The sequence below is a fragment of the Zingiber officinale genome, chromosome 1B (genome assembly GCF_018446385.1).
Source record: "Zingiber officinale cultivar Zhangliang chromosome 1B, Zo_v1.1, whole genome shotgun sequence".
Lineage (NCBI taxonomy): Eukaryota > Viridiplantae > Streptophyta > Magnoliopsida > Zingiberales > Zingiberaceae > Zingiber > Zingiber officinale.
Genome location: NC_055986.1, coordinates 114,505,941 through 114,578,029, shown reverse-complemented (window position 1 = coordinate 114,578,029; position 72,089 = coordinate 114,505,941). Strand labels below are relative to the sequence as shown.

Below are 72,089 nucleotides of genomic sequence, written 5' to 3'. Positions count from 1 at the left end.
TATTTTCTCTCCCTCTTTTCCTTGGTGTTGTGGCCGGCCATCATCCTCTCCCTCTCTTCCTCTTGTGGTGGCCGAATACTTCATCCCTCTTGGAGTTCTTGTGGTGGCCGGATACTACTTGGAGAAGAAGAAGAAGAAGGAGAGAAAGCTAGCATCTCTTGGAGCTTGGTTGGTGTTTTGATCTTCTTCCTTGGTGAAGCTTTCTTATTGTTGGCTGAACCTAGCTAGGAGGAGAAGAAGGTGGTTGGTGATTTCTCATCTCGGAAGATCGTTGCCCACACAACGTTCGAGGTTAGAAGAGGAATACGGTAGAAGATCAAGAGGTCTTTCTAAAAGGTATAACTAGTAATTTTTCTTTCTGCATCATACTAGTTATTTATGGAAATAATACCAAATACAAGAGGCTTACGATTCTAGAATTTCGAATATGTTTTTCGATGTTGTGTTCTTTTGTTTTTTCTTTTCCTTGTGATTTGATTGTTCTTTTCGGTTAACCTAAAGTTATTTTAGGAAATTAAATATTAGCTTTCCATAAGAGGTTTTGTCTAGTCGGTGGTGGTTGCTCCCATATCCAAGAAGGTCATGTGCCTCGCCACGTCAGTACTGGGAACCAATTATGGAAATTAATATTTAATGGAATTAATAACTTAAGGTGACTTGGGTCGAATGTGTTAAGTTCCGCAGGAGATCCAAGTCAAAACCTAAAAGAACAAATAGATTAAGCTTTGGATCAAACGTGTTAAGTTCCGCAGGCGATCCAAAATTTAATTTAAAAGAACACATGGTAGCTAGGAAAAGGTTCAGACCTTTGTACAAAATTTTTGTACAGTGGAACCTCTAGGTTTTCCGAGTAGCAACCAACAACTATAACCAAGACTCAAGCTTGGTCAAACTAGTCAACCTTGACCTAAAGGATATTGCACCAACATATCTCACATTTTCTAGATTTTTAAATAAGAACTTTATAGGTTTGATGAGATGGTTATTAATTTTTTTTATTAATTTAATTTAAAATCTAAGTATTGATTGATATTTGAGTTAGATTCAGATTTAATAATTAGTCAGTTAAGTACATATTTTAAAAATTAGTTTCTAGGTTGTGGTGAGACACAAGAGCCTTCTTGGGTATCGAAGCAATGACCACTTCTAAATAAAATCTTTTTAAGAAATTATATACTTAACTTTCTTCTTGAAAAACTCTAGTCTAATTAATTTAGGATGTTGTGAGGTAGTTTTGGTTAGTTCTACTTAGTTAAGTAAATCAAATAGAGTATGTTTACCCTACTTGACTCCCTAGGCTAAGCTTTCTTAACATACTGTCATTTCGTCCTACCCTGATACTAGATTGGGCAAGTCTCAATCAAGCCTAAGTCCTTATATCTAACAATTCTAAGTTAAGCATAAAAATAAGCATGCAAAGAAAGAGTAGTAAACCAATCAAACACGCAAGTTTATGTAGGATTGAGACGCGCTAGAGGAGGAGGAGGAGGAGGAGAGGGGGGGGAGGTAAATAGCGCTCGTGACTTTCACGTTCATTTTAAAACAATCGGGGAGAGAGTAAAGGCAGTGAAATAAAGAAAGAGACAAAAGAACAATGCTAACTCGAACAAGATTTACTTGGTTCGGAGCCTGTGGCGACTCCTACTCTAAGGTTCGTACGTGAGAGTGCTTTCGTTAGGCAAATACTAATCAATCGGGAAGTTACAATAGATGATTACAATTTGAACACAAGTAACTTGAATAAAAATAATACCGATGACTTGGAGGATTAGATTTTCAGCGCAATCATTGTCGAAGCAGCTTTCAGGCATCGAGAAGGTGCTTTTTCAGCAGCACGAAGAAGTGAAAGTTGTTTGGAATGTTGCATCAAAGCCACTGGTCAAAGCCTTCTTTTATATCCCATTCCGAGCGCTTGGATCCTCTCCCGGGTGCCTGGACCATACTAACATGGTGTGCTCTCGTCGAAACTAGATCCAGCAAAGGTATCCACTTCCAGACGCCCGAATTGTGACATAGGCCCGACCAACCCTCGCGCTCCAGCTCGGCGGAAAGATGAGTTTTGGCTGTTCGGGAGCCCGGAGCACCTCTAGGCACCCATACCACGAGGGTGCATGCCTAACCCTCACCCCGGCTGTTGCTCAGTGAAGGCATCCTGGGCTCCTAGAGCAGCTCCGGGCGCCCAGACTCCTTCAGGGCGCCCGAACCACCATTTTCTGTCAGCTTCTGTTTCTACAAAAGAAGGTTAGTCCAGACAAATAATATTTAAAGAATGATAATTTTTGACAGCCTTAGGACTGTGCGATCCTAACTTTGAGTTTCACTAAAACTCTAGGTCAGACTGACGCTCACTATTCCCTCTTTAGGGAACGCATCCTCACCTACTCTTCTCAGGAGAAATTACTTTCTGCTAAATCGATCCTCCAGATCATCTGGATTTTTGCTCAGCGTCTAAGACTTCAAGACTTTAGGCTGAATGTCCATTCCACGATTCGTCCAGTCTTCCACCTGGTATTTGCGACCCTAAGGACTTTTACCAGAGTTCTCGACTCTAGGATTTCATCCAAAATCTTTGACCCACCAAGACTTTGCCCAATCCCCTGGATCAGGAATTCGTTGCTTAACCGCACCTAGGACTTTCCACATGCCTAATCGTAGCTAGGACTTTTCTTTGCCTAAGATCACTTCGAACTTTCCTACACACTTAGTTCAACTTGTTAGACAACAAGACAACTTAATTTTACACCCCTTTATCATTATCGAAACACGGGTGGTTCGATCATCTGGTGCTTCCTGCACCAACAATTTATTTAATAATAAAATATTTTTTTTTATTGGCTCCCTTGGATTATAATTTCGATAAGGTCGATCTAGTAATGAATTTTATCCTTAGGGATCCAATATTAGTTTGATCCAACTTGATTAATCAAATTTGATTTAGGGACCCATGCTTGAACTTAATTTCTAATTGTTCGATTAACAATTGATAAATATAATTTAAAATGTGGCAGCCTTATATTCTACTCTAGATCGATTGTATACGACCTTTTATTTTTCAAGAATCATATCAAGATTTTTTGAACCTAAAGTGAACCGTTCCAATGAACCCTTAAGTTCTTTGACTTGAGCTTTCAAGGTCAAATTTTCTTCCTCAAGTTGTTGGACTTGAGGTGAAGTTCCACTTTGAACTGGTTTAGTCAAATAACTTAGGTTAGTCTGCTCTTTAAGAATCTTTACCTCCTTTTGGAATGACTTGATCCGAACATTAGACTTAGTTAATTTACGAGTCAAATAGGAAATCATGTTATATAATTTTTCAACTAAAGCATGACTTACAATGGTGTTTGATCCTTCTGAACCGGATACAGATCCATGGCATGACTCAAACTCGGCTTCGGATTCTGTCTCAGGACTCAGTCTCGATCACTTATTCTCGTGTCAACAGTGTGAGGAGGCTTGCTTGAGCTTGTTCTTTTTCATCTGAGTCTTCTAACAAAGATTCGTCCTGTGTTGCTTGTCGCACCTTCTTAGTTCCTTGCTTTTTGATGTCCTTTAGATTTGGGCATTTTGCCTTGATATGTCCCTTCTAATTGCACTCATAGCATGATACTTTTGCCTTTCCTTTTGGAGTTTGGCTCAGTCCTGACTGGTTGCCCTTCATTTGGATTGCCTTCTTGATTTCATGTTGGTTGAATCCTTTCCTCTTCTTGTATAGTTTCTGAATTGGATTGACTAATTCGGCCGTGATTTTATCGCCGTCTTTGGAGTTTGATTCGTATTCGGACTCGAGATTGAATTGGGACGGGTACTTAGGTTCTTTCATCTTGATTTTTCCTGTAAGCAAGGTAATTCCTTTCTCGGCAGGGTGTGCATTAATCTGTTCATGCAATTCAAACTTAGAAAATAATTCATCTAACCTAATGGAAGAAAGATTGTTGGAAACTTTATAATCATCTATCATAGATATCCATAAAGTATTCCTTAGAAAAGTGTTTAGGATGTACCTTATGATGTCATGATTTTCCATTTTATGTCCAATTGAATGTAGACCGTTGAGTAAGTCTTAAATTCGGGCGTGCAGTTGACTTACCGATTCTCCATTCTGCATTTTAATATTATACAGTTTATTTAATATTAAATCATGCTTACTTACTTTTGTGTCGAAGGTCCCTTCATGCAACTTTGACACTTTTGAACTATCTGACCGGGTTCAACTCTTCTTTGGTTAGTCCACACTGGAGGGTTTGAGTAGCCTATGCATTTGTTTTGATTTTCTTCATCGTGTGGGTCCCAGTTCTCGCATCCCACCGATACTCCATTTTCGTCGAGAGATAGTGCAAACCCAGTTTAGATAATGATCCACATTTCCATATGGATGTTTAAGTGGAATTCCATTCTACCCTTCCAGTAACCAAAATCTACGCTAGAGAAGAGTGGTGGTCGGACGGTACTGTATCCTTCTTGATGGAATATTAAGAAAAAACACTTGCACAAAAAAAAATACAGAATCTACGAAAACTTGGTCCTGGATTAGTAGTGTGGGAGAAGAATAATGCGAAAAGATTAACTCGAGTGGTATTACACCAACTTCGAGAAATGAAAAAACATGAGCGAGAAAAAGAATTTACCATAAGGAGTGATTACATTGATTCAGATTGACAACGAAAAAAATAAAAACAAAAAAAAACTCAAATGATGATTGCTTCAATTCAAAGCGCCCCCACTCTGATAGCAATTATAGGATTAAAAGAAAGTGCTTAGGGGGGGTGAATAGTATTTGTCGCTTTTTTATTTCTTTTTGGAAAACACAAGCTAAAGCAGTAGAATAATAAGCAATAGAAACAATGCTAACACACTTTGTTTTACTTGGTTCATAGCCTATAGTGCTAGTCCAAGGTCCACATTCATTGAGTACTTTTGTTAAGCAATTCACTAAGAACTCGACGATTATAAAAGAGTAAACAAATGAATTAAAAACATGATTATGCAGACAAGAAAGAGTAAGACTTTTGGCATCATTGTCGAAATAGTGTTTCGACGTCGTAGAGTGGTTTTCGAAGAAACACGCAAATACGAAAGTCGCGGAGAATGATGTATATGAGGTGTTGGGCGAACCCTTCTTTTATATCCTTTCTAGGTGTCTGGATCCCTTCCAAGCCCCTCCACCGAGGCTTATCTAATCCACCTTCATCGCCAACTTATCCACTTCTAGGCGCCTAGACCACTCCCAGATGATTGAATCGTTGACGCCGCAACACCTCGTCAAAGCTCTATCCTGATTGAATGTATCCCGTCTCAAGCACCTGAATCCCTTCAAGGCACTTGGATACTGACGTGTGCCAACCAATCAAAGGTTGCCACTTCATCTTGTCATAAGACGAGGTGATCAGGGCGTTTGGATCCCTTCTAGGCCTCTATATCAGCTTAGGCCACATGGATCCCCTCCAAGCATCTGGATTAGCACTTCCAAGCTTTTCTAATTCTACATCACAGAGTTAGCATAGAAAACACATTAATATGAAAATAGAATAAATTGACAATCTTTTGATCGTCTGGTCCTGATTTTTAGATTTTGCTGAAACCTTAGGTCGGACCGATGCTTATTGTTCCCTCAACGGGAAACACATCTTCACCTACTTCTCTCAGAAGAGTTTACCTTTTTGCTAAATATCTGGTCTTCTAGATCTGTTTAGACTTTTACTCATCATTTGATGTTGACCTCCAGGACTTACTGTAAGTACCCCGTGTTGATTTTAATGTGATCAACCAAGTCAAGTTAGACTCTGCATTATTTGATATCTTGCGTCTGAGTGTGCAACGACTTAGGAATGCGTGAAGTTGAGCGGAAGATACGATGAATGAGAAGGATGACACGAGAATTGAGTTGATGGACTCAGTGCATCTGAGGGATGAGAAGTTGTTGAAGAGTATACTCATGGAGCGAGAAAAACGTGTATGACATTTCTGAGGATGAGAAGCCAGAGTGGAAGCTTATTCAAGGAGAAAGTCGGAGTTAGGTTCGGGTGAACTCAACTCTGGAAGGCCGGAGCATCACCCACGCAAAGAAGATCAGCTAAGGAGTTGATACCTTAGGGAAGGCGCCTTCAATGGTTTGGAAGACGCCTTCTATGAACAGTGTCGAAGGCACCTTCCAACCTATTGAAGGCGTCTTCATATGACCATTGGCCGAAGATAAAGTTTTATCTTCAGTGATAAAACTTGTCTCATTGAAGGTGCCTTGAACCCAATTGAAGACGTCTTCAACCTTCAGATAAAGTTTTCTAGGAGCTATAAAAAGACCCTTGGAGTTAGAAAATAAACAACAACTTTTATATTAACTTTCCTAATCATTTCTGAGTTGTCAACATGTGTAAAATACTTCTCCGCCTTCAATGAAGGAGTTCTTTAGTGAGCTTTTCAATGCCTTGTATTAACAACCACCTAGGTTGTAACCAAATAAAATTCTGACCTTTTACCTACTCTTTTAAGTTGTTATTTCTTTTATGTGAATTGTTTTTGCTTAATTAAATTGTGCATTCTTGTTAAGCAAAAGCAAGATATTTTTTTTTCTAACTCTGATTGCAGGTTATTCACTCCCTCTAGCCAGCTGCACCGAGACCAACAAATAGTATCAGAGCCCAACTACTTCAGAAGTACTAACCACCGACCGAAGCAAACAAGACGATGGCTCGACCGAGTATCTACCCGTTGAAAGTTGAGGGGGAATTTGCAACTTAGAAAAAGAATATAGAGGTATTCTTCAAAACATATTTCAATTACTTTTAATAATGAAATATGGATTTGTAGCACCTAAGGATCAACAAGGAGTCGACAAAGAAGAATATCAGTGGACGAAGAAGGAGCAAGCTGACTTTGTGACAAACAATAAGACAAAATTACATCTGCTAAGCGTCTTACCACCACAAGAAGTTAACCGGATCAAAGCCTACAAGTCAACCAAAGAGTTCTGGGAGAAATTCCTAGAACTGCATGAAGGGACATCGGAGGTGAAACTCATGAGACGGGACCTGCTCCAGAATCAAATCAGCAACATCCGGATTGAAGAAGTCTAAGCAGTCGCACATCTACACTCGAGGATCAAAGAACTCATCATCGGACTCAGAAATTTTGGAGAAAAGGTAACAAATTAAGATTCATTAAGGTACGCTTTAAATTCATTCCCGAGAACACCCGAGTGGACACCGATAGTTGACTCGTTCTATATCTCTAAGGTAAGGACCTTGAGGTTAGTACCTTAGAAAATTTATTTTCTACTTTTGAACTTCAAGAATCAATATGTGCAAGCCTAAAGAATAAAGAAGAAAAGCTAGCCTAAAACGTAGCACTAAATGCTAACCTGAAAGGCAAACCAGATTCAGACACGTTGCTTGACAAAGACAAGGCTACATTTATGGTAAGAAAATTTGGAAAGTTATTTAAAACTAACAAATTTAACAAGTTACAGGCTAAGAAATATTCTGTTGGTGCGGGAAGTATCCGACGATCGAACCTAAGTTTTGATAATGGCAAAGGATTCAAAGTTAAGGTGCTTTGTTATCTGACAGCTTTTGCTGAGTGTTTCAGGAAAGTCCTAACTGCGGTTAGGCAAGGTAAAACCCTAGGGGGTGGTAACCCTATGCGGAAAGTCTTGGCAGGTCGATGACTTCAGGCAAAAGTCCTAGGGGGTGGTAACCCTAGGTGGAAAGTCCTGGTGTCGCGAACCAGGTGAAAGTCTGAACTGGCCGGTGAAGCGGATGTTCAGAGAAAGTCCTAAGCATCGAAAGAGCAAAAAGTCCACGATCCGAGGATCGTCGGCAACAGTAAATCTCCCGAGTGGAGTAGGTGAGGACGCTGCCCCGTAGAGGGAGCGATGGGTCTGAAGTCGACCTAGGGTTTCCGAAGGAAACCTGATTCAGACGATCAGATCGCCAAATATTTCAATACTTATATCACTGTTTTGTGCTTAACTTTGTGCTGCAGGATATTTTGGGATTAACATATCTTGCGGGGACCAAAGTGAAAAAGACCTGATGAATAAGGCGTCGAGGCGCCCATGGAGCTTGGGCGCCTAAAGTAGCCAGAAAAGGCCAACAAGAAGAGATCGAGGCGCCTTGAATGGAATTCAAGGCACTGACCGAGGTCAAGGCGCCTGATAGGTCAAGGCGCCTTGAACCAGATAGAGTTCGTCCGTGCTGATCCACGGGTGACTCGGCCTTCAAGGCGCCTGGTGAGATAAGGCGCCTTGAACCCCTTTATAAGGGGTCTCACCAGCAGCTTCAACATACAACTTCCAAGCTTCCATTCTGCTGTGTTCTGCTCAAGTGCTGCAAGAGAGCTGTTGCAACATTCCGACGACCAGGAGCTCAGATTTCTTTTCTACTACTGTTGTTGGTATAATTTTAATTGCAGCTACATTTTGTAATTAATCTGTAATATTCATACGAAATTTAGTTGTTGCCGGATAAATGTGGATCGGTCCTTCGAGCAGGGGTAGTGGACCAAGTAAACAAACTTGTCTCATTTGTGTTGTGTTTTAATCTTTTTGCTATGTTCTGATTTTCAAAAGAAAAGTTTTAAAATTAAAATTACAAGCGATATTCACTCCCTCTATCGTTATCTTTCGGTCCTACAATTGGTATCAGAGCGATGACGCTCTAAATTAGTTTTACCACCATTCGAGTTTCAAATCTTAAAAATTCTTATTTCTTTTGTTTATCGTTTTTTCAAATCTCTTATAAATCTTATTAATATTCGCTTTTATTGCTCTACTTACCTAAGACCTTAAAAAGTCTTGGAGAATCTTTTTTGTCTCAATTTTGCAAACAAAGAAATGGCCCAACAAGAGGGTTTAGTACTGTTTGACCGCCGCTATTCTAGGAGATCGATTTGTGGATCGTCGTAAAGAAGGGATTCACACTATTTGTCGCACTGGAATGGGAAAAGTGGACAGTGGACGCCAATATCAAGAAGAAAGCTTAAGTCGACGCCCAAGCCGTAAGCACCCTACAATGCAAACTGACGAAGGAAGAACTCAATCAAATCAGACCATTCAACAATGCCAAGAAACTTTAGGACAAGTTGATTCGACTCCACGAGGGAACCGACGACACAAAGGTAAGTAAAAGAGATCTTTACTTAATAAATTATATAATCTAAAATGCAGGAAGGCGAAACCGTCTCTTCACGCGAGAATACAAGACATCCTTAACTCTCTTCACGGAATTGGCCGGAAGATAGAAAATCGGGACGTAATAAGGTATGCGCTTAAACCTTCCTTGGAATACATTGTGGGCATCAATGGTAGATGCCTACAAAGTCCAAGGATTTATCTTCTTTAAAACTAGATGAACTTTTAGTGAATTTGAACTTCATGAGCGGACTAATGCACAACCAACCGAGAAAGGTATTGCGTTGGTTGCAGGTACAAGGCGAACCCGGGAACCGAGACCACGACGGAGAACCGAACCAACATCGGAAGCTGAACCAGACTCTGACGATGAAGAAGGTGACATTACAACCGAGCTGGTAAACCTCGTGAAGAAGCTCTACAAGACGAAAGGATTCGACAAAAGGGATCTAAAGAAGGCAGTAAAATCAAAGGAAGGCCCACAAAATACAAAGATGAAGTTTGAAGTTACATGCTACGGGTGTAACCAAAGAGGGCACATCAAATCCAACTGCCCTAACCTGAAGGAGGTCAAAAAGCAAAGAAGGAAAAAGGTCCTTAAGGCAACATGGGACGAATCTTCATCGGAGGACGACGACGACGAGCTCGAACAAACGAGTCTACTCGCATTAATGGCCCGGGACCAAGTCGTCGAATACGGATGCGAGAGCGAGTCTGAGGCAGAGTCCGAGCAAAGCCACGGATCCGTATCCGTTTCCGAAGGACCAGACCCCGCTGTAAGTATCTCCCGGTTGAACATTTTAGTTAGCTATTTATTGCGCAAATTAGCTAAGTCAAACCTGAAAGTTAAGTCACTTCTAAAGGAAGTAAGTGTCCTTAAAGAAGTGGCTAACACCAAACCCTTACCTGACCAGAGTCAGACTGAATTTCCAACTCAAGTTCAAAAACTTGAGGAAGAAAATTCAAGTTTAACAAATCAGGTTAAAGATTTAGAAAATACCTTAGAACGGTTTACTTTGGGCTCCAAGAATTTGGACTTGATTCTTGGGACACAAAGAGCCGTCTACAACAGAACTGGGTTGGGATACAAAAGTAAATATAGATATTATTTATCACTAATAAACAAACAAAGTATTAAATCAGTCCAAGCATGGGTCTCCAAGTCTAACTTGGTCAATCAAGTTGGACTTGGCCAATACTGGGTTCCGAAGGACCAAATATACTACCTTGATAGACCATATCGAGGCCATGATCCAGGGGGAGAAAAAAGAAAAACAATCCTAAAAATTTAAAATTCTAAATTCTAAATTGAAATTAAAATTAAATTCAAAATTCGAAATTGAAATTAAAAATTAAAGTTAAATTCAAAATTCGAAATTGAAATTAAAAATTAAAAATTAAATTCAAAATTCAAAATTAAATTATAAATTCAAAACTCAAAATTAAAATCAATTTCAAAATTAAGTTATAAATTCAAGATTCGAAATTAAATTAAAATAAAGATGGAGGATCCAGACTCACTGGCACCCCCAACTAAACTACCCGGCAGGGTAACTGAACCTAATCTACCCGAAATGGGTAAAACAAGAGTAGATTACCCGGCAGGGTAATTAAGGTTAGATTAAAACAGACTAAGGTTAACTTGAACCACAGTACTGGTGAAGTTTTTGGATGATAGTACGTTAGGGAAGCTTGGGCATCGCATGTTTAGGAAGATATGGCTTCGACCTGGTGCATTTGGCCAAGTGGAACTGACCGAAGCTACCCTTAAATGGATCCTGACTAGTTAGACCAAGGATTGGTATTAAGTTCAATGGGTAGGACTATTTGGAAAACCTCGAAGGCATGGTTACTTTAATGAGCTCCTTGTGACTCACCATAGCCCAGAAGTTTATCCAAAGAATGCTTACTTGTTGAACCCAAAGCCAAATCTGAATCTAACACAAAGTTAAACCAAACTCCTGAATTCAACAATAAATCATCTCACATCAATCATAGGATTCCCTGATTGAAAATTTAGATCGGGTGAGATGACTAAGTAATAAAATTCATTTGAAAATTATTTAAGAAAAAAAAAATCCTTTCAAAATCATTTCAAAATTATTTTCAAAACTCAATTTCAAAATTATTTTAAAACTCAATTTCAAAATTATTTTAAAACTCAATTTCAAAATTATTTCAAAACTCAATTTCAAAACTCAAAATTATTTTAAAACTCAATTTCAAAATTATTTCAAAACTCAATTTCAAAACTCAAAATTATTTTAAAACTCAATTTCAAAACTCAATTTCAAAATTATTTTAAAACTCAATTTTAAAATTATTTTTACAACTCAATTTTAAAATTATTTTTAAAACCTCTTCAAAATTTATTAATTAAATTAAATTAAATTAAAAAAAAAAAGTAGAACTTATCGGAGGCGCCTCCCATCAAAAGGAGGCGCCCTAGCAAGCGGCGGGAAAATTCCTGCCGCTTCGTCTTAAGGCGCCTCGGATCAATCCAAGGCGCCTCCAACGTATATAAGGCGCCTTAAACCTTGTTTTAAGGCGCCTTCAACACTTTATATCAAAACGAACAGAAGCCTTTCTGTTCGTTTTCTGCCGACGCCGAGCACGCGATACTCGTGCATTTTCTTCCCAACTAAGGCGCCCTCAACCGTTTTTTTTCCCTTTCTACGTGACAATGCCTCCTAGGTATAATCCTAATCCCTTCCGATCAAGTTTTATTTAGAATTTTTGCTTATTTCTGTCAATTTTTGGCAAAATCGTTAAAAATAGGAAACGCCGACATGTTGACCTTAATCCAGCTAGAATTCCATCAGCAGATATCAGATTCCCGACTATACATCTTAGGGATACCTTTGCTAATTACATCTTTGAACCTATCAAACCTAGATATGTAAATAAGACTTTTTATACCCAGTATTGTCAACCAACTATTCAAATGATAGAGCACTATCAACTGGATCAATTGGTTTACTGCACCGATACGGTAAACCAGGAGTTATGTGCACAGCTTTATCACAACCTTGAGAGGGTTGATGATAATAGGTACAACACTAGAGTTTCCGGCGTGGACATTGAGCTTACTCCCACTCTGCCACGCACCACCCTAGGACTTAGGGCTTCTGAGTCTACCTTTCTATGCTACCCTAGTAGGGATCTGCCATTTGGCGATCCTTACTCCCACATTACGTTAGATACTATCTATACGTATTTCCTCGGGGAAGCGAGACCTGCCTGACTGAGGTCAGGTCAGCCACTCTTCGGGTTCAGGACTACGTGATGTATAGGGTCCTGACAGATGTATTCTGCCGATCTCATCTCGGGATGTCCCGAAGATGAGATCTTCACACTCATTCTTCTTGTACGCCCTGTGTCATCGATTTGATATCGATATTGCCCTGCATATGTTCCAGAACATTATCTGTGCATCTGGGACAGTCACCTCCAAGATAGTCCACATGCCCTATTGTCATATTCTGACACTCTTCTTTTCGACCATAGAGGGTATAGATGTGACCAGAGGAACAGTCATTCCTCTGACTATATATGATGAGCTAGGATCCCGTAGTTGTAGACTAGCCAGTGCCGATATCACAGCTGATGGAGTTCTAGCGTGGATAGGCCGACCACAGTAGGCAGCTGCCCCTATCGCTCCAGCAGCCGAGGATTTACCAGGCGAGGGAGAGGAGTGGGCTGATTTCTTAGCTGAGGATCTTTTCGCAGATCCCTCCCCGTCTGCCAGACCATCCACCTCAGCTGGACCTTCGACCTCTTCCTCACTCTCCGTCGAGGACAGACTTGCTCGACTCGAGGTCGAGTCCATCCAGAGACGACAGATAGTTCTATCTATTCGATCCGAGATGGCTGCCGGATTTACGTCCCTTCGTGACGAGATACGACGGCTAGGTCAGCCAGCACCTGAGCAGCCCCATGATCCTCCAGCTATTTCTCCTCGAGCAGATGACCCTGCTATTTGATATGACTCTGTTATGCATTGTTCTGTGGATTGTTGTCTCCCTTGTTTAGACTTCCTCAAGTAAATATACTTATTTGCATGCTTATTCAGTTTCACAAAATCTGAGTTTACTTATCACTCATTCAAATTCTAGGAAAAACAGTTTTCAAAACTCCAATTTTGTTAGATTTTTAAAATTTGGATTTAGCTTAGGTTTTCCCCTAGATATCATGTACCCCTAGATTAAAGCCAGAGCATCTCACAATCACCTAGGTATACCTTGCTTGTGTTTGACAAACTTAGAATGGCGTAAGATGCATAGGGTACAGCCTGGACTCAGGAATGCTTATATTTGTGTATCGATATGAGTCTGGGCGTTAAACACATCATAAATAATAATCAAGTCAAGTCTTCCAGCTCTAGCCAACTCTAACTGGACCAAATGGACTTAATTTGACTAACCATGTGAAAGCTACTGCCCTCTAGGCAATCAGCAAGTAGCTAAAGGTTAGACAATTGGGAAAAGTGTGTTTCAATTTTTTTAAGCATGATTGTACTTTAAGGTTCTAATCAAATTACCTTACCTGATTATTTTAAGGCTCTGATACTTAATCAAATTAAACTCAATAATTTAATTTGACTCATGCTTGGACTAGAAAACAAACTACTGCTACTCCCTCTGTCCTAAAACTAAATATTTTTTTAATATCAAAGTTTCTTCAAAATGAGTATTCAAAACTTAATTACAGTTTTTCAAAAAACTTGTCCATGTAATTGAGTATTCAAATCTAGTCATCTTTTTATAACGTTTTAAAGTTTTTTTAAGTGACCTCATATTTTATAACTTCTAAGCAAATCCTTTTATTGAAAATTCAAATACTCATATTTTCAAACTTAGTTAATTTTAAGACTATTTTAACTAGACTTAGTTAGATTGTACTCTAAACTTAGCTATTTGGCAAAATATTTTCTCAATACAAATCGTTTCGAAGCTGAATATATAGCTAAGTATTTTCAAATTTGGCAAATTCCAAAATTCAAAAAGCTAAGTCGTTTTTGCTAAGAAGAAAATTTATCTTTTTCCCTCTTTGAAAATTTTCCTTCAGAAAAATACAAATCTACTTTCAAACTGGTTTATTTTTGATATATGGCAAAGGGGGAGAGTAGGTAAATTAAAGTTAAAGGAAAATTCAAAGCAGAGAGTAGGCAAATTAAAGTTAAATTCAAAGTATTTAATAAAAGGAGGGCTTTTATTAAGGGGGAGTCTAATATTACAAAGTACAAAGTTTCCAGCTTAACTGTTATTGCATTTGAAGTTTATTTACTTGAGTTGGGTTAACTTTATGCAGTTATTACATATGTTGTTTTTCTTAACTTTGAATTACGTGTTGCCATAATCAAAAAGGGGGAGATTGTTGGTGCGGGAAGCATCCGACGATCGAACCTAAGTTTTGATAATGGCAAAGGGTTCAAAGTTAAGGTGCTTTGTTATCTGACAGCTTTTGCTGAGTGTTTCAGGAAAGTCCTAACTGCGGTTAGGCAAGGTAAAACCCTAGGGGGTGGTAACCCTAGGTCATAGGGGGTGGTAACCCTATGCGGAAAGTCTTGGCAGGTCGATGACTTCAGGCAAAAGTCCTAGGGGGTGGTAACCCTAGGTGGAAAGTCCTGGTGTCGCGAACCAGGTGAAAGTCTGAACTGGCCGGTGAAGCGGATGTTCAGCAGAAAGTCCGGAAGCATTGAGTGCCGAGCAAAAGTCCAGTCGATCTGGAGGATCGTACTGGCAACAGGTAAATCTCCTGAGTGGAGTAGGTGAGGACGCGTTCCCCGTAGAGGGAACAGTAGGCGTCGGGTCGACCTAGGGTTTCCGGAAGGAAACCTGAAGTCAGACTCGGACAGTCCAGAGACTGTCAAATATTTCAATACTTATATCACTGTTTTGTGCTAACTTTGTGCTGCAGGATATTTTTGGGATTAACATATCTTGCAGGGACCAAAGTGAACAGTGCCGAGGCGCCTCCATGGAGCTTGGAGGCGCCTCGGGTGCGAGCCAGGAAAAGGCCAGCGCAGCAGACTGGAGGCGCCTTGAATGGAATTCAAGGCGCCTTGGACCGGAGGTTGAAGGCGCCTTGGATAGGCTGAAGGCGCCTTGAACCAGATAGAGTTCGACCAGGTCCGTGCTGATCCACGCGGGTGACTCGGCTCGTTCAAGGCGCCTTGGTGAACAGTATAAGGCGCCTTGAACCCCCTTTATAAGGGGTCTCGACCAGCAGCTTCAACATACAACTTCCAAGCTTCCATTCTGCTGTGTTCTGCTCAAGTGCTGCTTCCGAAGAGCTGTTGCAACATTCCGACGACCAGGAGCTCAGATTTCTTTTCTACTACTGTTGTCGGTATAATTTTAATTGCAGTTACATTTTGTAATTAATCTGTAATATTCATACGAAATTATAGTTGTTGCCCACGGAAAGCGATCAAGGATCGCGGGCCTTCGAGTAGGAGTCGACCTAGGCTCCGAACGAAGTAAACAACTGTGTTCTTGTGTTTGTTTCCTTTATTCCGCTGCTTTAATTACTCTACGAACGCTTTACGATTCCGATAATCGAACAAATAGCCACGAGCGCTATTCACCCCACCCCCCCTCTAGCGCGTCTCGATCCAACATATTCATGAAGCAAACGAAAGGTGAGATGTTATAACTGTCAAGAAGAAGGGTATATAAAGGACTACTATCTAAAACTGAAGAATAAGGAAAAGAACAAAAGACCGACCTAGACGATGTACAAAAATCGAAGCCTACGCCGAACTTGTAATGATGACAAGCCACCAAGAAGACGACAGAGTGAGTTCATCCGAAATGAGTATCGAGAGCATCGACGAAGAGGGATTCATTTCAAAAGGAAGCGGCAATACAGGGAACCATTAGATAACGAGATTGACAAGGTAAGTTAGGTACGATATCTACCTCCTAATAAATTATATAAGTTTATAAAAATGCTTTCAGAAAATTCTTGTAAATTAGAAATTAAAACTAAAACTTTAAAAAGGAAAATATAGAATTAAAAATAATTTTAACAACATCTTGTCGATTAAAATATTTCGACAAGGTAAAAATTGGCAATGAAAAATTAAGGGATCAAATAGAAAAACTTGAAAAGAATCAATTTCAAAATTCTAGGAACTATCAAAGTGTTAAATTGGTATTATAGATTCCGTAAGGGTCAAATAAGAAAAGTAACAAGAAAATATATACCAAGAAAACTTTTGATTAATCCAAAAAAACTTATATTAGGTCCTAAAATTATTAGAAAATAATTTATTGCTGCTTATATTAATTTCTTTTATTTGTGAAAATTTTATCACTATTTTGGATAAACCTGTTTAACCGTTACAAAAATTTTTACAATTTTTCAGCAAATAAAAATAATTTTAAAATTATTTCTTCTAAAATTAGTTTTTAAATCATAAAAATTCAGTTTTTTAAAAAATAATTCCTAGAATTTTTTTAAATATTAGTCACTATTTGTGTAACCTTTGAAATTTTTGTCTCTATTTTTAATTTGATCAAAGTAAAAGAATATTAGATTAAGTTTAAGAGGAGATGCATTTTTTACATATTAATTATTTTAATATTGCCTATTTATTAATTTCATGTCATATTTATTAATTGTAATTATTTTACTTAATATTCTTTTTAATAGTAACTGAACTTGAATTGATCGTATTAAAAAAAGGAGAGATTGTAAGTACCCTGTGTTGATTTTGATGTGATCAACCAAGTCAAGTTAGGTGTACGTTATTTGATATCTTGCGTGAGTGCATAAGGACTTAGGAACGCAAAAAATTGAGTGGAAGATGCGGCAGACGAGAATGATAACACAAGAATTGAGTCGACAGACTTGGTACATTAGAGGGACGAGAAGCTGCAGAAGAGTACGCCAGTGGAGCGAGAAGGATGCGCGTGGCGCTTTCGAGAGATGAGAAGCTGGAGCAGAAGCCTACTCAAGGAGAAGTCCATAGTTGAGTTTGGATGAGCTCAACTCTGGAAGGTCAGAACGTCACTCACGCAAAGAAGATCAATTGAGGAGCTAATGGGCCTCAGGGAAGACGCCTTCAATGGCTTGAAAGACATTTCCATGAACAGTGTCGAAGACGACTTTCAGTCTATTGAAGACACCTTCAGATGACCATTAGCCGAAGATAAAGTTTTATCTCTAGCAATAAAACTTGTCTCATTAAGGGCGCCTTGAACCCAATTGAAGGCACCTTCAAATTTCGAATAGAGTTTTTCAAGAGCTATGAAAAGTCGCCTAGAGGTAGGCAATAAACAATAACTTCTGTATTAACTTTTCTCGTCATTTTTGAGCTGTCAACATATGTAAAAGGCTTCTCCACCTTCAATGAAGGAGTTCTTTAGTGAGTTTTTCAATGTCTTGAATTAACAATCACCTAAGTCGTAACCAAGTAAAACTTTAGCCTTTTACCTATTCTTTTAAGTTGTTATTTATTTTATGTTAATTATTTTTGCTTAATTAAATTGTACATCCTTGCTAAGCAAAAGAAGAGATTTTTTTTTCTAACTCTGATCGAAAGTTATTCACCCCTCTCTAATGGGCCGCATTGAGACTAACACTTACCACTAGACGTCCGATCCTCGATCCGTCTAGACTTCTGCTGTTGGGTTTTTTGGGCCGCGAAAACCACTTTTTTGCGTCACGGAAACCCCGAAACCCCTAGCCATTGGATCCGTGCGAAGAAAACTTTCAAAAATATGAGTACGAGTTTCAAACTATGATCTACAGTAGATCTACAAAGGAAAAATATTTTATACCTTCGATGTGTGCCCTCGCAAATCCCGCAAGTCCAAGGTACGCCGGATCTCGAAGTTGTCAACATAGACAACTCTCTAGTGATATCCACATGAAAAATAAGTGTTCTCTAACACTCAAGGATGGAGAAGAGAGCACCACAAGTGTGCTAGCACTTCTTGGGCTCTCGAGTAGGATTTAAAAGAGAGAAAAGAGAGAAAGCAAAAAGGAATCTTATACACTCACTAGTAGTATCCTCCTTTGTTACCTTCACTTTCCCTTATTCTCTTGGAACACAACTCACACACCTTCTCCCTTGCTTGAAACCCACGACCAAGAGAAGAGAAGGAGCAAGAAGAGAGCTTAGGAGGAGGAAGATCACTTGAATGAGAGTTACTCTTGCAAAATGAAACTCTTTTCATCTAATTAAGTGGTTTGTAACCTCCATGGGATACCAAGAGTCACAACTCTTGGTAACTCCCATGAGGTGACACTTCACTTAAGTAACCATGATGATGTGGAGCATCATCATTGGTCCACTTAATGTCAACTCACCAATGAGGTGGCATAAAGTCAAGTCAAACTTGACTCTTCATCTTCCTCTCAAGTCAAGTTAAACTTGACTTAATCTCTCTCATGGTTGATCTAATCCAACCATTTAATTCAAGAAAATTTAATATAATGAATCTAATTCATTTAATTAAATTGATTCAATGAGTCATAATCTAAATTAGACTCATTGAACACATGAATCAACTTGAGTCCAACTCAATTAGCCCAATTAGGATTACTCTTAATCCAATTTGATTCATCAAATGAATCTAATCCTCTTGGTTCATTATATGAACCTAATCTCCATCCACTTGTTCTTTGTGTGTGACCCAATAGGTTCTTGTAACGTTAGCAATGCCCCTAAACTCATTTAGAAACATAAGTAATGAGCGGTATCTAGCAATACATCATTACTACCCAAGTTACAAGAATGTTGAGATCCAACATCACCTTGTGACTACTAATTGTGACTCCTCACAATATATGACAAGTGTCCTTCTATCCTAGACATCTAGATTGATCAATGTGAGGCATAGACCGTGTCATCCTCTAATCAATCTAAATCTTGAACTCCAAGTAGACTCACTCAATCAAATGAGCTCAATATCTCATATTGACTCATTTGGGCATGGCCATGCACTTCGTGGTCTCACTCTATCAAGAATACCGATGTCTCTCCCGTCATATAGGAGGGATAGATCCCATCTACATCACTCACATCCCTCCGCATAATTTGTTACATACCCAGTAATCGCCTTTATAGTCCACGGGTGACGTTTGACGAAACCAAAGTACATAACTCCTTATGTAGGGAACCATGGTGACTTCAGGTCTACGGACTAGTAGTCATACTAATAGCCACATGAGAAAGTATATGACACTCATATAACGATCCATGATACTTTCTCATGGCGGGTCATTCAGTATACATTCTCTAATGCATACCCATGTGTCAACTTGATATCTCTATATCCATGACTTGTGAGATCAAGTCATCGAGTTGACCTACATGCTAGTCTTATTGCATTAAAATTGTCCCTGTATGTTAATACTCGACTAGGAATGATTAAGAGTAGTGTTTCCTATATCATCTCACTATCTGTTCAACTAACCGATTGATATAGGTGAGAACCGTCTACTCAAGGACGTTATTATACTTAGTTTATTGGCACCAATACAAGTAAGTATAATAACCAAAAATCAAATGCCTTTATTTATATAGAATATGATACAACAAGTCCAAAATACAACCATCAAATGATTGGCTCTAGGGCTCTAGCTAACAATCTCCCACTAGCACTAGTGCCAATCAGTGTAGGCTCTAAGCCCCAATGACCTAGTGTGACCATCATGCTTCCTCTGTGCCAAAGCCTTGGTCAAGGGATCTGCAATGTTAGCCTCTATAGGTACTCTGCAAATCTTCACATCTCCTCTCTCGATGATCTCTCGAATGAGATGGCGCCGTAGTATGTGTTTGGTCTTGTTCCTTCGCTTTGTTATAGCTCCATTGTTGTCACAATAGAGCTCAATGGGGTCGAATGCTAGGAACCACCTCAAGTTCGATGATGAACTCATGGATCCAAATCGCCTCCTTTCGCCTCGATGCAGACAATGTACTATTGTAGAATCGATATTGTATCCGCTTGAACTCTTCCCAATGACCACCATTAATGCAAAATACGAACCCCGATCGCGATCTATAGTCATCCCGGTCGGTCTGGAAGCTAGCATCCGTAACCCTTTACACCTAGCTCATCATCGCCTCCATATATCAAGAAATATTCTTTAGTCATTCTTAAGTACTTAAGAATATTCTTGACCGCTATCCAGTGACTTTCACTTGGATCTGATGGTATATGCTCAAAGCATACGAGACATCAGGTCGAGTACATAGCATGGCGTACATGATCGATCCTATGGCTGAGGCATAAGGGATCTGATCCATGCGGTCTCTCTCCTCTCTAGAAGAGGGACCTTGAGTCTTCGAAAGACTCACGCCATGTGACATCAGCAGAAATCCCTTCTTGGAGTTCTGTATGGCAAACCGAAGAAGTACCTTGTCAATGTATGTACTCTGACTTAGGCCAAGCAATCTCTTAGATCTATCTCTATAGATCTGTATCCCTAGAATGTGGGATGCCTCACCTAAGTCCTTCATTGAGAAGCAACTCCCTAGCCATGTCTTGATAGACTGAAGCATAGGGATGTCCTTCCCAATGAGCAGTATGTCATCCACATACAATATGAGGAAGACAACTATGTCCCCTACAACCTTCTTGTAGACACAAGGTTCATCTTCGTTCTTGATGAAACTAAACTGTTTGATTGTATCATTGAATCGAAGATTCCAGCTCCGAGAAGCTTGCTTTAGTCCATAAATGGACCTATGCAGCTTGCATACTCTGCTAGTATGTTGTGGATCTACAAAACCCTCAGGTTGTGTCATGTACACATCCTCGAGTAGGTTTCCATTCAGAAACGCGGTTTTGACATCCATCTGCCATATCTCATAGTCATGGTAGGCTGCAATAGCAAGCATGATCCGAATGGACTTAAACATCGCAACTGGAGAAAAGGTTTCATCATAGTCAATACCATGAATCTGCTTGAAACCTTTAGCGACCAAGCGACCCTTATAGATAAGTCCATCCATGTCAGTCTTTCTCTTAAAGACCCACTTGCACCCAATGGGTTTTACCCCTTCAGGTGGATCAACCTAAGTCCATACTTGGTTGGTGTACATGGATTCCATCTCGGATCTCATGGCTTCTAGCCATTTCTCGGAATCTGGTCTCATCACAGCTTCCTGATAGGTGGTAGGCTCATCCTCTATGAGCATAACGTCATCATGGTCAGACAAGAGAAATGAGTATCTCTTAGGCTGATGATGTACCCTATCAGACCTGCGAAGAGGTATGTCTACTTGAACTGGTTGTTGTTCCTCAACTCCTTGTGGAACAACATCATCCACAACACTTTGTGGTTCCAGTTCAATTTCCATCGAGGCATCAGTGCTATTGTTCGCATCTTGAACTTCTTCAAGATCGAACGCGCTCCCACTAGTCTTTCTAGAAACAAAGTTCCTTTCTAGAAAGACCCCAGTCTTTGCCACAACTACCTTGTGCTGACTGGGAATATAGAAGTAATATCCCTTAATTTCCTTGGGATATCCAATAAAGTAGCACTTGTCGGATTTGGGTCCTAACTTGTCTGAGACTTGACGTCTAACGTAAGTCTCACAACCCCAAATCCTCATGAAAGACACCTGGGCATCTCTCCCAGTCCATATCCTATATGGTGTCTTTATCACGGCCTTGGATGGAACTCGGTTGAGTATAAAAGCTGCCGTGTCTAGAGCATAACCCCAAAGGTATGTCGGAAGATCTGTGTGACTCATCATATATCGCACCATATCTAATAGGGTACGATTCCTCCTTTCGGATACACCATTCCACTGTGGTGTTCCAGGAGGAGTGAGTTGGGATAGAATCCCACACTCAGCTAGGTAGTCACGGAACTCATGGCTAAGGTATTCTCCACCTCGATCGGATCGAAGTATCTTAATACTCTTGCCAAGCTGGTTCTGTACTTCATTCTTGAATTCTTTGAACTTTTCAAAGGATTCAGACTTATGTGTCATCAAGTACACATAACCATATCTACTGAAGTCATCAGTAAATGTGATGAAGTACCTATAACTGCCTTTAGCAGCGACATTGAAATGGCCACATACATCACTATGTATGAGTCCTAACAAATCAATCGCTCTTTCGCTGTGCCCACTAAAGGGAGTCTTGGTCATCTTGCCTAGTAGGCATGACTCGCACGTCTCATAAGATTCAAAATCAAATGAGTCCAGCAAACCATCCTTATGGAGCTGGGATAAGCGTTTGTCATTTATATGACCTAAGCGACAGTGCCAGAGGTAGGTTTGGTTCATGTCATTTGACTTGAACCTCTTGGTATTTACGTTATAGATAGGGCTCTCAAGGTCTAGAATATAGAGTCCGTTTATCAGAGGTGCACTACAATAGAACATTTCGTTTAAATAGACGGAACAACATTTGTTCTTTATTATAAACGAAAAACATTTCTTGTCCAAACAAGAAACAGATATAATGTTCTTAGTTAAAGCAGGCACATAACAACAATCATCTAATTCTAGTACAAGCTCAGAGGGCAGAGATAGATGGTAAGTTCCTACAACAATAGCAGCAACCCGTGCTCCATTGCCTACTCGTAGGTCTATCTCACCATTCGTCAATGCCTTGCTATTTCTCAGCGCTTGTACATTAGTACAAATGTGCGAAGCACATCCAGTATCTAATACCCACGATGAAGAAATAGAGAGGTTGACTTCTATAACATGTATACCTGAAGTAGAAATCTTATTTCTCTTTTTCGTAAGATCTTCCAGGTATTCTTTGGAGTTCCTCTTCCAGTGCCTTGCTTGTCCTTGATATAGGTGACAAAGATGTTCAACCATATCGTAAGCGCCCATCAACTCATGTTGCTTCCGAAGCTCAGAGTTCATGGTCGCGAGCATAAGACAGGACACATCTAATGCGCCATCTTAATGCTTCTTGTAAGCATCTCAGTCTGCTCGCGTGGCAGTGGCAGGAGGAGCCTCCGGAATGGGCTGCTCCAGAACGTACAGTTTACGTTCTTGGGTGAGAACTATTCTCAGGTTCCTGTACCAGTCCAGGAAATTTGCTCCGTTGAGCTTGTCCTTCTTAAGGACAGATCGCAGAGAGAAGGTGTTCGTATTCGACGTCATGGTAATCTACAATAGAAATAAATGCAGAAATAAATATCATATTCTTAATCATTTAATTAGGCCTTTAATTAAATGATGCTCCCACTGAATTCTATAATTCATGTGGGACAAGATCCACATTGATCCTGTCTGAACTAGGAGTCAACGGACGCTGGGGACGTGGCGCTCCCTGCTGGATCCTTGAGTGCTCCGGCGAACCTGCAACAGAACCGAGCCGAGGGGGTGTCCCGGCGACGGCCCTCCGACGCTCAAGTCAGGCGAGGAAATAGCAAAGAAGTGGCTTCAGAGATCCAGACGCGCGTACCTCCGGTGAAGAAATGGAGGCCTTATATAGAACTATCGAAAGAGCCCAGGCACGTCAATCGAAGCAATCATCTGCTTTAGACCATACCCAAGTATGGGCCTATCAGAAGAGCATATATGAGACCATACTGCTACTGTATTCACCTCTCCCTGATGTGACGGCGGGATCTTCCATCGTGCAATCTCGTGTATGGCCTTATCATCAGACGTGCCTTCTCTGACATCACATATCTCGAGACAAGCGCATAGGCCGCTCGACTACCTTTATACCCTCGCCCTTATCTTGGCCGAGCGGACCACCCGCTCGGCCCTTAGGTCCCAGCCGAGCGGACTCCTGCTCGGCCCTTAGATCCTCCTGCCTTGGCGTCAGAAACCCAAGCCCATGGATGGGTTATCTATAGCTCCGCTCGGACCATTATCCGTTGGGCCAGCCCTCCATTCTTACCGCCGGATCACACATCATACTAACCCTTGAGTTAGCTTTGGCTAATACGCCCAAGACTCAGTATGATCGGTAGATAACGATTACCAATTACATCTCTATGCAACTCTTGTTTATAGAATCAAAATCCGCATTTATATTAAAACTCGAGTTAGCTTTGGCTAATACGCCCGACAGTTAATATATATATGTGATTTTGACCTAACTTTCCAACCGTTGGAAGAATGCCTATAGTTATACTCGATCCAACCGAGTTAACTAGGAATACTCAATCTAATTGAGTTGTACTCACCCATGCGTTGATAGGCGGGACCAAGATTGTCCCTCCGTACCCTACCAAGATAGTATGTGTTGCTCTGCTTTGGCAGATTCAACAACTACATGTGATCGAGGTAGTGGTAGGTATCACGGCATGGTAGGCATTACGAGTTGACGTGATTTAAATCTAATCTAAACGATGATGCATATCATATACTCGATAGATCTAATCTAATCGAAGGGTGCATCATGTGCACGACTTAGATCTAATCTAATCGTAAGGCACTAATTAATTACTTAATTAACTAGCATGCATCACATACACACAAAACAATTAATTAAATAATTAATCAAATAATTTTGTGATTATGTCATGGCCCTACTACGATCTTCTTAAGCCAATGAGAAGATCGGATGGTCAACTTAAGGTCAACAGCTTCTCAAGCTCCGTCCTTTGACCACCTTGTGTTGCGTGCGCCCTCCTCGTAACTCCGTCTCGAGTGGACTTTCCACAGCTCTAATTTTGTACATTACAATTTTGAAACTCGAGTTACATTCGAGTCTAAATCTAATTTACAACCAGAATATAAGAGAAAGACACGACGCGCAAGTCGCGAATAAAATAAAAATAAAAATATAAGTACAACACGCACATCACATCACGGCGCGCAGGCCGTATTATGAATTACAACACAAATTGTCCAATCTAATTGGGTCTTTGGGCCATGACTATCACAAAAATAATATATAATTCAAAATTATATATGTTTTTATAATTTTCTGTAATTTTTCATAATTTTACAGATTTTATGAGTAAATTTTTTCCGGCGGTCCCGATTAGCGATTTCAGGCGTAATCGCGGAGCAAATCCCCTTGCGGGGTTAGGGGCAGCACCCCTACCCGCGATCTAACCATTGCGAGTTGCTCCTAAGCGATCCAAGAGCGCCTTAGCCCGCTGTCCCAAAAAATTTTGGGGTAAAACTTTGCCGTTTTGGAAAATTCTTCTCGGTAGTCGAAGCCTACAAGTGCCGAAACACTTGTGCTTCGCTTCTACGAGAAAAATACCCATAAAAACTCTAAAAACTATAAAATTACAGAATATCACAGAACTGAATTTTTTTCATAAAAACAAAAACTAAACTCGTACAAGCTTCACACGAGGCTCTGATACCACTGTTGGGTTTTTCGGGCCGCGAAAACCGCTTTTTCGCGTCGCGGAAACTCCGAAACTGTTGGAGTGTATACTGAAAGCCTAAGCTTTGTAAACATTCATTATGAATAAAGAATCACTTTTGGTCAAATTGTCTACATTTAGTTGTAGTTGTTCAATTAATTTATATTGTAGATAACATAGTATGTGGTGTCACATGCAGAAGATAATGTTATCAGTACCTTATAGATTATAAACAGTAGCTCACGACCAAAATGGAAAGGAACAAACCATTAGAAGGTCGTAGTGTAATTAGGTATTAGTTTATCTTGACTATATAATTACACTAGTACACTCAGAGTGTATTGAGTAGGACCATTTGAGGTCGTTTCTTTTATACTGACTTTATAAAGGAACAAAGACCTCAGTTATTATGGAAGTGTATGCTCTTAATCCTAATATAATAACAAACACATATATTTGATATTTATTTCTTTAATTTATCAATGGGTGAGATTTAGTTCGATGAATCAATAAACCCGATAAGTTGGGAAATGATATCACTTATAGTGTGTGTTGTTGATTATAGAAGGAAACTGTGTCCTAGAGATACTAGGTTGATAATGTCCTCAAGAGGAGCTCATAAGGATTGTCATGTTAAACCCTGCAGGTGGACTTAGTCCGACATGATGATAAGGTTGAGTGGTACTACTCTTGGACTAAGATATTAATTAAATGAGTTGTTAGTAACTCACTTAATTAGTGGACATTCGATATCTTAAACACAGGGAGACTAACACACTCATAATAAGAAGGAGCCCAAAAATGTAATTTGGGATTGGTGCGGTAGTTCAATAATAGTTCTCTAGTGGAATGAATTATTATTGATAAAATTAAGTTGTGTGTTCGGGGCGAACACGGGATGCTTAATTTTATCGGGAGACCAAAACCAATTCCTCCTCTCGGTCCCTATCGTAGCCTCTTATTTATAGAGTACTATACCCACCTATACCCACCTTCTATACCCACCAATAGGGGGCCGGCCAAGCTAGCTTGGGAACCAAGCTAGGGCCGGCCTAGGTATAAATTTGGGTGGCCGGCCCTAGCTTGAACCCAAGCTAGTGGGGCCGGCCAAATTAAATTTAAAAAGAATTTTAATTTTAATTTTTATTATGTGGAAGAAATAATTTATTAAAGAGAATTAAATTAAAATATCTCTCTTGTAAAAGATCTATAAAAGATTAAAGAAAGAGATTAGATCTCTTTCCTTATTTGTAGATTGGTGAGATGTTTTATTTTCTCTTTAAAATTATTCACATGTTGATAAAATTAAAATTATGGAAATTTCTTTTTATCAACCATGAAGAGATTTTAAAAGGAAATTTTATTTTTTAAAAAATTTCCAAAGACAAATAAGGAAGTTTTAATTGTTGATTAAAAGTATCCTATTTGCTCTACATGAGGTGACCGGCCATTAGAGATTAATTGGGGAAATTTTATTTTATTTTTCTCAATTAAATCATGTCAAGGGAATTAAGGAAATTTTATTGTAATTAAATTTCCTAATTTGCCTAGGCCAAGGAATATAAAAGAAGGGGTGAGGGTGCCTTCACGAGACACAACCTTTATTATTTTCTCTCCCTCTTTTCCTTGGTGTTGTGGCCGGCCATCATCCTCTCCCTCTCTTCCTCTTGTGGTGGCCGAATACTTCATCCCTCTTGGAGTTCTTGTGGTGGCCGGATACTACTTGGAGAAGAAGAAGAAGAAGGAGAGAAAGCTAGCATCTCTTGGAGCTTGGTTGGTGTTTTGATCTTCTTCCTTGGTGAAGCTTCCTTATTGTTGGCCGAACCTAGCTAGGAGGAGAAGAAGGTGGTTGGTGATTTCTCATCTTGGAAGATCGTTGCCCACACAACGTCCGAGGTTAGAAGAGGAATACGGTAGAAGATCAAGAGGTCTTTCTAAAAGGTATAACTAGTAATTTTTCTTTCCGCATCATACTAGTTATTTATGGAAATAATACCAAATACAAGAGGCTTATGATTCTAGAATTTCGAATATATTTTTCGATGTTGTGTTCTTTTATTTTTTTTTTCCTTGTGATTTGATTGTCTTTTCGGTTAACCTAAAGTTATTTTAGGAAATTAAATATTAGCTTTCCATAAGAGGTTTTGTCTAGTTGGTGGTGGTTGCTCCCATATCCAAGAAGGTCATGTGCCTCGCCACGTCAGTACTGGGAACCAATTATGGAAATTAATATTTAATGGAATTAATAACTTAAGGTGACTTGGGTCGAACGTGTTAAGTTCCGCAGGAGATCCAAGTCAAAACCTAAAAGAACAAATAGATTAAGTTTTGGATCAAACGTGTTAAGTTCCGCAGGCGATCCAAAATTTAATTTAAAAGAACATATGGTAGCTAGGAAAAGGTTCAGACCTTTGTACAAAATTTTTGTACAGTGGAACCTCTAGGTTTTCCGAGTAGCAACCAACAATTGGTATCAGAGCTAGGGTTTTGCCTCTGTGTATTTGGTATTAGTTTAATTATGCACATGTCATACATAATTTAGGCAGTTTAATAGTAGGATATGCTAACTTTGTGGATACAGGATCCAACTATTATGGCTTTTAGTTATTATGTGTGTGATTGGACCCTTGGACATGTCAAGGGCATTTATCTGTGTGTGCATGATTGTATTAAAATACAGCAGGAGCTGTGTTTAGTTTTATTAGGATTTTATTTTTGATCTAGATACATGTACATTCCTTTTATGGAATATAGGATCAAAAATGTAAAATTCTATTTATGTCGCGGATCGAATCTTGCAAAGCGTGGAACTTTCTAAGGACCAGAGGCGCAGCGGAACTAGGAGCAAGATGGATGCGACAGCTGGACCCGGTGGCGTTGGCCAAATATGGCAGCAGCTTGGGATGACAACACACGGAGGACAACTAGAGATAAAAGCCATAATAGTTGAAAATTAGATTTTCTATTTATTGCTTTTATATTGTGCTGTGTGTGCATGTTAGTTTACAAGTTTAGTAGGCTAGCATAGTTAAAATTCCTCATTTATAAATAACTAAGTGGGAGAGGGATTTTTAAGTAAATCCCGTGGTCTCCATTACTGGTTTGTAAGTGATACAAACAAGCTTGCGCGTTGACTCTGAGTGCCTTCCTCCATAACGGATGAGCTTGTTTGCGGATCACTAGAACAGACTTCCATTTTTGGATGACTATAGGAAATTAATTAAGAGCGTGTGATCTTCCCCAACGGAAGGGACATAATCTTATTAATGGACTTAGTGTCAAGTAGTGGTATACACTTAGACACATCTAATAGTATCCTCCCCATCGGAGTCACTGCTATTATTTGTGTGACCAAATGATACCAACTATTAATTTTATTTGTCAAAAAGTTAGGTTGACAAGATAATAAAATTAATGGGTTAAAACCCTCCTTTTACAAATGTTGAATTAATATACGTCCACACTAACGTGGCATACAAAATTCACGGTATTTTGAGGTGTTGGTTAATTTAAAATAGTATTGTTTGAGGAATCAATATTATTCTAAATTTAGAGTTCTGACCAAAAGTTATTTGTGATTCTTAGGATGAATTTCAACTCACTGTCCATCATACTTCAATAGAATAGACTTACTGGACCTAATTACATAGATTGGAAAAGGAACCTGGACATTGTCCTTACTGCTGAAAGCTATAAATTTGTACTGACTGAGCAGTGCCCTGAAGCACCTACTGGTGAATCTACCCAAGAGGAGATTGAATATCATAGGAAATGGGTAAAAGCATATGAGATGGCGCGGTGTTACATTTTGGCTTCAATGTCAAATGTATTGCAACATCAGCATCAAGATTTACCAACAGCCTATGATATTATGAACAATCTCAAGGAACTCTTTGGTCATTAGGATAGGGCTTCTAGGCAAGAAGCCATGAGAAAGATAATGACAGCCACCATGTAAGAGGGTACTCCTGTGAGGGATCATATCCTAAAGATGATGGCTTATCTGAATGAGATACAGATCCTTGGAGGAGAAATTGATGGGGAAACCCAGATCGATATGATCCTCCAAACGCTACCTAGAAGTTTTGAGCAGTTCCGCCTGAACTATAATATGAATAAGAGGATTTATTCATTAGCGGAACTACTGACAGAACTTCAAGCAGCAGAAGGATTATTTCGTCACAATGCTCAAATTCACTATGCTGAAAATGGTTCTACTTCTAAACCGAGAGGAAAGAAGAAGAAGAAACAAGTCAGTTCAGCAAAGAAAGTGAATAAGTCTCAGAGTACGGGATTTAAAGCTGGAGTGAAGAAGCCGAAGGGCAAGTGCTTCATCTGCAAGCAGGCAGGACATTGGAAGGCGGACTGTCCTCGTAGGAACCAAAACAAAGGTATATCTCATGCTCTAGTTGTTGAAACATGTTTAGCGGTGTTATCTACCAGCACCTGGTGTGTAGATACGGGAGCCACTGATCATGTCTGCAATTCCTTGCAGGGGTTCCAGGAAACCCGACGACTATCTGAAGGAGAAATTACCGTCTACATGGGCAATGCTACTAAGGTGGCAGCTGTTGCAGTGGGAGATGTCTACTTATCTTTTAGTAGAAATAGAAATTTGGTTTTAAGAAATTGTCTTTATGTACCCAGTTTTAGAAAGAATTTAATTTCAGTTTCTAAACTGTTCTTAGATGGATATTCAGTTTCTTTCAGTAACGATGTAGTTATTAAAAGAAATAAAGTGATTATCTGTTCTGGTGCATTAGTTGGCAATTTGTATACTTTAAATCAAATTTCTTCCACAAAGCAAAACATGGAAATTTATAACTCATCTTCTAACTCTAATAAGAGAAAAGAACCTTCGGAAATGAACCAAGCATATCTTTGGCATCCAAGGCTTGGTCATATTAACTTAAGTAGAATTCAGAGGCTTATAGCCGATGGACTTTTGGGTTCATTAGAGTTGGAAAATTTTTCCAACTTGTGAATCCTGCTTGGAAGGTAAAATGACTAAGAGGCCGTTCAAGGCCAACCTAGCTTGGAGAAGAAGAAGAAGAAGAAGGAGAGAAAACTAGCATCTCTTGGAGCTTGGTTGGTGTTTTGATCTTCTTCCTTGGTGAAGCTTCCTTATTGTTGGCCGAACCTAGCTAGGAGGAGAAGAAGGTGGTTGGTGATTTCTCATCTCGGAAGATCGTTGCCCACACAACGTCCGAGGTTAGAAGAGGAATACGGTAGAAGATCAAGAGGTCTTTCTAAAAGGTATAACTAGTAATTTTTCTTTCTGCATCATACTAGTTATTTATGGAAATAATATCAAATACAAGATGCTTACGATTCTAGAATTTCGAATATGTTTTTCGATGTTGTGTTCTTTTATTTTTTTTCTTTTCCTTGTGATTTGATTGTTCTTTTCGGTTAACCTAAAGTTATTTTAGGAAATTAAATATTAGCTTTCCATAAGAGGTTTTGTCTAGTCGGTGGTGGTTGCTCCCATATCCAAGAAGGTCATGTGCCTCGCCACGTCAGTACTGGGAATCAATTATGGAAATTAATATTTAATGAAATTAATAACTTAAGGTGACTTGGGTCGAACGTGTTAAGTTCCGCAGGAGATCCAAGTCAAAACCTAAAAAACAAATAGATTAAGTTTTGGATCAAACGTGTTAAGTTCCGCAGGCGATCCAAAATTTAATTTAAAAGAACACATGGTAGCTAGGAAAAGGTTCAGACCTTTGTACAAAATTTTTGTACAGTGGAACCTCTAGGTTTTCCGAGTAGCAACCAACAGAAACCCCCTAGCCATTGGATCCGTGCGAAGAAAACTTTCAAAAATACGAGTACGAGTTTCAAACTATGATCTACAGTAGATCTACAAAGGAAAAACATTTTATACCTTCGATGCGTGCCCTCGCAAATCCCGCAAGTCCAAGGTACGCCGGATCTCGAAGTTGTCAACATAGACAACTCTCTAGTGATATCCACACGAAAAAGAAGTGTTCTCTAACACTCAAGGATGGAGAAGAGAGCACCACAAGCGTGCTAGCACTTCTTGGGCTCTCGGGTAGGATTTAAAAGAGAGAAAAGAGAGAAAGCAAAAAGGAATCTTATACACTCACTAGTAGTATCCTCCTTTGTTACCTTCACTTTCCCTTATTCTCTTGGAACACAACTCACACACCTTCTCCCTTGCTTGAAACCCACGACCAAGAGAAAATAAGGAGCAAGAAGAGAGCTTAGGAGGAGGAAGATCACTTGAATGAGAGTTACTCTTGCAAAATGAAACTCTTTTCATCTAATTAAGTGGTTTGTAACCTCCATGGGATACCAAGAGTCACAACTCTTGGTAACTCCCATGAGGTGGCACTTCACTTAAGTAACCATGATGATGTGGAGCATCATCATTGGTCCACTTAATGCCAACTCACCAATGAGGTGGCATAAAGTCAAGTCAAACTTGACTTTTCATCTTCCTCTCAAGTCAAGTCAAACTTGACTTAATCTCTCTCTTGGTTGATCTAATCCAACCATTTAATTCAAGCCAATTTAATATAATGAATCTAATTCATTTAATTAAATTGATTCAATGAGTCATAATCTAAATTAGATTTATTGAACACATGAATCAACTTGAGTCCAACTCAATTAGCTCAATTAGGATTACTCTTAATCCAATTTGATTCATCAAATGAATCTAATCCTCTTGGTTCATCATATGAACCTAATCTCCATCCACTTGTTCTTTGTGTGTGACCCAATAGGTTCTTGTAACGTTAGCAATGCCCCTAAACTCATTTAGAAACATAAGTAATGAGCGGTATCTAGCAATACATCATTACTACCCAAGTTACAAGAATGTTGAGATCCAACATCACCTTGTAACTACTAATTGTGACTCCTCACAATATATGACAAGTGTCCTTCTATCCTAGACATCTAGATTGATCAATGCGAGGCATAGACCGTGTCATCCTCTAATCAATCTAAATCTTGAACTCCAAGTAGACTCACTCAATCAAATGAGCTCAATATCTCATATTGACTCATTTAGGCATGACCATGCACTTCGTGGTCTCACTTTATCAAGAATACCGATGTCTCTCCCGTTATATAGGAGGGATAGATCCCATCTACATCACTCACATCCCTCCGCATAATTTGTTACATACCCAGTAATCGCCTTTATAGTCCACCCAGTTACGGGTGACGTTTGACGAAACCAAAGTACATAACTCCTTATGTAGGGAACCATGGTGACTTTAGGTCTACGGACTAGTAGTTATACTAATAGCCACATGAGAAAGTATATGACACTCATATAACGATCCATGATACTTTCTCATGGCGGGTCATTCAGTATACATTCTCCAATGCATACCCATGTGTCAACTTGATATCTCTATATCCATGACTTGTGAGATCAAGTCATCGAGTTGACCTACATGCTAGTCTTATTGCATTAACATTGTCCCTGAATGTTAATACTCGACTAGGAATGATTAAGAGTAGTGTTCCCTATATCATCTCACTATCGGTTCAACTAACCGATTGATATAGGTGAGAACCGTTTACTTAAGGACGTTATTATACTTAGTTTATTGCCACCAATACAAGTAAGTATAATAACCAAAAACCAAATGCCTTTATTTATATAGAATATGATACAACAAGTTCAAAATACAATCATCAAATGATTAGCTCTAGGGCTCTAGCTAACATCTGCCTGGTGCTCGCAATTCCCAAGGCTTCTTGCCTAGTGTCCTCGACCCTAGGACTTTTATCTGATATTCTTGATCTACCAAGACTTCTATCAGTTCACTCGACCAGGACTTCTTGCACACTTAGTTAATCAAGACTTCTTTACCTAGTCTCAACTCGGACTTTCCTACACACTTAATTAATCTTGTTAGATCATAATAACCCTTAACTAGTTAACTTTGGATTGTTATCAATATCAAAATATAAATTTGATTAGCTAGTGCTTCAGCATCAACACGATGCCGTGAAAAGAAACATTATACGTATGTTGGCAATTTTCATGAGCTCTAGAAGCATGCCAAAGTGAAGCACCCCTATTCATGCCCTTCGAAAACTGATCCCCAACAAAAATTGGATTGGGGAAATGTCCAGCAGTCATCAGAGAACACGGTCATATTAGGTGACTATGTCATTGAATATGGAGATTCAGAAACAGGTGATGAGTATGTAGGCCTTAGAAGGACTTCTAGAGATCATATCCTCTATCCTTATATTTTTGTATCCCCATGTCCCTTTGTCGATCGGATAGTCATGACATTCTCATGATTTACACTGTATCCTTGAGATGTGATTTAATCCGTCTGATCAACAAAAGAATATGGGGGCATAAGAATATGGGGACAGAGGATATGATCTCCATCGGTCGAGCTCTCTTTTGTCTTGTAGATTGATTCTGAAATTTTGGTGCTTCAGAATTTGACGGAGATCCCGTGGTGATGGCCGGAGCAGGAATGAATCAATTTCTGATGTTTAATACATAGATGAAGCTTTCTCATTCTCCGATATACGAGACCACAGATTCACTGAACCAGATAATGGACTTGTGCAAACAGATGTTGGTGCCGCCCCATCTCTCTAGTGATTCCTAGCTACTACAGGTGGGATCCCTCTGAGTTTTGACTACTTTACTAAATATAATCCTGTAAACTAATGCTCAGTAGTATAGCAATTGCTAGATTCATTGCTTTTAGATTCATCTTTCTGATATCTTTTATTATTTTGATATGCACAAAAACGATCCATACCAGTTGAGATTCTGTGCAGAAGCTAGTGGATGCTCTTTGGATGCATTTTTCAACGATCGATCGATGTTGGTCATTTTAGGATGATTTAGATTCACTCTGAATGGTATATATAGGTTATACTTTGTCTTAGTAAGTAAAGTAACTGTTGAATAAGCATTGTTGGGTTTGGTTATAGTAGTGGACTTGGGACTTGATGACTAACCTGTAAAGTGAGCTGATGAAGACCTCCCAACAACAGGCCACTGAACCAGACTCATCCATTTTCTCAAATTTGCAGTGTGCTGGCAAAGACAGATACATGCCTTCCATTGTCCACCATGTCTCCTTTAGGTATCTGCCTTTCCTCTACCAATGCATTGCAAGCAATGAAATCCTGAAATGTTAGTCTACAGCGTAAAGCCAACTTTTTGTCAAGTTTATTAGATTCATAATCACATGCATGCTCTTTGCAGGTGTGGCCTACTCAATCTCCAACTCATCCTTTGTCTTCTTCCCAGATATTTGAGAAGTTATCAGCGTTCCAATCCTTAGAACAGAGTCCAGCAGTGCCTTCGGCTGATATAAGCCTGCCTTCTTCGTCCATCTCTCCCAAGATCTGACTCTGTTTATTGACTTAGGGTCATTCTCTGCAAATTTATTGATGGAGAATCCGAAGGTCGGATTTTTTTTTGTTCCTTGATCAAAAACGAAGCTTTTTTAGAGGTAAAAATGGAGTTTTGGACCTCCCTGGCGTCGTTCATGGGGGTGTTCGCCTTCTGCCAGAGCATGCTCCATGCGGTGCTGCCGCCGGAGATACGCTTCGCGGCGGCGACTGTCTTGCACCGGCTCTTCCTTTGCTTTTCCACCTATTGTTACTATGATATCACTGAGACCGACGGCGTGAGCACCAACGAGCTCTACCACTCGGTGCAGCTCTACCTGAGCCGCTCCGCGTCCGTCGCCGCCACGCGCCTCAGCCTCTCCCGCGGCCTCAACTCCTCCGCCTTCACCTTCGGGTTGAGTAGCCACGACAGGCTGGTGGACACCTTCCGCGGCGCCACCGCCACGTGGGAGCACGTCGTGACGCAGCGGCAGGCGCAGACGTTCTCGTGGCGGCCGCTGCCGGAGGAGAAGCGCAGCTTCACGCTCCGCATCAAGAAGAAGGACAAGCCCCTGTTCGTGCCGGCATACCTCGACCACATCATGGACACCGCCACCGAGCTCCGACGCCGGAGCCAGGAACGCCTCCTTTACACGAACTCCCGCGGCAGCAGCGGGGGCATTGAGTCCCGCGGATTTCCGTGGGAGTCTGTTCCCTTCAAGCACCCCAGCACCTTCGAAACCCTCGCCATGGATCCGGAGCGGAAGGAGCTGATCATGGCCGACCTCAGGGATTTCACCGAGGGCAAGGCCTTCTACGAGAAGACCGGCCGCGCGTGGAAACGCGGCTACCTGCTCTACGGCCCGCCGGGCACGGGCAAGTCGAGCATGATCGCCGCCATGGCCAATTTCCTCGGATACGACGTCTACGACCTCGAGCTCACCGAGGTCAGCACCAATTCGGAGCTCCGCAAGCTCCTGATGAAGACCACTTCAAAATCCATCATCGTCATCGAGGACATCGATTGCTCGATAAACCTCACCAATCGAGGCCCCAAAAAGCTGCCGATCGATTCGCCGTCGCCGTCGCCGGAGGACTCCAATGCTGCCTCCCCCAAGACGATAACTTTATCCGGCCTCCTCAATTTCACCGACGGATTGTGGTCCTGCTGCGGAAGCGAACGCATTTTCGTGTTCACCACCAACCACGTCGAGAAACTCGACTCAGCGTTGCTCCGATCGGGCAGAATGGACATGCACATCCTGATGGGCTACTGCTCGTTCCCGGCGCTCAAGATCCTGATGAAGAACTACCTAGGGATAGAGGACGGCGACCTCGACGAAAAATCCGACCTTGTGACCGGATTGGAGGCGGCCATCGACGAGGCCGAGATAACTCCGGCGGACGTCAGCGAGATCCTGATTAAGAACCGGCGGCGGGATAAGCTCGCGGCGTCGGCTGAACTGCTGGAGACTCTCAAGGCCCGGTGGGAGAAGAGGAGGAAGGAAGGAGGGAAGAAGAGTTCCGGCGACGGAATGGAAGTGGAGGAGGAGGAGAAGAGGGCATTGGACAGCCCCAAGGAGAGCGGTCAAGCGATGGAGGGTAGAAATGGCAAAGACGAAGGAGCATTGTGATTAGAAACCACGCCCGCCATGTGTTCGCTGAAATGCCTCAGCCAATGTGATTGTTGAATAAATAGTGGGTGTCTAGTTTTTGCCATATTACCCATTCCATTTTGAACTCCATTGAATCGTTTGGGTTGTTGATAGATTTTGCATGTTTTGAAGAAGAATATAAAGTTGATATGTACTTATCGATTGCATCAAAAACTTTGTAGATGTCTTTGTTATGTCTCGCCTAAAACACAAAGTCGCGATAATTTCAACGATGAACTCAAACTGGGCCAAAATAGTCATAATGATCTCGAGAGGTATATACATCCGTGAAATTTAGGGTTTAGATTTTACAAGCATAATTAGTAGTGACATTGCAATTCACACATCAATTAGTAGATCAAAAGCTTAGACAAATAAATGATTCCTCATCAATCTCCTTCAACTTTTAGTACCATGCTATTTAGGGTAGTGAGAATTCATAATTTGATTCTTACTTTTTCGTGGCAAGATCCTTCCAAGTCTAAAAGTCTTCCAAAATGTAAATTCCATTTACTAAAGTTACAAGAGATTCTATCAAAGAGGCCAAAGAAGTTCAAGTGCTTCAATATCATGTCCTTTTCATAGATGGAGATACTAAACAAAAGACAATTGTCATAGCACACTTTATAGGATGCAATTGTTTGGATGCTCAAAAGATGGCCCCAACTCAAAGTGATAAGGATGTTAGAAGTTGTTGTCAAGATTTTAGGTGTGAGATTTGTCTCTACCCAAATGAAAACTCAATTCCAAATGTGTTGTTTGGATGGTGAAAGTGCATTTCCCCACAACCTTCAACACATTTTATTAATATTCTCTTCGCATATAATGACTCATGAATGAGTCACACAAGAATAATAAGAAAATTTTATTTAAAATAAAAGTTAGGTGACATATTTAAGAATGGAATCAAAGTGGTAAACACTTTACCTAAGAAAAAAAAAACAGAGAATAAAAGGGAGTGAACAAAAGGCTTCTCTTGCAAAGTGTCTCTTGGCCTACTACAAATTGATGTATGCACTAGGAGCCCAGGTGTTTGGTCCCTTTATATATATATATATATACCCTTTCTTTTCACAAAATAATTGTATGGATTTGTATGAATGAATCTCTGTATTTTTATTCTACCAATTCAAAACTTCGCTATTCTTAATTTATACTATTAAATTCAAGGTCTAAATGTATAGACATTAAGGAAATTTATAAAAGCATATTAGTTTTGATTTTAAATGATTCATAGTCAAACTTACTAATGAACTTAGCATTTAGAAATTCAAAAATTTTGATATTTGCAATTCAGAGGATACCTAAGAACTTATTGATGATGTTGATCAGTGAATATTATTATCTTAAGTAGCTTGTGATAAATTTCTTAACCCTTTGTAAATTTAAAAATTTATTGTTCTAAATTTATGTTGTCGAATTCAGAATTAGGGAGTCCAAAATTAATTGATAGAATAATTTCAAACTAAAATTAATATATTTATGAAAACCTTCTAAATGCGTCCATATTTTCTGATATGAATTCAATAACATAAATTAAAAATAATAAACTTTTAAAAACTTATAAAGGTTTGTGTAAAAGAGGTGCGTGACTCACATGATTATTTCATTGAAAGGAAAAATATATAACGAGAATGTACGAATGGATAACTGAAAATGTCTTAGTTCAGTAAAATGTACCTACTTTTTATTTGATCTTTTCATTTTATTGTGGTAAAAGATGAATATATTCATCCTCAGTACCCCTGATTAGTACATAAAAAAGATATTTATCTCAACTTTATCAAGATTCGAATCCCAGACCTTATTGTGTCACCCCCATCCGAGGGGACAATCTTTCCACTTTATGAATCATAATTTGGAATTTTATTTTAAATAATTTTAAAAGCAATTAAAAATAAAGGCCCCAAACCCAATTCATTCCGGACCGGGCTTTGACTAGACCGCGAGTATCGCGGCCCGAATTGAGCCGGTTCTTGGCGGGCCGAAACCCCTTGAATCCCTATTTCTCCGCATTCTAACTGTGCTGGTGGATCGCCTTCGCCTTCTGCTCCCGATCTCTCCGCCCGTCTCGCGGCCCGCCTGCTGCCGTTCGCCGGACTCGGTCTGCTCCAGCCGTCCCCCTTCCTATTGTGGCGTGGTCACCTTCCTCCACCGCAGGTCAGTCCTCACCCTCTCCCTCGCGACCTCTGTCGCTGCGATGTCGCATGACGATCGTCCCCTTTTGATTTCGCTCACCATTCTCACTCGCTCGCAGGCCAGTCGCATCATCCAGTTTCCCTAGTTCAGCATCCTCAAAGTTGGCCCTCTTCTCCTCGACGACAGTTCTTCTTGAACTCCGAGGCAGGAGAATTAGGTGATGGACTATTTTGTTTTGTATTTAATCTCCGTTTCAGGAGTGTTCATATTAATTATTCATTTAGTTAACATTTTTATGATTTTTTGGAAGGAAAATGTTCTGGTTTGGATGCTTGAAGATCTGGATACAAAATCCAAAATCCTTATGATGATTAATTTTACCATGGAAAATTAAACAGTTTAGTCTGAGTGATTATGAGGTTTATCATCTTGGGCAGCCAATTTAACTGATTTTCTTTTGTGACACTTTTTAGGGGTTTTTTGGTTCTGTTTAGTCAAGTGCATATTTGTTCAGAGCATCGACAACTAGTCGAGCTGACATTTGATGGGTTCGGGTACCCGACAAATACTCATTTACGTAAATGGGCGGGATAAGGTAGTCTGTTGTCAAAATTAGTCTGGTTCTTAGCAGTTTTCTGGTTGGGTTCGTGTATCATGGTAATGGATGCCTGTTCTATTGCCATCCCTATGAGAAACCTCCACTTAGAAATCTACAATGTTACTTTCATCTGATGTCTAATCCACACAAACCTTGTATTGGACCTCATTTCTTTCTATTGCTTGCTACACTACTATTTGGCTTAGAAATCTAATTCTATCCGAATGTTTCTTTGTTTCATTATTTTTGTTCCTGCTTAAAGTTCACTTCTTCGATCATTCTGTAGTACATCCATTGATGAATGTTTCAGAAAGCCCCCATGGGTTGATGCGGTTGGTACTTGCATGGGTTTTTGCTCCAATAGGTCTTGGGTCAATTTCCAGCGGGTGCAAAATGTCTTGTTAGGTGTCTGACCTTTCCCATGCAAAGGGCCGTTGTGCTAGGGCAAAACTATCTCTCGTGATTTATCTGCCTATATCTTGTCGTGGGGCCGACGATACTGGGCCGTTCGGGATGAGGGATTTCACCTTTTTCTCCAATTGATGAATGTTTCATATTCCTAATAGCATTCTTTAGCTTAATAAGTTTTGTCCAGACTCACTTCCTCAACTCCTAAGTGCTATAATGCTGTGTTAATTCGTCCTCGTAGCTATGTGCTGGATTATGTTACAGCAACTAGTGGCATGATCTTGAATCACCAGCACCAAAGTTTGTCTAAACCTAAATGATTTAATTTATTTGAACATTACTGGTGAAATTATCTTGCATAGAGCTCTACAGAGGGATAGGTTTCATGGAGCCAACTCCAAATAGTTGAGAAGACACGATTTAATGTTGAATGTGAATAAAACAGCCAATGTTCTAGATGATAAAATTGTGATTTGAAGCAATGAAAATGAATTCAATGCGGCAAGGATGATTCCCAGCCTTAAAAGTTCATCTGAATGCATTTCTGTTTTGAATTGTTCAGGGTGTCATTCCATCAAAATCAATGAATTTCTGCTAAATGAGATTTGGTGTAACAATGGTTGATGGCTATGAGATTTTCTATACTGACCCTTATAATTCTGTTCCTTTCTATCTGTTCTTCAGATCAGTTAGTGTCCGTATAATTTTGAGGCATCCTTGCTCAATTATTATTTGTCTTGCTTTTTAAACTTATTGAGAAATGCACAGGACGATTAAACTTTCTATCACATTTTTGCATCCTGTAAGCAGAGGGAAGAAGAGCAGTCGTATCAGCAGCTTAAACAATTCCGAGTAAAATGGTGGATGCATGGTGGTCATTACTAGGGGCTGCAATTCCAGCAATCATAGCAGGTCAAGCCATCAGAGCCAGAAGACGATATGCTGAAGAACAAAGGCTCAAGAATGCTCGCGGGCGTGAAAAGAACTCCGACGAAATCTTTGTGTGTGAGAGAGTTTGTACTTCCAAGAGAATGTTGAAGAAGGTGGGTGCATTTTCAAAGGATCCGATCCTCGACACCTGTGTCACCGTTTGTGGTGTTTCAGAACTAGATGCCTGCGCTGATGCCTGCGCACGGACTGTTTGTGTTAACCAACACCAGGTGCCCAATTGGAATGACATCTGCATGAAAAGGTGCCAAAGTGAATGCCTCAGGCTATCTGCATCTTCAACTTAAATTGTGCATCTCGACCGGAATAAAAGCGGTTATCGGATTTTATCTGCATTAGTAGTTTGTAGCATTTTTTTTGGTTTGAAATATTGCCCGCAAAAACTGTGAGATACTTGCCCCTTCGTTTGGTATGTATTTTGAAACAAACGAGTTTGTCAAGAGCATGAACTTTGAGTAATGTCAATATTAGTTTTTTGCTCGAGTCTATCCTGTTGAGTGTTTTTTCCCTAGGAAAAATTTTGAGTTTATTTCTTTTCCCAACAGATGTTTGCCACATGAAATAAATGATGGATAATAGAAGCAAAATTCTGCATGGCACAGTTAGTATCTGGGTGATTATTCTAATATCTTATGGTCCAAATCTATACGGAAAGCAAAAGCAAGGAAAATTAGGAAAAAAAACAATGTGAACGAAGAAAGAAATACCCCAGCAGCAGTGCGTCCAGATCAAAAAATAATCCGAAAGAAGACGAATAATTTACCTTTTTTTACTAAATAAATTAGAGAAAATCTTTCACCTAAGAAATCCTTCCATAATTTTTTATTTTCGTCCTCCCAAATAAACAGTTAGTAAATCTCATGCTCTTTTAAAGAAGGTTCTTCTGTCCTGCTGAGTAAGCAAGCTCTGAATGAAGTGAATTATAGGCAACTAGAGCTTCTTTAAATCAAGGAATCAACTACCATGGCTGTGCATCTCCCTGCCCAGGCAGACTGGGAGCTTTACATAAATATGAATCCTCCATATGCAACTGACATAATACTACTCAGGTTATTAGTAAATGTAATAGATATAGAGGAAAATATGTGCAGCAATATCTAGATTAACCACTAGTTCCATTGAAACTCAAGTTTAGTCCTTGATTCTGCGCTTCCTTGAGGATGCCAAAGTTTTACTCTCCGGTGCTTTGTCAGTCGTGTTTGAGAGTAGCAACTCTGCTGTCTCATTCTCTGGATCCACTGCTTTTGCTTTGCTTTTCGTTGAAGGATTACTTGGTGTCGATTTGATATCAATCTTGGGGGTGGCGTGGCTTGTTGATTCCTGATCCTTTTTTGAGTCGTCTTCAGTGGATTTACTCTTTGAAGCTTCATTTGAGAAAGTGTCCTTGCTATCATTCAACTCGAGGATATTGTTCTTGGAGTCACTTCCAGATTTAGAAGATATGTTCGCCTTCAAACTATCCCGCTTGGGGTCATTGTCGAGGCTCAAATTGCAAAGTTTGGGTGGTCTACCTTTACGGCGACCGCTGGATGCACTTTCAATATTCAACTTCTTTGAAATGACACTTGAGCGGGGACCATCTTCAAAGTTTGAAATGTCAACTTTGGGTGGTCTACCTTTACGACGTTGACCACCGGATGCTGTAGCACTGCAGACAATAAGGATGTTAAACTTTTGCAATAGAACTGTGGAAGAACTAGAAATACAATTATCATTATCAACCTTGGTAGTGATGGTTCTATATTCAACTTCTTTGGAATGGTATCTGAACTGGAACCGTCATCAAGGTTGGCAATGTCGACTTTGGGCAGTCTACCTTCACGGCGACCACTAGATATTACGCCACTGCAGCTGATGAAAATGTGAAAGTTTTGAAGTGAAACTGCATAAAAATTAGATGTATATCAAAGTATATTGTTATCAACCTTGCTGGTGGCATCTCTTTTTTTAATTTCTTCTGAATGGCACTTAAGTTGGAACCGCCTTCCAGATTTGAAAGGTCAGCTTTAGGTGGTCTACCTTTACGGCGACCACTGGACAAGGTGCCACTGCAGCAGATAAGGATGTCAAATTTTTGTTTATGAAACTTATAAGAAAAAGAAATACACTAATATCATCCAACCTAGCCAGCGTCGTCTCTGTATCCAACTTCTTCAGAATGGCACTTGGGCTGGGACCATCATCATGGTTCGAAATGCCGACTTTAGGTGAAATACCTGTACCGCTGGACATGGTTCCACTGCAGCCAATAAGGATATCAAAATTTTGAGATGAAATTGTATAAAAAACTAGAAATACAAGTATCATTATCTGACCTAGTTGGTGGTATCTCTATATTCAACTTTGGGTTGGCACTCGAGCTGGGACTATCATCAAGCTTCAAAATGTCAACTTTGGGAGGTCTTCCTTTACGTCGGTTACCTGATGCTGTGCCACTGCAGCCGATGATGAGGTTAAATTTTTTTGATGAAACTGTGCGCAAATTAGAAACAGTTGTCATCACTAACCTAGTTGGTGGTGTCTCTATATGCAATTTCTTTGCAGTGGCACTTGAGCTGGGACTATCATCAAGCTTCAAAATGTCAACTTTAGGAGGTCTTCCTTTACGTCGACTACCTGATGCTGTGCCACTGCAGCCAATGATGAGGTTAAATTTTTTGATGAAACAGTGCACGAATTAGAAACACAGTTGTCATCACTAACCTAATTGGTGTCTCTATATTCAATTTCTTTGCAGTGGCACTTGAGCTGGGACTATCATCAAGCTTCAAAATGTCGACTTTGGGAGGTCTTCCTTTACGTCGACTACCTGGTGCTGTGCCACTGCAGCCAATGATGAGGTTAAATTTTTTTGATGAAACAGTGCACGAATTAGAAACACAGTTGTCATCACTAACCTAGTTGGCGGTGTCTCTATATTCAACTGCTTTGCAGTGACACTCGAGCTGGGGCCATCATCCAGGTTCAAAATATTAACTTTGGGAGGTCTACCTTTACGACGACCACCAGATGCTGTGCCACTGCAGCCAATAAAATTAATTATTTTTTGATGGAGTGCAAGAAGAATAAATAGTAATTACCAACCTAGTTTGTGGTGTCTCTACATTCAACTTCTTTGAGATGACAGTTGAGCTTGTTCTTGCTCTCTTGCGTTTAGGCCTGATAAAGTGTGTCATATAAGATCAATCACAAAATTTGGCAGAAATTTCTTACTTGTTAAATTCTTCAGGAATTGCAAAATATATACCTTTGAGAAAAGATTCTGGTTTTAGTGAAGAGGGAAACTCTCTTGAGAAACAAATTCAGAACAAGTTTTTCTAGTACCTCTTTATGAGTCAGGACTACCTAACTACTTACCTACCAATATAGTATATGGGCCAATTTTTACTCACCAGTTAATCAATGTAGCTTATTAAATCGTTAAGAGGGCAGTATTACAACATCACAGCGAGAAGATATCAAAAACATAAAACAGAAAAGGTGAGGCTATGATAGCACACCACAAGAAAATGGTAAATGGGATATTACCTGGCCAGAGTAAAAGGATTCTGTTCCATTGTTGTACCCAAAATTACTAGATCAATACAAAAAAAAATGATAGGAATCAAGATGTCTGGGAGATGATAATACATCAAATCATGGAAAGATGAAATCCCAGACTACTATTAACATCTAAACCATTACGAATATTCTCTTACTCAGAACCACTCAATTAGTTTCAACGAGTATTTGTTGACCATCCCTAGCATAAACTTAGCAAGTGCAAAGGATCCATTAAGATGCCAAGTCTAGATCTGTAAAAAAAAAAAAAAATCCTTCCAACAATGATAAAGGAGAGAGTTAACATGATTGAACTATTCAAGTACAAAAACCATTTTAGAATCAAGTTTCCGATGCATTAAAGCTGAAACTAGAGGCAATTTTTCATTAAAAAAAAACAAAAATGCAATGTAATGCTTGTCAGTTGGTGATGCTTCAACTGAAAATAATACTTACTCTTCTGAGGAAAAAGGATTGCTCGAGTTTTTTGCTGGCTCCTGCAGATTAAATTAGCAGAAATTATTCTTTATATGAAACAAGTAAGAATCAGTGGGGAATTTTGACACACCACATCCATGTCACCATCATCATCAGTAAATTTCCAGCACTCTTTTCTCAATGATAGTTTCTCTACGTCGCCATCAGTGTAGACAATCTGAACAATATAGAACAGATTCACAATAAGTTCAACAAAGAATAAAAAAGAAAACAGGCAATAGGTTCATCAAACAATGTATGTTTGGCAGGTTGCAACTTTCTACCTTGTGTCTTTGTGAAGTATCATCGTAGGAAACAACAACACCATCATAAAACCTGAAGGCCATAAAGAGATTATTAAATTGGAAAAAAAAAATATAAGTAAAATTGTTGATTATGACATGACCAATCATCAGAGAAGCAAAGCAAGCAGTTCCCTCCCAGAGAACAAACCCAAGCTCAGTGAATCTATGAACCTATAATCAGTAAAGCAAAGATAGTAGTGTCCAAAGAACACATCTGAGAAGAAACTTTTATATTGGCCAAGTTTATGGCTAAAAATGTAAAAGCTTGAAGACTAACAAGAAGCTTCATGTTGGGATATGAGCAATGTTACTCCCATGCTAAGTTATATTTGCAAAAGAAACTGCATAATATTCCCAACAACGAGTCAATTAAATCCTCAACAACATTTTTGACACTTTGTTGGTGTGTATGCCAAGTCTTGCGTTTTATACCACTTCTCTATACCTGTATGCTAGACAAATTTGTAATGATTCCTTTACCACCAATCATAAACTGCACCTGAGGAATAGGAAACTAGCTGGTAGCATAGTTAATCGGAATTTAATTGGACATTAAGGTAGTGTTTAGTCCTTTCATAGGAATAGGAATGGGAATGAGAATCATAGTATTGTGGAATGAGAATGGGTATGAGCATGAATATCACTATTAGAAACAATGTTTGGTTAATTAAATATTTTCTATCGGAATAAATCAAAATTTCCTTTTTTACCCTTATAGGAAAATAAGAGAAAAAAATTAGATGTGAGAGAAAGTTGAATGTGAGAAAAAAATACGATGAGAGAGAAATTGTAATGAGAGAAAAAATATGATGGGAAAGTATGATGAGAGAAAATGAGGAAAGAGAGTGTGATGTGAGAGAGCATGATGAGAGGATGAGGAGAGAAAATGTAATGAGAGAGAAAGTGTGATGGAAGAGAATGAAGAGAGAGAAAATGAGAAGAGAGAGTGTGCGATGAGGGAGATTGAGGAGAAAGAAAGTATAATGAGAGAGTAAGTGTGATGAGAAAAAAATGAAGAAAAAGTGATGGGAGAGAAAGCATGATGAGAGAGAATGAGGAGAGAGAAAGTATGATGGGAGAGAATGAAGAAAGAGAAAATATGATGAGAGAAAAAGTGTGATGATAGAATGAGAGAGGAAGGATGATGCGAGAGATTGCGGGAGAAAGTGTGATGATAGAATGAGGAAAAAGAAAGTATGATGAGAGAGAATAAGGAGAGAAAAAGTGATATGAAAGAAAAATTAAATAAATATATTAAGGGTATTTTCGTCCAAAACTTAATTGTCATTCCTATTCCATCAACACTCAAAGGAGGAGGTGAGTTTTATCAATACTCAAGTTTTTTTGTTTCATTCCAAAATTTTAATTCCATCCCCCCAAGGTTTGGGAATCCATTCCCTCATTTCCAAATCCCTAAATCAAATGTCATCTAAATATGTGAATACCAACACGTAGTGTTTCCATGCTAATTGGCATACAATGAACCAAGGTACAAATGCCAACATTTAAAAAATCTGCAATCGGCATTAACTATTAACTTCCTTCGATCAAGTGTTAAAAAATCCTACAACAGTTGAAGAATTAATAGCAATGTAACTTTACATATAGTTTGATAGTGGGAATAAAGTATAATGTACCCAAGTGTAAATAACTGAGATTTCTGGTTTGTTGATGTTGTTATGCAATGACAATGGAGAAACCTTTAAGTATCTTTGTAAATCTAAGGCTGATAAAGTAATACATCCAACCATGATCATGGGCCAAAAGAAAACTATGAGAAATACACACCACACAACAAGAAAAACTAATAACAAGATGGGCAAACATATGTTTTTCAATGCTACAACTTATTGCAAGCACCATTCACAGAGATGATAAAATAACCAGTGATTATCTTATTATTAACAACAATTTGAGCCTAAAGTAGATCTGGTACAATGCTATAGCAACAATAACATTCATTTGAATTTGAACGATCTTGAAAGAGAAGGTAGGCTACCTCTTATCTATTGGCCACCATACCCTGATTCGTGAACCAACAAGACGACCATCAAGATCTTTATAGCGAGTTGCTGTTTCAGAAATCTAGCACAAAGCCAACACCATTTCTTAAAAAACATTTTAAGAAATAAAGAGGGAAGAATTTGGACAATAATAAAGAAAATTTTTAAAGGAAGAACAAAAAGAATTTGGATAACAAAACAATAAAGGAATTTGACTGAGAATTTAGATACAATTAAAAAAATTGGAATTAACCCAACTAATGCACAAGAAAAAGAAGATATATGACATATCCACACAAGTGGGAAAGAACATAATCTAGAATTTAATTTCAATTTGGGTCAATATCATCTACAAAAAATAACAAAAAACTACTCTTTGAACTTTCTACTCTATGAACTAATTCTCGGGCATCAGAGGCAATATGTTAATTTGTAAATAGTACAGACAATGATCATAGTAAGCATTAGCTACATAGGAAACGGGTCCCAAATTTACTAACCTAGTCACACAAGAAAGTGAACGATTTAATAAATTCAATGAGAAGTTGTGCTTAATAGAGTTAACCTAAATATCAGACTCATTAGTTACAGTTCAATATGAGGTGAATTCAAGTACAGCCAGAAAACCCACCAATATCAAATATAGAACATATGTACATGCATAGATACAAAAAAATCAGAGTGTTGCAATGAATGAGAAAAGACAAAATATAACTATGAAGATGAAAATCAAAATACACAGATTTGAAGCAAAATAAAAGGGCTAAAATTATGAAAATGCATCAAAAATACACCATGACATTTTGAATGTTATATAATAAGGGAATTTGCATAGAACTCAATAAAAAAATAGCATATCGAGAGAAGATGGGGTACTAATAGGCCAAACTATAAGGCCAGCAATATTTTAAACCAAGCCCAATTAATCAAGAGGCAGATCAACATATGAAGTACATGTTTAAAACTTGAATAGCAATACCATGTTACTACAGTGGAATTATGCATTGCTTAAAAAAAAAAAAAAAAAAAAAAAGACAACCCGGTGCACGAAGCTTCCGCCAATGCAGGATATTCATCCATCTTTGAATAGGCCTTAAAGACAACATATATATGACAGTGGGCAATTAGAAATAATTATGTACTTAGCATTCACCTGCTAGAATAACAGAGCTTTGATATCTGCATAATTACCAGTAGAAACAAAATCCACATCATTTTCATTCATGCTTGTTTGTCTTACTAGCACCAATGAACATAATAACAATAGGCTCCGTAAGGATTAATAGCAGGATAGGTTTAATAAGCACAATCTACATTGCATCTCCAGCCACCGCTTTCTCTAACTAGTGAAGCTAATAACCTTGACTGAAAAACTAGGCTTGGGATCATCATGACTGATAAACTGGCACTCGAATAAAAAGAAATAAAATGTGCAAATCTACAAGAAAATCATTTTGCACATTATTTCATTGGACAATATTTACATAAAAGATATTGCAGGTGAAATGAGGTGCTGACATGAATGTATAAGCTTTTAGTAAATAGAATCCAAACTGTTTTCACTCTATTAATTTAAAAATAGTGAGATGTTAACATTAAAATAAACTTAAAAGAGAACTATATTGATAAAAATTCAAAATTGTTTGGGACAGAGAAACAATCAAACTAATTTGACACACACAGATAGCTGCTCGTAGCTTAAACTTAGGTATCACTTCTTCAAGCAAATTGAGGGAATTTTGGTAATGAAGCATTATGTACGGGACATTGAATACACAAATCGTTCCCTGGTATTCTCAAATAATAAGGGACTATTGAAACCTAATCAAGCTCTCAAATTTTGAACAAAACAGTCACTACCTTGACTATCTTGATCTCCAAAGATATCTACATTTTTATTTAAACATCTATATCATAGAAAATGAAGCAATCACGTATGATCTGATGTGAAATGATTGCCAAAGAAAAGATTTAGGAAGAAATTCACATGAATGTTTTATTAACTTAATTCCACATGTTTTTGGGTTGCCCGATGCACAAAGTTCCCACCAATGTGGGTCTCAGGAAAGGGTCTATCGTACGTAGCCTTACCTTGCTTTGCAAGAGGCTATTTCCGAGACTTGAACCTGTGACATCTAGGCAACACAGCAACAACTTTACAGTTGCGCCAAGGCTCCCCTTCATGTTTCAGGTACTATAACTTAAATATATTTATATGCATGTACCTCTGCGACATCATGGCAGCGTTTCCTGTAAGATTTTGTTTTACCACTTTGCTCTAAGTTGTCACTAACTTTCAGTGTTTCTGCAGCAGACTTCGAGGAGATCAGTTCCTGGACAAGATACCAAAGAAATAATTAAAGCCCTTCATGTCCAACATAATAGGAAATACTACCTTATCATATACATCAATGAGCACTTGATTTATCCTTCTCAACCAACATAACTGCATGAGTTCAGCATAGATTCGCAATAACATGATTTAAGGATGTATACAGTGATTACCTTTAAAAAATTAGGATCAGAATAAGGAAACAAAATGAGGTTAAAGAAACAGAAACCACATAGACACAGACACACAGGTATGTCTGATATAATGTCCATGCAGCATGTATAGCTGATACCAACCCCATGAAGATCAGTTTCCAATCCGGTGTGTTCTTTCAAGATTATTAAAAAGCAAAATCTCCAATTTTAGAACTATCTGCAGTTCGATAGACTGGCATAATCTGGAAAATTGAGTAACAACTTGAACAACAAAAAGGTTTATGGGAAGAGATGCCCCCTCCTATCTAGCTAGTCCATTTGTGTTGCATTGAGCTCCACCTCACTTCAACAATAATGAACTTATGAGATTAAGAAATAATGTTGAACAATTCCCTAGTGACTAGTCAAAAATATGGGTCCTATTTTGGTAGTCATCCAAAAGCACAATCAAATGAGATGGAAAGACTCAAAATAATATCTGGATTCTATTATCCTTACGATCAAAAAGTAAACGAGCATCAAAAATTGTAATTATTACTAAGCAATGTATACTTAGAAAACAAAGAAGTACAGATTAGTTTGGTAGCCATTGTAGGTGTACCTCCTCCATGCAAAGGGTCGTTGCGCTAAAACAAATGCTTCCCATGATTTACCCCCTTCCAGAGAGTGTGGGGTCGCCCTAGAGGGGCCGCTAAGGTGATAGCTTCACCTTTTCTCCAATAGTTTGGTAGTCATTGTCAAATATTAGATTGATAGGGTTATTGGTCTACTAAGTTTAGTCCCATATTCCTACTAGATTTAGGGCTTAATCATGAACCTATATATTACCATGTGATGGTCATCTAATTAACAAGTAAAAAAATATTACTTTCCCAAAACTCTTTAGACAAATATTACGTGAAAGTTTAGATAAATAATTTAAACTCATTACCAGAAAAATTTGAGAAGCACAATAATGTTGCAGAATTTGGATCAGGGGCCAACCCTTTTAGGATGTTTAGAAAGAAGAACTATACCAAAAAAAAAAACCACGACTGTAATAAATCACCTCCAAAGTTGTATCTTCATCTAATTTTTTGCCAATGAGATGATCATGATCCTTTAATTTGGATAATCGTGATTTTTGCTTCAAATGACCTTGATTGCTCTTATTGGAGAAACCTTTTGTTCTTGATAGTCTCTGGGGTTTTTCTTCCAACCCCGTTGCTGATGATTTTTCTATATCAAAATTACAAACACCATCTGAATCCATCTGCAACTGTGAGTTTTTTAGGGAGGTGGCTTCACCCAACATCTCAGAAATCCCTTGTTGTAAAGCAGAAGCAAACTGCTCAACTTCTCCACTATTTTGCCTTGAACTAGCTCTACCTCGGCCTCGACCTTGACCTCGCCCTCGCCCTCGCCCTCGCCCTCGCCCTCGCCCTCTTTTGGGTGTAGCTCTATCGAGAAACTCCTTCTGCGGTGGCAATGAATCTTGAACAGCTCCAATATCTGCTACAAAAGACACCGAGACATTTTCAGAATAACCACAAACAGTTAGTTGGCTCCTAACTTTTCAAATCAATATCCCAAAATTGCATCTGGTTTCACAGCCATTTCTTCCAAGTTACCTGAAACATCCCTGCTAACCTTGGTTCCATTTTTTGATTGATCATTGGATAGTTCAGGCTGCTCATTAGAAGATGGCTCTAAGACAGACTCACCATTGACCATCTGAACAGTGTCATTGCTCAGTAGAGGCTCCGGTATTTTTGCCTTTACAGTAATTTCTTCAGAACAACCTTTTATTATTTGTTCTGGTTTTTTGGATTCCTGAAATGTGAAATATGATCATAAGCTAAAAATACAATGAATAACCATCCATTCAAGATGGAGTAGTGCACCTCAAGCAATTTTCTTGAACATGACCTGTTAGACAACTGTCATTTATTTGAACATGATAAAAAAAACATCAAACTATCAGCCACTTTAAGAGGTACAAATTGATACCCTTCTTTGAAACTATAGTTGATCCCAAGATATCCCATTACACAAACCATGATGTCAAAATAAGGGTTAATTGTTAAATCTAAGCCCAAAGTTGGAAACGACTCCATCTCAAACTTTAATAACTCATGAATCCAGCCAGAAGTATGACTAATGTAATTCATCTAGCCCGAATTTGAACTCTGATAAGGTTTTTTATTTCTTTCTTATTCACATGGTTAGTCAAAATGCCTAGTCATCTAAACAAATAATCCAAATCAAATCTAAATTTGAGCATCTAGGTATAAGTTTATGTCAAACTGGACAACGTGATTTGATTTATTCTTAGTGATGGCAAGATGCCCAGTTTAGTTTTGATTTGAATACTTTATTCATATAATGGGACAAGTTAGTCAGCCATGTGAATAGAAAAGAGAGAACTATATTTGAATTGAACTTTGTCATGCTTATTTAGTATAATTAAAATTATGCATCTGGTGCTACTGTCAAAGTATGGACTAGATCTGGATTTTAACCTTCAAAATAAAATTACATTGACATATAAAAATGTTAATCAATTATCTCGATCTGGGTGACAAATACAGTAACTTATTTTATGTATAACCTTATCAGAACCAAAAGATTCATGCAATATCAATAACAAAAATCCTCATCAGAGGAATCACAGCAATTCCAATAACTAAATTTAAAGCTCTATCATAATTAAAGATAGAAATACGTAAATCAGAAGATAAAGCATATTGCATCAGTCTCAATGCATTATTGAAATGGTGCTGCTATACCAAGCCATATCACCTGGATTCAGCAAGAAAAATAAACTAAAAAATGGCATGACCAGCGAATTACAGAGCTGGAGACAGTCTAACAAGGATCACCGCAGATCACTAAGAAGAATAAATAATTCAAACCATGTTCAGGGCTAGTAGTAATACAACCACCATCCCAATGCAAACCATGTGTTCGGGGTTATTGCAACTAATGTATCTCAGAAAACAGAGAAGTGAATATAATTAGCTTCCAGGAGTTGGCATAGGTGATGGCAAGAGAATAATAAATTAATAATACTTGCGAGAAATTAATTATCATATGATGCTCATCCTAATCAAGCTAATTAAAACAGGATTGTGTCAGGTATTATTTTGAAATGCATGATGTACGTCTGTTTGAATTTGGAAAAAAAAATGAGGGTTAATAGTTTACCAACAATGTGAAAAGAAAAAATATAGATAAAAAAAGAAACAATGGCGCACCATAGTTTCAGCAGCAGTTATGATATCCTTCTCCATAGAATCAGAAGTTTCTTGACATATAGAGGCTACAATTCGACCATACTCACGCAAAACTGACTCATTGGACTGGGATAATTCAACAAGATAAGGCTTTAATTTCCCAGCACAATTACTGATCACTTTCTTCCCGAGACTATGTGCAATAGGCAAGATATCCTGCTGGCAATAAAAATGAATCAAGGAAATAGTTCTAGTAAGTAATGCCAGCAAATACCCAGAATTTGAATTTACTTTATTATCACTTTTGACGCTATCCAAAAGGCATAAGATTAGCTCTAATGAAATATCTTCACTCTCCTCCAACACAAGTGTCATAATTGTCTCCATAGAGGAGAAGATGATCTCAGGATGATTTGGTCTGTGAAAAATAGAAATCAGTTTCCGAATGTCAAAACTTCTGGCATTGACAACCAACAAAAAAAAAAATTTAACAGCAAAAAGAGAAAATGAACAACTGTTTCATGTAGGATGGCAAGTTATTGAAGAATATGGGAAGTTCACTAATTACAAAAGGCTACATTTAGCTTGGAGCAAGCTGACAACTTGACAATGACACTGAATTATTTAATATCTAAATTGGTTAATTGGACATCATTTTTGTAATGATTTGTATTGATTATACTTGTACATAGTTTAATTATGAAAGTAATAGATGTTGAATCTATTTTATTCCTGTTAAAACCAATTAAACTCCTGTAATTTCATAACTAGGAAATGCACCACTCTTTAACAAACAAATCTAACAGTAAGAATGGGCCATCAGGGAAACAGAGATTTGATACTTGGACAAATGGTTCAACTGTTTAACTTGTACATCCATAGTACCGGCATATCAAATGAGAGGTTCTTCTCTGGTCTCTAAGAACCCGAAACACATGCATCATAAACGGCAGTCCAAGTTTAAGCACCATTAAAGCGATCTTCACCATGAAAACCTCGATGTAAGGACCAATGCATCCAATCAATTTTGAAACCCTTGTTGTGATCGGAACACCAATTAATTTTAATCCACTCTCTAGACTCTTAGCCGTGGGATCATTATATTTATTCACATTTTTTTTGTCTCATTCCCTGCAATTCTGTGATTTATTTTACTTGTGTCACATGAAGCAAATATACAGAAACTGCAATAAGCAACATTATCTATATGGTTTATTTGCAGTGGATTTCACACTTTCTGAACTCAAATTACACATCCTGAGATCAACGATACAACAGTATGCTAACTGAATTATTGCAGTTCCAGAGGTTTTCTGTTGTCATTTTTATCTCCAAAGTTATGGTTGCCAATTTCCCTTTTTCTCATTTGTTTCTTTAGTTTTATAATGTCCAATCTAATATGCTAAGGTTAGAACTACTATAATTCCCATCTTGTCTTTGACGGAAAATGGGAACACATGAAAATGTCCTTACGGTTAGGATTAGTCAACCATCATCTTCAGATGGCAATTTCCTTAACCACTCTCTTGGCCTAAATTTTAGATAATAATATGTGTAGTGTTTATTTGTATTCTGTTACAAGTTATTTGACAAGATATGGACAATTACAAAAGAGGAAGTTTGAAATTACCATGCCTAGAAAAAGGAAACAACAAATATTTAAACTAATAGTAAAGGCATTGCTAGTTGAAGTACACAATAACAAGTAACGACTCCATACTATTTGGGATCAGCAAAATAGATTTGACTGATCCCAACATTCAGCTTCAAGTAAGGATATGCCACCAGTAATATGTATGTTAGAATGAAAAGAAGATAATAATAGCAAATAAAATTAATATTAATGTATGTATTACCTTATTGCCCGGAAGAAATGACGAAACATTTTTAGGATTAATGAATCACACTCAAGATCTAACATCACCACACATGACCGAACTTTTGCAACAGTTTCAAGAATGGAAACTCTCGTGAGAAAAGAACGACTTGACATGTCATCCAAATCTTCAAAGGCTTGGACAATCCTCTGAAACAGCTCCTGGACATTGTAAGCAACAAGATTAAAGCGTAAAACCATGAACCATGAATCAATCAAATGCACACACATGTGCAAGCTAGAGAAAACCTTCATTAGGTCATCATTATATGGGGACTCGGGAGCTGTTATTCTTGTAATTTCACTAAAGCATGATGCAATGGCCACCCTCACATCTATATCTGAATGCCCCAGCAGCCCCTTATCCACCAGTGCTTCAATTGACAGCTTAAGTGCATTTAACATTGAATCTGTTGGAGATTGTTCCACTCTAGATAACAAACTCCCAGTTTGCTGCAGATTAGATTCAAGCAACAAATTGATTTGATGTGTGACATACAGAAGAAAAAAAATTGAATCTATGAGAACAAAACTAGATATTCCTTTTTTTAGCAACATAAATATTCCCATTATTGAACATTGAACATGGGCATTTCTTCATTTAAGTCAAGGCCATCCATATATTTTTCAACTCTCAACAGTGTGGCTTGAGATTAACACCTGTTATCCTAAACGATGCACCACATCAAACCATGCCATCTTAAGTCTACTTGTTCCAACACAACATATAAAATAGAAGAGATGCAAGATATAAGCAAATTATATAATAAAATTTTCAAATAAAGAAAGTCGATCTAGACATATTATCAAGTGATTACAAAAAAAAATTAACATCAAACCAAGAGACAGCAAACTGTCATCATACAATCAGCAACAGCATGTAATGGGAACAAACATCAAGCTCTTTTATTGACAAGAGAACAGAGAACTATAATAAAGTTTAGTGAACTCACCGTTCATACAATGTATGCTTGACAAACCAATTATCTTTAGCTAAAGCATGGGTCTTATCACATGATGCTTTTCCAATGCAAATTTGAAGGGGAAAAAAACGTTAAGGAAAACCTTGCAAACACAGTGAATCAGAGCCTCTTCAGTTTAAGGTGCAACTTGTTCCACCAAGGAAGATCCTCTTATACTTTTCTTAATCCAAGGCACCAACAATTATAGGCCTAAGCATTTATCACGGGTTGTGCTTAATCAAAATAACATGATTTCATAGAACACATTTATGATCGTAAGTGATGGTGTTGTGTAAAAGCATCTAGAAAAAATAATATGGGTGGAATATATAACTCCCTTTGTCAGACATGGTAATCCCAAGTATTAGTGCAGTTTTAATTACATTAAGTTGAGTTTGGTGTGCTTCTACCCCTTACACCTTCAAGACTTCAACTGTGACTAAGCTGGTCTAACTATTTATCTTATTTTATCATCTACTAGAGCTAATACCTAATTTCCATTGATAGTAATATTTTGTATATTTTCTGATAACCTCATCCCTCGGCAATCTCTTTCAACTACATTACCATTTTGTAAGTGTTATTCCGTAATTGTCAACACTTAGATTCATATAAGTATACCACAGTCACATTTCAACTTACACACCAAGAGAACTAACTACTAGCATTGAATATGGCTTGAGTAGGTGGAAAATGTTGATAGATGTAATTCCTTGGAATTTTATAACATTAGAAAATAACCACTAGCAGATAACATTTGCAAACAATCAACAGAATGAAAAGCATATGAATAGGAAGCATACAAAAAAAAAATGCAGTTGGGTTAAACCAAATTAGTTTGCATGGAAGACAAAGTTCTTCAGACAGAACCCTTTGAACATTGTTAAGTAAATAGCATGATATGGTTGGTGAGAAATGTTTAAAGTGAACAAACTATAAAACCATGAAACAAAACCCAAAAAAAAAACACCATTTTCTAAACAAGAACCACTAAGTAATAATGCGAGTCAACAATACTACATGGCGAATGCATGGATACTTAGATTGTATGTTGGGAACACAAGCCTCGATATAGACTGATATATATTGCTCACGAAAACTTCAGATAACCAAGAAAATCCCACGACATCGGATTATCAAAAGTTGGACAAAAAAAAAATACAACAAGAAGATAAAGCAACGGCAACGCTTACATTGAGAAGAGATAGGAGTTCATCAGCACCACAGGGAGGAGGCGCCAGCCTGCTCCCTACCTCCCGGAGCCGATGCTCCAGTTCCCCCGTGTCCGCCATGTCTCCAAGCCTGAAAACCTAGCCACCCCGATCTCCCCGATGCCTCGGCGAATCCAAACCCTTCAAGACCAACACCATCAGTCCAGAAAAAAAATAATGGAGAGAGGAATCGAAGAACGAATCCAATCTAGGGTTCAGTCACCCGGGGGACCGCTAACCGCAGAAGAGGGATCTGAAATACTGCCTAGTTCACTGTCTCATGGAGGCTCGTCCCGGCACCGTCTGATCGCCTCGTCAATAGGCGAGCAAAGAGGGAGCCGGAGAGAGAAGGCGGTAGCGGTAGCGGTGGCGGTGGGGGCGACGAAGCCGTCGGAAACAGCAGCCGGAGGAGATTGGAGGAGAGTCCACGAAAGCAAATATAACTGTGCTTATTAATTATTTAGCAATTTATATAGCATTTCGTATTTGGAATTTAAAATTAAAAAAGAAAATTTCCATCTTGCCTCAAATTTCAAATGGCCCTTCCCAATCAATTTTTTTTTAAAAAAAATAATTTGAATTTATTTAATTTACTAGTTTCAAATTATAATTTTGGAGATTAATGAATGAAATAAATAACGAAGGTCTTGAGATTTTTAAATCCAATTAATTAATTATATATTTATATATATTGTACATCCAGTGCACACTTAAAAAAAAAAACTTAATATTATAATTCAATTCATAAATCTTAAAGATAAAATTTTATTGACACAGCCGAAAGCTTTTATATATATATATATATATATATATAAAGTTGATATGTTATACGACTTCACGTCTGTGCCTGTGCATAACTTTCAATGTAGCAATGTCATATCAAGTTTTTTTCCTACTATAGCAACATCTCGTTAGAAATTAAAAAACCTTAAACCCTTTATCTCCCCTTTCCCTCTTAAAAATCCGAATATTTTAAATCTTTCGTCTCCCCTTTCCCTCTCAAAAGGTAAATATTTCAAACCCTCCTCCTTTGAGCTCCCTCGTGTCGTCCTTCACCATCTTCGCCGATCAACTCCCTCGATATCACCTTGCCTTTCTAGGTTGTTCATCTGCATGTACATGCTTATATTCTACTATCTATCTTTTAACTCTCTACTCCTACCTCGTCTTAGGGTTTAACACATTATAGTAGCTACCAAATCCTAGCTACTACAATAGACGTTGTAGCAGCTACAATTTGGTAGCTACTACAAGGTGGAAACCCTAAAATAAGAACGTTGTAATAGCTACGATTTGGTAGAAGTTACAACATTCTGGTCAAACCACATTATAGCAGTTACAATTTAGTAGCTGTTATAACGTTCTAGTCACACCACGTTATAGTAGCTACGATTTAGTAGTTGCTACAATGTACTAGTCATGTCATATTATAGCAGCTACGATTTGGTAGTTTTTACAACGTGCTAGTCACACCGTGTTGTAGCAGCTATAATTTGATAGCTACTACAACATAGTCTGACCAACATGTTCTAATCAAAACTAGTTAAATTATCATTTTATTGTTCAAAATTAACATTATAATATATCATTTTATAGAATTAAATGGCGTCTAGTGCATCAACGTCCCATAGAAACTTTACTTCTCGTTTATACTGTAAGAAAATACAATGGAAAAGCAACGCCCCCTAGTTTAAGTTGTTCATAAAAGCACTAGAACCAAATAATCGACAATTAGAGTTGCTAAGTAGAAATTCATTTGCATGGGCGCTAGACATACCACATATTGCAAATATTAGAGGTCTTGTGCAAAATATGTTTGACAATTAATACTATGATGCTAAGTGTTTTATCTTTCAAAATCATAATATTAGATTCATAAAAAAAGATGTTGCATTAATTCTAGGACCTCTAGATCATGGGGATGAAGTTCCTTTGCATTTAGATGTCGGCTCCACCCAAGACCTTCAACATTTCATAGAGTGGGAGTGTTTAAAGAAGGAAGTAGAGAATAAGCTGATCAACATTAGCAAACAACCAAAATCATCTCCTGCATATGATATTTTGTTTTGTCAACTTGTTATTTTGTAAATTTTTTATATTACTACTACTAGCAGTATATCTAAGCTACCAGTAAAATCATTACTTGATTGTGCATATGACTTTGGAAATATAGGTAGATATAATTGGTGTAAGGTTGTATATAACTATATCACCTCACACTACGACATGCTCTCATAGAGGCCCAAGCCACCATGCCTTATGGGAAATCAAACTCCAATTCTTAAAGGATTTGCACACCTACTTACTGTAAATTGTTAAATCGTACTGTAACTTTATTGATTCAAAATTTATAACCATACTTATTGTATTACAGATTTAGATATATGAACATGTTAGAATCATACAACCACACAAGAACTTTGCCCTTCCAAAAATATGCCGATGGAACTGGACAATCTCACATGTATCTACAATAAAGATGATGATTGCCCAACTACCTTCATTAAAAATAATAGCAACTTTGGTTCTATCAGATTCAGAGGAACATCTGCAATCAATTAATTTCCAAGCAGATGTGGAAGAGCAAATTGTAATCAAATTGCAAAGCACTTTAGCATTATTGAAGTTTTTCTTGAGCAAACAGAGAATGTTTAGGAGCGTGTAGCAGAGGATGTTCAGGAGCAAGCTGTAAAGGATGCCCAAGAGCAAGTTGGCTATCAATGCTGCAAAGTAAAAGATGATCAACTTGTAATATGCAAACTTTGGTTGCTAAGTTGAGCAAGGGTATTGAACAAAAGGATACAAAAATAATTGAACTATCTGCACTACTAGATAGGGATACTAGTAATGCTAAAATTAGCATTGGTAAAAAAGGATAGAATTTTAGCTATAAAAGACAAAATGATAGTTAAATAAGAAAATAAAATTGTAGAACTCCAAAGCAAGATACAGAGCAAGGTATTAGAAGAGGCAGCCACTACCCCAAATAAAGAGGCTATAGAGCATAATTCACCAACACATACAAGAAGGAAGAGGTGTGTTAGAAAGAGTATTGGGTTACTACTAACTCTTAAATTTCCTACAGCTACCAAGAGAAAAAGAACTGATAGAAAACAAATAACCAAGGAGAAAGATAAAAGCAAGGAGATTATTAAGGATGACATTGTAGAAGTCTATGTCCCATCAAACACAACTACCATAATTTCATCAAACAAAGCTACCACAGTTTCATCAAATCAACAAATGAGGTTTGTTGAGATTCAGAGGGTCAAAACTAAAACACTAAAGGTAGGGTTGATTGTAATTAACTTTTATTGTTGCTAATCCTCAACGACATGTTTGTATATGTATTTGTTCAGCAAGCGCAGACATGTTTTAAAAATAATAAAGATGATGTGGTAATAGATATATTATTGAAGTTCAATCAATTAAAGTGAGTTGGTTGGTAACGTAGTTACACAAGCATATAAAATAATGATGATTAATTTTATTGAAGTTTCATTTAATGTATATTAAAATAAGAATAATACTGTTTTTATCTTTTTCTTGTTGTATTGACAATAATACATTTGAATGTTAAATTTCACTATCAACTTGGAAAAACATTTTAATGTAATTTTTTTGTAGCTGCTACATGTAAAATACCAAAAATAGGTGAATATTAATAAGGAAATTTTCCGAAATTTTTGGAAATTTTTCGGAGCTCGTATGGACGAGTTAACGGGAACAAGAACGAGGTCCGGAAAAGCCTGTTTAGGCTACCCGATTTAAGCGAGGAAAAGATTATATTTATATATCCTTTTCCTTTTTATTTTTTTTTATTTCTTTTCCTTTGCTTTTGTCGCCGAACCCGAGTCTTTTTCCCCCCGACGCCGATTTCCCTCTCAGCCGACTCCTCCGAGCCCTAACCGCCGGCCACTCGGCGGTTTCCTCCTGTTTCCCCTCTTCTCTACTTATCCCACGCCGAGTTTTCCTTCTTCCCCGAGTGCACCAAGCTCTGCCCCGACGCCAGCGACGCCGGCCTTCTCCACCCGACGCCTCCGCCAGCCACCGAGAGTCCTCCGACCACCGCCGACTCTTGACCCGAGCACCACGGCAGGCTTTGTCTTCTTTTCTCGGAGTCGTCCTCTGCGCGGAAGAGGTAAGCCCTAGTTGATCCTTTGCCGATCTCCTCTGTGCCGACCTCCTCCACTGAGCCATGCCCTAGATTCACCGCCGGCCACCTCTGCCCTAGCCTCTTCACCGCTGCACACTGCCGCCCCAGTTGCTGATGCCCTCACTGATCTCTCTGTCAGTTTGATCGAGCCGACACCGTGGTTCCATTTTTCTGTGTCGTATCTTAGCAGTGATTGAAGGTGAGGGTTTAGAGTTGGTTTTTCCTTTTTGTGCTTTGTTTTGTGTTCTACCGTGAGCAGTACTATGTTGGGTGGTCTCTGATTGTAGGGTCCTGGTCTCCAACAGCGGCTACTCCTTTTGGCGGCACTATCCCTAATTGTGGATTAATAACAGTGGCTGTGAGAGTAGGTAAGGTTTATTGGGTATCTGGATTAAGCATTTGCTTAGTTGTAGATCGTAGTGTACTTGATTTTTGTTAGATGATTATTCATGTGTCGGTTGATTAGGTTTATGTGTTTTTGGAATTAGGGTTTTTGCCCTAATTTAGGGTTAAAGAATTTATTTAGCTATTTATAGGAATTTAGCTAAATAATCGTATATGTTTGGTATTACAGGACTTTGACGCGAGACGAGTATCTCGGAGTCAGATTTGGACCATTTTATCGGAGGCGGGTACTTTTGACTTTTTGTCTTTGATATGCTTAGTAATGAAATTAACATGTTGCATTAATTATGTCCTTTATTTCTTTCGGTTAATCACTACCCAAATCTTGGTACATGCTTGATTGATTGATTAGTTTGCATCTCATGTATAGTTTACCTGTTTATACATGCTTATAGGGGGTAGTGATATACCATGCTTCACCATGTTCAGGACCTAGGTTTTTATACCTTCTGTGTACCTTTGATTCGATATGATTCTTTGACCTAGGGTGCACTTTTCTATATATATGGATTAGGTCAGGATGTTTATATGGTTATTGCCATGCATCATTTGCATGATTGCATGCTGTGCGATAGTCCGCTCCATTATTGTTGCGTGACATCTGCACACACCACCACTCATGGGTTAGTGGTCGATTCAGGCAGAGTGTGTTGCAGCAGGGACTCTGTTAGGCACCGTTGGTCCGCTCATGGGTAGTGTGACACAACGTGTTATCCGGCAGGGATTCCTCCCCGTCATCGTGTACCGGGAGTTGAGAGCATTGCGCTCCCCCATCTATGATTTGGGGTAGGAGGATAGGTGTACTCCGACAGCATCCCGTCCACTCGGTCACTCATCAGGAGTAGTGACGACAGAGTGCACGGTTGTCACAGCCCTACCCACTCGGCCTCACTTTTGTATGAGATGATCGACTGGCGTCAGGGGTGACCAGGACGCATCATTGGCATCATATGCATGATGCATTTATTGCTTGTGTTTGTGTATGCTGCATATTGTTTGGATACCTATGTTTGACATGCATACAGGATTCCTATACCACTCGGACTGTTTGACCTTATACTGGTTAGTACAGCATTCTCCTGTTTACTTCAGATGCATTTTTATCTTTCTTATCAGGAGACTGTACGCATGATTAGTGCTAGGTGTTGTTTCTTTACTTTGCATATCAATTGTACCTGCTGAGTGTTGGACTCACCCCGCCTCCATTGTTGTTATTTTCAGGTTGATGCTGTCAGGAGGGAGTTCCAGTCGCTAGTCCCCACTGCACGTAGTGCTACTCCTCTGCTGGTTTTTGAGTTGTTGTTTCATTCTAGCTTTTCTCTATCAGACTTTGTGTTAGTTTTGTTTTGGACTTACATATGGATATTGTATGGAATCTTTCCGTTGGATGGACTTTTAATATGATTTGGATTTACTCTACTACATGCCTGCCTGGACGGCAGAAGAGGTAAGAAAAAATCGGATTTGGGTTTTACGAGTGTAGTTGAGTAGGGTTGATTTCGAGTCAGAGTATTACTATGTTGTTTATTTTTATTAACTGCGTGGTTGTGACAGCCAGAGGCTGAATACATATATAAACTGCGTGGTGATTGATTTTATTTACTGTTGTTATTCCAGCCGCCTGTGGCTGAGGTATTTGTGAGATGTAGAAAAGTTTCAGATTGTCCACCGTACAGGAGAGATGCTGCCGAAATTTTCTCGGACAGGGACTCCTTTGGGGCGTGACAATTTAGTGGTATCAGAGCGAGGTTTTACGATCTTTTGTTTCGTATTTTGGATTTTTGAGATTTATCTGATACCAATTTAGTGGTATCAGAGCGAGGTTATGATACCTGCTTTTGGTTTTCTGGAGATTTATCGGATACCGGTTGTTGGTCTTCAGGATATTTGGGTTAGCCAGGTTTGCGAGTCAAACTGGGCATTATCGGATTTTCGATATGGTTATGTTTCAGATTTCCGTTTCGGATTTATTGGATTTCCGGCGATATTCTCGTTCGGAATTTTGAGATCAAATTGGGGACTGGACAGCGACAGAACATCTCCAGACGACAAATAGGTATGTTATTATTTTATGTTTGTTATATTGGTATTGATATCTGTAATTTAATTTAACAGATATGAGACGATCTACTCGTATTGCTGCGAGACGTGGTGCTGGATGACCACGTGCGAGGACCACGGGATCTCTGGATATGCCAGAGATGCCCACTGTTGGTGAGCCTGTCAGTCAGGGACAGACTCAGGATGCAGCGGGAGCATCGGGCTCTCAAATTCCGATAGCTCCTGTAGAGATACCTACTTTGGCCACACAGACGGTATCCACGCCTACCCTGTTTACCGTACCATCAGGGGTACCATTGGTGTACCCGACATCTGCTCTAGCGCAGCCTACAGCGTATTCTGTACCACCGCCACTTGGATCTACAGTGTACCCTACAGCAGTGGCACCTGTACCCCGAGTTCCTACAGTAGCAGCAGCTGCACCATATCCGGTACCATTACCTACCGTACCTCCAGCTGCCACCACCTTTGTTCCCCAGGCAGTACCACCAACGGCTTATGCTCCGGTATATACAGCAACACCGGGAGTTCCTCCCGACACAGATCACTGATATCGTTGCTGCACGAGCTAGGATTCCAGACTGGCCGAGTCGATGAAGACTCGTTTCACTCTTTTCCGTGGAGATCTCGATCCGAGTATGGCTCTGTCATGGATAGAGACTATGGAGCGACTTTCTTCTATATGGCTTGCTCGAGTGGGAGAAAGCAGTGGCCGCTACCATTTAGGATGAAGCTAATGCCCGTGGGTTACTCTATTATTGGTGAGCGACGTCACATGGACCAGTTGAGAGGCTTTGAGAGCCGCTTTTCCACCGTCCTATCGGATGGCTCGCGTGATTTTATGAGTCGAGGTAGAATAATCGCCGCTGATCGAGTATAATCTGAATTCCTCCGCTGGCTCGCTTTTGTCGAGTTAGTCGGAGGACGTAACTCGCATGATGCGCTTTATACAGGATTGGATGGTTATCTGCATATACTTGCCGGATTAGGGATTACATCTTACTCGATGCATTGAATCGAGCTTTGATGATAGAGTTAGCTCGGCAGACAGCATATCCGGACAGGAAAAGAAAGCATACGGGTCGACATCGGGCAGGTCAAGCAGACTCAGGCGACAGGACAGCATCAGAGTAGTCGCAGACAGTCAGGTCAGAGGTCTGACGTTCTCGGTTTTCTCAGCAGAACCGACAACCACCTTCTAGCGATACTCATTGTTTCCGATGTGGATCCAGAGATCACCTTACCCCAGCTTGCTCTCTGGGACAGCCAATTTGCTTTTATTGCAAACTACCTGGGCACCAGAGCCGAGATTGTCAGCTAAAGGCTCAGCACACGGCTTCCGGAGGGTCAGGTCAGAGGGGACAGTCTAGTCAGTCAGGGGCATATCGAGGAGGGCAGAAAGCCCAATCTTCACAGCGTCAGCAGGGAGCAGCTCCCTCCGCAGCAGCATTTGGCATGCTTGGACAAGAGTACTCCAGTGCTTCTGTAGCACCCCAGAGTTTTGCTCCAGGACCTTATTATCCGACTCAAGGGCAGTATCAGACTCAGACACATAGTCCAGCAGCGCCTCAGTGGCAGGCTTCTGCCCAGCCGCAGCAGCCGCTGGCAGTGTTACCACCTCCTCCTCCGCCAGAGACTGGTCGTGTTCATGCGATTACCAGAGAGGATGCTTAGCGGGCCGACGGATCCGTTTTCCGCGGTACGATTTCCATTTATGCATTTACTGCTGATATTTTAATTGATACTGGTAGTTCGCACTCTTTTGTATCCCGTACCTTTATGCGAGAGATTGGTAGATTACCTACTGTTAGACTGCAGCGGTTGGCCGTCTCCCGACCGTCCGGTGATACTTTAGATGTCACCCAGGAGATCAGAGGTTGCCCGTTAGACTTTGGCAACATGATACTTACGGTAGATCTTCTAGTATTGGAGATGGTCGAGTTTAATATCATTCTTGGCATGGATTGGCTGTCAGTATATCATGCTACTGTTGATTGCCAGACGAGGGTGGTCACCTTCCGGCCTCCGAACCAACCCTCGTGGAGTTTCACTGGCATCAGAGATGACGACATCTCGATTATTTCGGCGATTCAGGCGCAGAAGCTGTTATTATCTTTGATTAGTACAGACGACAGCAGCAGTTCGCAGCTCTCCGACATTTCTGTAGTCCGAGAGTATCCAGATGTATTCCCTGAGGAGCTTCCTGGTTTGCCTCCTAGAAGGCCAGTGGAGTTCACTATTGAGCTGATTCCGGGAACCTCACCGACATCGAAGGCTCCGTATCGTATGGCACCGAAAGAGTTGAACGAGCTGAAGGTTCAACTCCAGGAGCTTTTGGATAGGGGATTCATTCGCCCTAGTGTTTCACCATGGGGTTCTCCAGTTCTATTTGTCAAGAAGAAAGACGGCACCATGAGGTTATGTATTGATTACAGGCAGCTGAATTCAGTGACCGTTAGAAATAAATATCCATTACCACGGATTGAGGATTTGTTTGATCAGCTCAGAGGTACATCAGTGTATTCTAAGATTGATCTGCAATCCGGATACCATCAATTGAGAGTCAGAGACTTAGATATTCAAAAGACAGCTTTCCGTACCAGATACGGTCATTATGAGTTTTTGGTAATGCCATTTGGGCTTACCAATGCTCCAGCGGTGTTTATGGACTTGATGAACCGCATTTTTCTTGAGTATCTGGATCAGTTTGTTATCGTTTTCATTGATGACATATTGGTCTACTCGCATTCCGAGGAGGAGCATGCACAGCATCTTCGTATAGTCTTGGAGATTCTTAGACGACATCAGCTGTACGCGAAGTTCAGCAAGTGTGCATTCTGGCTATCTTCAGTCGATTTTCTGGGACACGTGGTCTCTAGCAGAGGTATTTCAATTGATCCTCAGAAGATCGAGGCTGTCACCGGTTGGGAGCAGCCGAAGTCAGTTCAGGAGATCCGCAGTTTTCTGGGATTGGCCGGATATTACCGACGTTTTGTCGAGGGCTTCTCGCGTATTGCTATGCCACTGACACGTCTTACCAGGAAAGGCGTGAAGTTCATATGGTCCGAGGATTGCGAGACCAGCTTTCAGGAGCTGAAGCGGAGATTAGTGTCGGCACCAATTTTGGTTTTACCTTCTGGAGAGGACGGATTTGTACTTTACACCGATGCGTCTCTTCAGGGTTTGGGCGCTGTTCTGATGCAGCACGGCAGAGTAGTCTCTTATGCTTCTCGTCAGCTGAAGGAGCATGAGAAGAATTACCCGTTCATGACTCGAGTTACGCCATCATCTTTGCTCAAGCTATGGCGACATCATTTATACTTATCACATTTGAGATTCTCACCGATCATAAGAGTCTCAAATATATTTTCACTCGGAAGGAGCTTAATCTTCGACAGAGGAGATGGATGGAGTTCTGAAGGACTACGATTGTACCATTAGCTATCACCGGGAAAGCTAATGTGGTTGCAGATGCACTCAGCAGAAGTCGGAGGACTTTGGCTTGCCGGACTTGATCCGGACTTGATTCGAGTTTCTGGAGTTAGATCTTGAGGAGGACCCAGAGCAGGTATTCTTGTTACCATGGTTGCTCGCTCGTCGATCGTGACGAGGATCCGAGAGGCACAGCGGTGATCAGCATTTGCGCTTATTAGCGATCGAGATAGCTTCCGGCAGACCGAGTTTACGAGACGAGGAGGTATCATATACTCCGAGGCGGATTATGCGTACCTCGGTCTCATCCGGTCTTACAGGAGCTTCAGGAGGCACACCGCTTTCGATTTGCGATCCATCCAAAGGGACCCGTATGTATCGAGACTTGAGGCGTTCCTATTGGTGGAACGACATGAAGAAAGACATCGCGGATTTCGTAGCTAGGTGTCTTGTTTGTCGGTAGGTGAAGGCCGAGACCGCAGGTTACTTGAGGATTCCTATTCCGAGTGGAAGTGGGATCACATTACCATGGACTTTGTGGTAGGTTTTTGAGGACACGACGAGGCCATGACGCGATTTGGGTAATCGTTGATCGATTAACCAAATCTGCGTATTTCTTAGCGATTCGGAGGACTGATCCCCTGGATCGATTGGCAGATCTGTATTGTCGAGAGATCATCAGACTACATGGTGTTCCGTTGAGTATCATTTCGGATAGAGATCCACGGTTCACGTCTCGTTTCTGGCAGAGTCTGCAGCAGGCCTTGGGCACACAGCTCCGTTTCAGTACAGCCTTCCATCCACAGACAGATGGACAGTCAGAGCGGACCATTCAGACTTTAGAGGACCTGCTGAGGTCATGTGTTATGGATTTCGGAGGCAGTTGGGAGGACCATCTGTCGTTGGTAGAGTTTGCCTACAACAATAGCTTTCATTCGGCTATCCAGATGGCACCATTTGAGGCGTTGTATGGTAGACCTTGTCGGACACCCGTCCTCTGGGATGAGGTTGGAGAGGCCCAGTTGTTGGGACCTCAGAGAGTTCAGCAAGATGCAGAGTTGGTCCGTACTATCAGACGGAGGATGTCAGAGGCGCAGGACCGCCAGAAGAGTTACGCTGATCGGAGACGCAGACCACTAGAGTTCTCTGTTGGCGACCATGTATTTTTGCGAGTTTCACCCACGAAAGGGGTGAAGAGATTTGGCCTCAGAGGTAAGCTAGCTCCGCGGTATATTGGTCCTTTCGAGATCTTGGAGAGGATCGGAGTAGTAGCTTACCGACTAGCACTACCACCGTCCCTGTCAGGCGTCCATGATGTATTTCACGTATCTATGTTGAGGAGATACGTACCTGACCCGACGCATGTGCTGGCAGATATTCCAGTTCCAGTTCAGCCTGACATTACTTATGAGGAGATTCCGGTACGAATTCTGGACCGGAAGGAGCGTCAGTTGCGGAACAAGACTATCCGGCTGGTTAAAGTCGGATGGCAGCATCATTCGGACGAGGAGGCTACTTGGGAGCTCGAGGATACGATCCGAGCTCGATATCCCCATCTTTTTACTTGAGGTATGTGATTTATTTACCGGTCAGCATTTATACTCTATATCTGTTGTTAGTAATTGTTGATGGTAGATAACGAAATTTGGGGACCAAATTTTTATAAGTGGGGGAGAATGTAAAATACTGAAAATAGGCGAATATTAATAAGGGAATTTTCCGAAATTTTTGGAAATTTTTCGGGAATTTTTCGGAGCTCGTATGGACGAGTTAACGGGAACAAGAACGGGGTCCGGAAAAGCCTGTTTAGGCTACCCGATTTAAGCGAGGAAAAGATTATATTTATATATCCTTTTCCTTTTTATTTTTTTTTATTTCTTTTCCTTTGCTTTTGTCGCCGAACCCGAGTCTTTTTCCCCCCGACGCCGATTTCCCTCTCAGCCGACTCCTCCGAGCCCTAACCGCCGGCCACTCGGCGGTTTCCTCCTGTTTCCCCTCTTCTCTACTTATCCCACGCCGAGTTTTCCTTCTTCCCCGAGTGCACCAAGCTCTGCCCCGACGCCAGCGACGCCGGCCTTCTCCACCCGACGCCTCCGCCAGCCACCGAGAGTCCTCCGACCACCGCCGACTCTTGACCCGAGCACCACGGCAGGCTTTGTCTTCTTTTCTCGGAGTCGTCCTCTGCGCGGAAGAGGTAAGCCCTAGTTGATCCTTTGCCGATCTCCTCTGTGCCGACCTCCTCCACTGAGCCATGCCCTAGATTCACCGCCGGCCACCTCTGCCCTAGCCTCTTCACCGCTGCACACTGCCGCCCCAGTTGCTGATGCCCTCACTGATCTCTCTGTCAGTTTGATCGAGCCGACACCGTGGTTCCATTTTTCTGTGTCGTATCTTAGCAGTGATTGAAGGTGAGGGTTTAGAGTTGGTTTTTCCTTTTTGTGCTTTGTTTTGTGTTCTACCGTGAGCAGTACTATGTTGGGTGGTCTCTGATTGTAGGGTCCTGGTCTCCAACAGCGGCTACTCCTTTTGGCGGCACTATCCCTAATTGTGGATTAATAACAGTGGCTGTGAGAGTAGGTAAGGTTTATTGGGTATCTGGATTAAGCATTTGCTTAGTTGTAGATCGTAGTGTACTTGATTTTTGTTAGATGATTATTCATGTGTCGGTTGATTAGGTTTATGTGTTTTTGGAATTAGGGTTTTTGCCCTAATTTAGGGTTAAAGAATTTATTTAGCTATTTATAGGAATTTAGCTAAATAATCGTATATGTTTGGTATTACAGGACTTTGACGCGAGACGAGTATCTCGGAGTCAGATTTGGACCATTTTATCGGAGGCGGGTACTTTTGACTTTTTGTCTTTGATATGCTTAGTAATGAAATTAACATGTTGCATTAATTATGTCCTTTATTTCTTTCGGTTAATCACTACCCAAATCTTGGTACATGCTTGATTGATTGATTAGTTTGCATCTCATGTATAGTTTACCTGTTTATACATGCTTATAGGGGGTAGTGATATACCATGCTTCACCATGTTCAGGACCTAGGTTTTTATACCTTCTGTGTACCTTTGATTCGATATGATTCTTTGACCTAGGGTGCACTTTTCTATATATATGGATTAGGTCAGGATGTTTATATGGTTATTGCCATGCATCATTTGCATGATTGCATGCTGTGCGATAATCCGCTCCATTATTGTTGAGCACATCGCCAGTTACATGGATCTGCACACACCACCACTCATGGGTTAGTGGTCGTTGCAGCAGGGACTCTGTTAGGCACCGTTGGTCCGCTCATGGGTAGTGTGACACAACGTGTTATCCCGCAGGGATTCCTCCCCGTCATCGTGTACCGGGAGTTGAGAGCATTGCGCTCCCCATCTATGATTTGGGGTAGGAGGATAGGTGTACTTGGACAGCATCCGTCCACTCGGTCACTCATCGGAGTAGTGACGGCAGAGTGCAGTTGTCACAACCCTACTCACTCGGCCTCACTTTTGTATGAGATGATCGTCAGGGGGGTGACCAGGCCGCATCATTGGCATCATATGCATGATGCATTTATTTGTTTGTGTATATCTTGCATATTGTTTGGATACCTATGTTTGACATGCATCAGGATTCCTATACCACTCGGATCGTTTGACTTTATACTCGGGACTGGTTAGTACAAAGATTCTCTGTTTACTTGATGCATTTTATCTTTCTTATCGTGGACGCATGATTAGTGCTAGGTGTTGTTTCTTTACTTTGCATATCAATTGTACCTGCTGAGTGTTGGACTCACCCCGCCTCCATTGTTGTTATTTTCAGGTTGATGCTGTCAGGAGGGAGTTCCAGTCGCTAGTCCCCACTGCACGTAGTGCTACTCCTCTGCTGGTTTTTGAGTTGTTGTTTCATTCTAGCTTTTCGCTATCAGACTTTGTGTTAGTTTTGTTTTGGACTTACATATGGATATTGTATGGAATCTTTCCGTTGGATGGACTTTTAGTATGATTTGGATTTACTCTACTACATGCCTGCCTGAACGGCAGAAGAGGTAAGAAAAAATCGGATTTAGGTTTTACGAGTGTAGTTGAGTAGGGTTGATTTCGAGTCAGAGTATTACTATGTTGTTTATTTTTATTAACTGCGTGGTTGTGACAGCCAGAGGCTGAATACATATATAAACTGCGTGGTGATTGATTTTATTTACTGTTGTTATTCCAGCCGCCTGTGGCTGAGGTATTTGTGAGATGTAGAAAAGTTTCAGATTGTCCACCGTACAGGGGAGATGCTGCCGAAATTTTCTCGGACAGGGACTCCTCTGGGGCGTGACACTACAATGTAAAAGTTGTGAATATTATACAATAATATTAACAACTTATAAATTATTCTTATATTTTTGTTGGTTTATGTAGGGCTACGACGCTTCCAATATAGTCCAACTTTATTTTGTCATTAGATGTAGAAGATTTAATGACAGTCTTTGATTGAACTCAGTACACCCATGGCAATTGCATAAATGCATATTTTACAATTATAGCAAATAAAGTCAAAATCTCTGATACACCATTCTGTCCATCCATATTTTGTGGTGTTAGATTTATTGTAAGTATTTGATTACTTGGACTAATCTGATTTATTTTTGTTAGATCAGTTACATCGGCTAGAGGGGGTTGAATAGTGATATAAAGTAGAATTACGAATCTTCTCTTGATATTTACTTAGCAAGGACACACACATTAAATAAAAACAAATAACATAAAAATAAAGTAAGAGACTCAGAACTTTTACTTAGTTTGCAATTAGAAGATTACTAATCTAAGACGTTGAAATGCGCACTAAGTATTAGTACCCCAAGATAGTTTTGATGTGATCAACCAAGTCAGGTTAGGTCCTATTGGTATTTAACCCCTGTGTCTAAGTGTGCAGGAACTTAGGAGCACAGAAAGTTGAGCGAAAGACACAGCTAGTGAAAAGGACAGTACGGAAGAGAGCCACGGGCTCGGTGCGTCTGAGGGACGAGGTACTGCGGAAGAGTACGCAGGCGTACGAGAAGGAGGCGCGCAACGTTTCTGAGGGACAAGAAGCTGAAGTGGAAGATTGCTCGAGAAGGCTGGAAGTTGGGTTCGAGTGAGCCCTATTCTAGATGGTCGAGATCACAGGCGTACGAGAAGGAGGCGTGCAACGTTTCTGAGGGACAAGAAGCTGAAGTGGAAGATTGTTCGAGAAGACTGGAAGTTGGGTTCGGGTGAGCTCTATTCTAAATGGTCGAGATCATCCATGCGAGCAGAGCCGGAGTGGAAGACTGGGATCCAAAAATCAACAAAAGCTAATTTTTCGGTCCGGGGCTCCCGGACCTAGTTCAGGAGCCCAGAGCAGAAAATTATTCGGAACGTGATGTGGTGTGTTCTGTTACAACTAGGATAAAAGTTTATCCCCTCCCAAGTGCTTGGAACCTTTCCAAGCAC

The 72,089-nt window shown here is 39.7% G+C and overlaps 3 protein-coding genes across 8 annotated transcripts; 2 read left to right on the top strand and 1 right to left on the bottom strand.

The window, feature by feature from the left end:
* The first annotated feature begins 34,354 nt into the window (after positions 1-34,354).
* Positions 34,355-36,570, top strand: LOC121974155 (AAA-ATPase At5g57480-like). The gene is made up of 2 exons (XM_042525243.1): positions 34,355-34,503; positions 34,626-36,570. Exon 2 carries the CDS (start codon positions 34,882-34,884, stop codon positions 36,385-36,387), a length of 1,506 nt encoding a protein of 501 aa, XP_042381177.1. The 5' UTR covers positions 34,355-34,503; positions 34,626-34,881; the 3' UTR covers positions 36,388-36,570.
* Positions 36,571-38,429: 1,859 nt separating this feature from the next.
* LOC121974129 (uncharacterized protein At5g64816) lies at positions 38,430-40,989 on the top strand. Of its 2 annotated transcripts, none has more exons than XM_042525241.1 (3): positions 38,430-38,568; positions 38,666-38,764; positions 40,364-40,989. In XM_042525241.1, the coding sequence occupies exon 3, from the start codon at positions 40,411-40,413 to the stop codon at positions 40,786-40,788; it is 378 nt and encodes a 125-aa protein (XP_042381175.1). In that variant the 5' UTR covers positions 38,430-38,568; positions 38,666-38,764; positions 40,364-40,410; the 3' UTR covers positions 40,789-40,989. The 2 variants fall into 2 exon arrangements, with proteins under 2 accessions (XP_042381175.1, XP_042381176.1); XM_042525242.1 differs by having other exon boundaries at positions 38,436-38,568; positions 38,671-38,764.
* A 432-nt stretch (positions 40,990-41,421) lies between these two features.
* LOC121974073 lies at positions 41,422-57,016 on the bottom strand. Of its 5 annotated transcripts, none has more exons than XM_042525235.1 (22): positions 56,801-57,016; positions 56,560-56,718; positions 54,654-54,857; positions 54,385-54,566; positions 52,820-52,946; positions 52,550-52,747; positions 50,924-51,125; positions 50,362-50,807; positions 49,052-49,159; positions 46,823-46,908; positions 44,803-44,854; positions 44,610-44,696; positions 44,498-44,538; positions 43,586-43,660; positions 43,399-43,521; positions 43,205-43,324; positions 43,009-43,131; positions 42,817-42,936; positions 42,624-42,740; positions 42,427-42,549; positions 42,224-42,352; positions 41,422-42,149 (listed from the first exon to the last, which is right to left on the bottom strand). In XM_042525235.1, exons 2-22 carry the CDS (start codon positions 56,656-56,658, stop codon positions 41,633-41,635), a joined length of 3,279 nt encoding a protein of 1,092 aa, XP_042381169.1. In that variant the 5' UTR covers positions 56,659-56,718; positions 56,801-57,016; the 3' UTR covers positions 41,422-41,632. The 5 variants fall into 5 exon arrangements, with proteins under 5 accessions (XP_042381169.1, XP_042381174.1, XP_042381173.1 ...); XM_042525240.1 differs by having other exon boundaries at positions 42,224-42,346; XM_042525239.1 differs by having other exon boundaries at positions 50,362-50,804.
* Positions 57,017-72,089: the final 15,073 nt, after the last annotated feature.

Coding starts and splice junctions, on each gene's coding strand:
- LOC121974073 (XM_042525235.1), bottom strand. CDS start 56,658: ATGGCGGACACGGGGGAACTGGAGCATCGGCTCCGGGAGGTAGGGAGC. Junction 43,661..44,497: donor AATCCTTTTTCCTCAGAAGA/GTAAGTATTATT, acceptor ACACTTTATCAG/GCCTAAACGCAAGAGAGCAA. Junction 42,937..43,008: donor ATAGAGACACCACCAACTAG/GTTAGTGATGAC, acceptor CATCGGCTGCAG/TGGCACAGCATCAGGTAACC.
- LOC121974129 (XM_042525241.1), top strand. CDS start 40,411: ATGGTGGATGCATGGTGGTCATTACTAGGGGCTGCAATTCCAGCAATC.
- LOC121974155 (XM_042525243.1), top strand. CDS start 34,882: ATGGAGTTTTGGACCTCCCTGGCGTCGTTCATGGGGGTGTTCGCCTTC.